The 72,089-nt window shown below is 40.0% G+C and overlaps 1 long non-coding RNA gene across 1 annotated transcript; it reads left to right on the top strand.

Moving 5' to 3' along the window:
• The first annotated feature begins 22,064 nt into the window (after positions 1-22,064).
• On the top strand, positions 22,065-66,002 carry LOC117828975. The gene is made up of 4 exons (XR_004634528.1): positions 22,065-22,214; positions 35,128-35,175; positions 65,548-65,672; positions 65,896-66,002. It is a non-coding gene; the product is annotated as an uncharacterized LOC117828975 (long non-coding RNA).
• Positions 66,003-72,089: the final 6,087 nt, after the last annotated feature.

The following is a 72,089-nucleotide window of genomic DNA, read 5'->3' as shown; positions in this document are numbered from 1 at the left end:
GGCATGCCTAACTTGATTGACAGGCAGGCACCCTGTAGCTTTTAGCAAAAAGGCTACAGGCCTTCCTCTTTACCTCACACTAGCCCGGACAAAGTTAGGTTTAGTTCAGCATTTCCAATATGGCTCCCACCGACAATTGGCTTCAAAACAGCGCTTCAGAAACAGATGGGTGACATCACAGATACTATGTCCATTTTTTTATACAGTCTATAGTAAAAACATGTCTGAAAAAAGTGTGATTTTCTGATATGCTGCAAAGGTGGCGAATCTATCTCAACGAATGCTTTGATTGATCAGGTCAGATCGCAGAAGATCTCAGTGGTTCAGTAAACTAATATTTATTATATTATTTAAGCTTGCACACTTGAGATCTATCTATCTATCTATCTATCTATCTATCTATCTATCTATCTATCTATCTATCTATCTATCTATCTATCTATCTATCTATCTATCTATCTATCTATCTATCTATTATAAAAGAAAGGCATAACCACGTTTAATTTCCTATGGCAGAGAGAAGAACAATATAGATTTGTCTTTAACAAATGATGACATTTTTGTCATAGAGAATTCCTGCAGCTGGTTGTTTGTGTGTGGTTCAGCCAGAGGTTGCAGTAATCCCCCAGTAGGCCACAGACTCTGATCTTCTATTACACATTGTATTGAACAGCCTGTGGGGAGGAAATACACACAGCCCTTTGTGCTTTCAACACGTCTTTGTGGTTTATTGGGGGAAAAGAGCACAATGCAGAGCTATCTCACGGTGTGTAAGAAATGTTCTCCACTGTTTCATTAATCAGCAGCATGTAATCTGGATCGCTTATTCAAGGCTGGTGAGTTACAAATGAGAGGACAGCTGTAGGCAACAGCAAAAGGAAAACAAGATGCAAAGATAATAGCCCAAAGGTGAAACAGCAGCCTGACGCAGAGAGCTTTTAAAAGAAAAGCAGCAAAATGAAAGTCTGGAAAGAGAGAACACCTTGGCTCCAGCTGGTCCTGGTACTTAATTAAAACATGATGTGATTCTGCTCCGGCTCATGAATAGGTGAGCGTTGACATTTTTACAGTTGTAGAACATTAACCACGACCTAGCCAGTCTGTTTAAGAATCACAAAAGACAACCAACCCACTACAACTCACATTAATGTAGAAGCTGTAGTGGAAAATCTGGTTATATCATCAAAAACCCTCTCACTCATGCCCTGATTCCTGAAAGTGTCTGAAAATTATCCAATAAACATTTGGGAATACAAATGCCCAAATCAGTTAACCCAAACTTTCAATTCCCTTTAATCTGCAAGCCTCCCAGAATAAAGTCTAAGCCAGGCAGTAAATAATGATTTGGGCTGTTCACTGCAAGCCACATGGCAGGCTGATGAAATTGGTTATGTTGCCTTGCCTAAATTGTCTTACCATTAAGATCCTTCTCTGACCCACAATGTTCTTTATGATCAGGCACTACATAAAGTATCCTACTTCCTCTCAAGAACAGTCCACACCGAGAATTCAGACCTGCTTGTAGTACCAAAAGTCTCTAAAAGTAGTATGGAAGGTAGAGCCCTCAGCTCACAGGCCTTTGGAATTGTCTACCAGTCAAGCTGCAGGAGGCAAACATCCTCGATTCTAGCGTCAATAGGATCGGTACCAGTTTCAGTTTCTCTCCTCTAGGTTTTCCCCATTTCATCAAAGAGTAGGGCTGTCTATGCAAACAACGTTCCGTTCTCTTGAACACACTTAGTGCATGCACTCTTTACTTATCCACTGCTGCTGTCCTGTGTGCTCAAACAACAGACAAACGCATCACGCATAACGCACGCGCAGAGCACCACAGCGCACACCCAGACTAATGGTGCCAATCAGACATGCATTGCATGCCGTGATGGCTGAAAGTAAGAGGAGCATCTTTTGAAGCTATTTTACAGCTGTCACTGAAAATGTAGCGAACTGGGACGTGTGTAGGAAGGCTGTTCGCTACTGTGATAACACCACCAATTTGTTAAAACATATAAAAATACACATCAAAAAGAACTCTGAGTTTCAAGAGAAAAATAGGGAGGAGGAGGGAAATGCTTCAGGCGAGTATTTGTTGTTTGCCTTTAAAAACTGTCCTGTGTTTTAACACGCATGTTATAGATTACTGTACATAAGATACTTTTAATAATAGAAAGTATCGGTATCGATATTGGCGATTCTGGCCCTGTATTACTAAACTGGCCCTGTAAACTTGAAGCTTGAAGCTGACAAAGCTTGAAGTGTCCACCGCATGGAAACACCCCCGATATCAGCCTCTCCTTTATTATCACTGTTAAAATACTAATGGTAACCTTAGAACTGCTTGACTCCAACTTCTATAATTGGTCTTGTTATTCCTAAGCCTATTATTATCATTATTTTAAATAATAATATTAGACCTGTTGAATTGCTTTGAATATGATTTAATGAAATGGTGGATACATTAGATAAGTTGGGTCTTTGCAAATAATATAACAGAGAGTCTGAGCTACACCTGCTCTTTATGGAAAGTGTCTTGAGGTAACATTTGTTATGAATTGGTGCAATACAAATACAAATAGAAATTGACTGATTGATCGTCTTTTACTTTCACATTGTGAGATCATCCTCATACATGCTGTCGTGACTTTAACCCAGAAAAGATCTCAATTACAAAAGACCCCTCCTCCTTTTCCCCCTCTTCTTCCTTCAAGCCCTATTTAGGCATGTATATCAATCAGAGTTGTCATTTTTTCCCATTTCACCCAATTTAATGTATTCCTTTTCCCCTTACCAATCAATAGATATCAATGTATCTGCCTGAATCAAAGGTCATTTTAAGTCTGAGCTGAATCCTAGCAATGCTAACATGCTGTTTTTTGGGGGGCTTGTGAGGCTGTGGTTTTGTAATAGTGGCATTAGTCAGTGTGCTCTGTCTGAAAACAGAAAGTTTTCATGTCACTGTACCAGATGAATCATTCACCTCAGTGGAGTGGACATATTCAAAGGTCTGCCCACAGGCTTTCACTGACCTTAATAAATCTGTGCCCTCAATAAATGGTTGAGAACAACAAAAACTACCTTGACCTCAGAACTACTGTACAATGCATTCAGCCTTTTTCATGTTTAACTAAAGATTACTGTGAGTTTCGATTGTTACAAATGGTTCATAATGAATGGAAATTGAAAACATTGCTTTAAATTTCTTTATAAAAAATGGAAAATATCTTAAACCTCGTGAATTTGGAAGCATAGGTGGTGCCCTGGTGTCTGCAAGCAAAGGCTGTATCTGTCAGAAATAAAACAAATGACAGCTGGTGTACCTGTTTACAATGCAACCAAGCAAAATTAAAGATGTTTCTTCTCATCCGTTCTTCATGCACAATATTAATCATTGCATAAAAACAGTGTTGAAAAAAAGGAAATCTAGACGGCATCTCTAAAAGTTACAGTCTCTGTGTCTTCTATATGTTCTGACACTATCGCAGGTCTGACTGGATTCAGTTATATCATCTTGTTGCACCCTCTTCTTGTAGAATGGTATATTTATAGACTGTATGAAACATGGATGTAGTCTCAGTGATGTCAAATGCCATATTGGGAATGCTGGCTCAACATAGCTGTCAGTCAACCTAGAAACTGGAATAGAGGTGGGGCTGAGGTGGGCTTTGAACCTCCTGGTAAACATCTACGGCACACCCATCTGTCAACTCAGCCTAAATGTAAATACTCATTTATATCTCTGACCCTTTATAATATCTGAACACGTGTGGAGGAATAATTAAAAGAGCTACGTACATAAAAGTGTTTATTGTACCAGGCTGTAAACTTGTTTAATTTAGCTGGACTCAATGGGGATTCTTTGGCTTGTGCGTTCAGCCTCTAGTGGACACTGTAGGAACTGCATTTTTATGTACTTCTGCATTGGCTTCCCTTTTCAACACCAGAGACTGCTTCTAGGGTTAATCGGCACCTGATGCCACCTTAGCTCCACCTACTTTATGTCTTGCAACACAAACCCAAACTTAAAACAACAGTGCTGGTTTCATGCATTGAGCCAAGGAGCATTTTGATAAAAGATCGAATGAGAATGTAGATTGGCTGGTTCCAGAACTTAACAATAAAAGGAGTAAATGACAAAAACACACACTGATTCTTAAAAAACCCTGCCCTGGTATGACTTGACCCCTACCAAATTACAAACCAATAACTCCACCACAGATTTTTTTTAACAATCCGGCCTCTCCATTAAAGCATAATTTGTCTCCCTCTCACTGATAATCCATCATTTTAATGTCTTTAAAGGATCCCTCCCCGTGTCCTTCCCTGCCCTAACATCCTATGTAATTAGGAAACACCGTACATCAATTCAAGGAAACTGCATGCTCTCAAAATGTCATCGCACTGAGTCTCTAACCCATAAAATTAGAGTATCACCGGGACTGGAAATGGGTTTGAAAGCAACAGAGTGGGATGATGAAGGTAAAACTCCAGAGGGACAGAGTTTAAAAGCACAACATTTGAGTTTCAGCATTAAATGAGGAAAGCTACACTCCTTATTGAAAATAGATTGCTGTATAATGACACAATTTGTTTCCTCATGAACCAAAAACTTGAGCAGCAACAGAGGCACATTCTGTTTTGTAAAGTTTTAAAATACTTGAGGTTTAATTGCCAATAAAAATGATACTTTATGCTTACACTCTAATTTAGATGAACAATACAGCATAGGCCAAAGGACAAGGCAGAGATAAAATTGCAGACTGATACTTGTTATTAAATGTGGAGTTAAAAAATAAAAAAGGATGGTAAAGGTGACTGAGAGAGAGCCCTCACTAAGCATTTAACAAACGATGAGTGTGCATTAAAAATGCAGAACTAAAGGCCGTTATGTAAAACAAGCTCATTTGGCCATAAAAAAATGAAACATCCTGAAACATCCTGTACATCCACAAAATCCCTCCTCCATTCATCGAGTTCTTTCTGGAGCCCGTCCAGTCTGAAGAAGGAGTTTATGTTTAAAGGCTGTGGATCTACTGTAGCTACTGTGCCAGCAGTGGGCGGAGGAGAATCACATTATTCTGGCAGGTTCCTTGTGCCATAAAATGCATCCAATTACTGTGAATGTACCTCAGTCTGCAGGGAGGTATTTGAATTAAATGGATAAGTACTGTAAAAAGAAAAAAAAAAAAAATCAACACCCATCAAATTCTGAGAAATCTCCACTATTTCTCGATTTCCTCCGTCTCACAAACAAGAATTAAAGTGCCAAATTTGCCTTATTAGTCTTAAAGTTGTGTTAGGAGAAACTCTGGTACCTTAGCATATGCTGCATTTAACTACTACAACTAATACTACTCCCATATTACAATGTATTTTTAGAAGTCTCTGGTTTGTTGTCTTATTGCCAAAATCTTCCAAAACTACTTTCTGTATCCCCCTGTAATGATATCATGTCCCCTTTTGTTCCTGTATTGACCTGAATAAATGACAGGGTTTATATTTATATATATATTTATATATGGGGTTTTGTAATTAGATGTCAAGACAGTGGATGACGACAGCAGTGTCCCTTCCAGGAGGATAGAAAATAGAGAGACATGGTGACCGGAGCGACATGGCACAAAAGTAGGACAAGTTAACCAACAACTGAGGCAGAGTAATGATGTCTTATTTATAAGGCAAGAAAGCAATTCAACCAAGAAATTACACAATTTTCACACAGCCAAGAAATAGAGAGCCACAGAGTGGAATGTCTGAAGATGACGAACACATAAGGACTTTCTTATAAAGTGCCTTTGAGTATGTTACTGAATAATCGATCCAGAGCTATCATCTATCTGTTAGGCTGCAAATTGCTTTAATTTGATCATATTCTATTACATTTCAATTTGAAAATGTAATTATAAGACAATGAAAACATTTAATTTAAAGGTTAAAGTACCTAGTTTTTTTTTTTTTTTTTTTTTTTATTCTTATTTTGGGGCTTATACACCTTTATTCAGAGTGGAGAGGACAGTGGATCGAGCAGGAAACAGGGAGAGAGTGTGGGGATTGCATGCAGGAGGGAGGGGGGCTGCAGGCTGGAAATCGAACCCAGGCCACCCGCTATATGGGCACGTAATTTGACCATAAGGCCAAATCCGCGCCCCTTACCTTGTTCTTAAAGCAAGATTTTGTCTTCAGATAGTCTTTTCTTTTCCTTAGAATCAGTCCTCAAAAGGAGGGACTGTCTTTTTATCAGTGTTGTCTTATATTAGGATCAATACAGTAGTTACAATACATTAGAAATATTCTAGAACACTTTGAAGTTTTCTCTATTTATTAAACTTCTTTAAATAAATTATAATTCAACATTGACATTAACATGAATTCTATTTCTTCAACTACCTCAGTTTGTAGGAGAATAATACGAACTCCACCCTCTGTTACTGTAAGTTACATTAGTACAATATGGATTGGTTATAATGAACAATTATGATAATTATAGAGCAGCACGTTTTCCATTTTTTTCAGTAATGATGTGTCTCAGTAAGAAAGTGGTGTATTGTGTTCATTATGCTCTTCCTCTATGCCCTTTCTTAAATGCAGGAGCATTGCACAAGAATATGGACCCCTGTATGAAGGCCTTCTTTAGGGTCTCTACCTGCATTGACGACCATTTATTATTTTATCTTTATGTGACCTTTTACATCAGTAACCGTTTTCCAGACACACCTGCTTCAATGGACCGCTTGTCGCTCACTGTATGTAAATTAGAGAGAGGATAAAGTGTAGAATAAATGCAGGTAGTCGTGATATAAACATCAGTTTGGATAGAGATTTTGAATGTCAACACTACGCCTCCCCTCTCTGCTGTTGTAACCCCGCCCACAAAAGATTGTCGTGCAAGTTATATGAGGAAGTAGTGGCTTCCTAGCCAACCAGGGCGACATAGTGGGGCCGCCACTCGACCAATCAGGACAGCAGGTCGGGGAGTAGCTCTGATTGGTCCGTGATAATGGGAACAAGGGGAATAATAACATTGCTTGATACAAAGGCATTGGAAAACACAGATATTTCACCTTAATCTCAAATTACTTCACTTACTGATGAGTACCGATGGGTATTATGACCTTTTCTCCAAACCCAGCAGAAAAAAAGCACATTTTTTACACCATTCGTACCAACAGCAGCTTATACAGCTCTCCCAAATGGAAATAGCCACATTTGTGAGAGAAGAAAGCCTCAAACTGAGTGGATGAGAATGTTAATGTGTAGTTTTAACCACAAGAACCGCAGACATGTGCCTGTATTTGACAGCTTACAGCATGAACAGACAACAAATGTGAATACAGAAAGTTGTATGACACACATTATGTAACATTCTCTTTTATTGTGTGCATCCTTCTGCTGTATGAATAAATATGTTAACCCTTGTGTTCAAGACAAAGACACGCTATGATTGCTTTTCATCGGAAGCTTAAGAACTTGTCTGCTTCAGAACATCTCCTAGAGGGGGACAAGTTTCCTGTGGTATTGATAATGTTCTGCAAACAGACACTGGAAAATGAGCGGCGTCTTCTCAGGAACAGTCTGATCACAGGAAATATCCTAAGAGAGGAGGTGTTTGAGCTGCAGTTAAAAATGACCTGCAGTTTTTCAGTTTCTCTGCCAAAAAGAACTCATTCCTGATTTTCTTGGATAGATTTTTTGACTCCTTAAATACTTTTTTCTTGGATATGTGTAAGGGAACGAATCAAAGTTTTCCTGAAACTTACAAAAATCTTTATTCAATTTACAACTTGCAACAGTAATTTCAAAGAGTTCTGAAGGCTGAATTAATTCAGCCGCTGCCTCTGGGTAATTGTTAGAGGCTCAAGGCTATTTACTAGATATCCGGCAATTCTTCTCGGCTGCAGGTTCAGTTTGTACAGACCGTGGTAATACGACTCAAAGACCTTATTGATTTCTCAGAGCTTATACACCATAGTGAGAGCGTCCCTCCATCTGGGGGATCAGACTACAAGCAGCTTAGCACAAGAGATGACAAAAAGTGACTACATTAACGGTCATATTCTTGCGCTGAGAAATACAGGTATGAAATACTAAACAGACACCGAATGCACCCTGAATCCTGACCAACAGGGATTAAGCCCCAGTGGAATAAAGTGCAGGTTACTTTCAGGAAAAGTTAGTTTGATTCTGGTACCTGGATGTCTTTACAGTGTACATGCAGGTTTATATTTGCAGCATATTTCTATGACCTTGTTGGTTGTTGCTGTCAGCGTATGTGAGCAGGTTTGTGTGATTTTCGCCTGCAGCAAGGAGCAGATTGTCATTCAGCTTTAAGAAATTCAAAAGTTGAGGTAGAAACCACTTTAACATGGCCCTGATAACTCTCTACAGCCAAAACCAACAACTGATACTGATTTCCATTGTCTTACAGCATTCAAAGCACTGTTTTTCAACCTTGGCTGGCGTTAAACTCTCAAAATAGGATTGTCAACTATCATTGGAAAGGCAGCAACAAAAAAAAAAAACTACGTTACCACTTTCAAATTCCTTTCTTAAAACAACAACACTCTCCAAGCTGGCAGCCTACACGCTGAAGAGGACAGGTTTGGATGAATATTTATTATGCTTCAAGAAAGGCCCTGTGATGTTTTCTGTCCTTAAGTTGTTCTAGTGTGAGTCATTAACTTTTCATGGGGCGTTTTCTTTTGCTGGTGTTTAGCATAGACAGCATAAAACAAAGACGAAGGCTCTGACATCCCCACTGGTTTACGAAGAGGCATTTTGAAGCCTCAATAATGGTGGTCACTGTTCTGGAAAAGCTGACTCAGCCTACCTTTCAGTCAAACAACAGAAAAGAGGTGCAGCTGAGGTGGGACTTAGCCATCTGGCAAACCGCTACAAGTCACCCACCTGTCAGTCAACTCAGCCGCGCCTCTGATTTGACAAATGAATACTAATTCATTGTGGTAACTTATATGAAAGGAAGGAACCACGCAACAACTTCTTGTTGTTGTATGGACTCTTTATCCATGAATGGCAGACAGTCATACAGGCTGTAGCATCGTGCTGCATTTGGTGAACTGAGATATTCTGCGATACATTCAGGTACTCAACAGGAAAATGGGAATCCTTACACTTCTGAATTATACTAGTGGGTGTAACACTATTTATCATGGAGCAGGTTTAACAATTATATTGTTCAATGTTACAAAACTCATTCCTTATTACATTAACAGATGTGTTCTTACCAGGATGTTAACAGTGCTTTGATTGGAGTTTGTCAAAATTAGCTAACTTACATGGAAGAGCTGACCCCGTCTGCAGCGGTTGATAGCCTCGCTTCTAATCTTGTTCTCTGGTTACTCCACAAAGGGGCTGAGCTGACCCATCACCCCCTGTGGCTTGTACACTTAAACTAAGCCTGGTTTTTACTTCTGTGTTGCCTCTATGCCGTAGCTAAGCTGTAGTGGCACACGCTGCCGTGAGCATTATATACTGCACTATATAGAATATTGCAGGGGATTTTGGCACATTTTTGGGGAGCACTACCCATACATTTAGCCGTGTTGCTCATTCCAAAAGTGCACTATCTGTACAAGTTCCACCTTGTTGTAAAGGTGACTAATCAGGCTTTCCAACAATGTAAAATATAATACCAATTGGCATTATTTAAGGGGATAAATAATTGACAGAAATAAAGTGTCCAAACTTTTTTTTTAGGCTCTCATGTCGACTGAATCCGAGTGTATTATTCTGGAGTCGGAGCTGATAAATGCTGAGCAGCAGTTATCATACTACAGTGGATGAAGATGGAATATACAGACATTGAATCAGTGTAGGCAGATGACAGGGGACAGCATTGATACCAGAAATGTCTGCCACAATGCAGATCAATCACAGGGCTTGTGGCCTCCGTCTTTTCAACATGTAGTGGTTTTTTTTTTATTGGGTGCACATCAGGCTACGTACGAACAATTCTGTGAAGGAACAGGGCTACATAGACCTATGGCAGACTCATTGCGGAAGTAAAAACCAGGCTTAGCTACTGAAAAGTACCTCATACAACCCCACTTCATAAAAACCAACTATCCCTTTAATTTTTAATTTGCCCTTGATTAATGAGGGAACTAACCTTAAGAGACAATCCGTACAGGTCTTATGTAAAAGTCATTAGGATCCTCAGCCATTAGGATCCTCAGTCACATGAAGAGCATGCCTGCTTCAGGCTGGTTGATCTAGAGAACGAGGTCAACTTGGAGAATATGTGATCTCGAGACAGATAGAATCGTAATGACGCGCACTCGTCCCTCTTGATGCGAGGTGACAGTCCGACCACTTAGCCACTGCGATGCCCTGATAGATTTGAGTTACACCACCTGATGTCTCCCACTTTATCCTCTGTGGATCTGTTTTCTATCCCTTCAAAATCAGCATCATACTGCCATATGTTTTCTTTTTTTGGCACATGGTTTGCAGCTTAGAAGATACTGGGTATTATCAAAATGGATGAGCTCAAATATCTTTGGCCCCAGAACAAAACAAGATAATTTATCTGTCTGCACAAACACTTCCCATGAAAACTGAGAATATGAGGGATCACTTGTACACTAGAGACTGTCTTTTACATATATTCTGTTTGGCCTTAGAGAAAATTCTACTTGGATAATGTTTCAGAGGACTGGACCATTGTGAAAAAGTTGTGAAGCTGCTTTTATAAAGCTCAAAAGTAATAAGGCGAAAGAGACGAAGAGAGACAGAACAGACTGCAGGCGAGCGCCTTCAGAATAAAAGGAAATGATGCGAAGGGAGAGAAGAAAGCGAGAGGATGGGATAAAAATAAGAGGGGGTAGAAAGGAAAGACTACTAAAGCAGTAGGCGGTCCTGACAACTTTAAGAATCCTGCCTGATCACAAGAGTTGTTCTCAGATCAGATGCTGAAGTCAGCCCGTTTAAAGCAGCAGAATCAGCCATGGGAATAAATTCCACCAAACTGAGAGAAGACGGAGGAAAAGAGAAAGAGAGGCAGAGACCCAGAGATCTGGAAAGATGATCATCCCCTGCTGGGTTTCAAGTCCACTGTGGGAACTTGATGAGTCCATAGGATTACTGAAGAAGAGTCAGAGGGAGGAAAAGAACAACATAAAGAAAGAGTAAAACTTCTATTGAAATACAGCCGCAGCTCTGGTACATTTAGACCCGTTAGCCAAAGCACTTATATGCTGGTAACGTCTAACAGTCAGTTTATTGATTGCTTTGCATTCTACAGAAAGTTGTACCAATAACTTAAGTGCAATAGTTTGGTTTTAGTTTACTTCTTGCAAACTGTGGGCTCTTATTTATGCATGTTTTTATTCAGAAATACTGAGTGATCAGCTAGTGTTAAACTTAAGTATTAAAGAAGGTATCATCTTCAAACTATTACCTCACACCTGCTCATTTCATATCCATCCGATGGAAGAGAGGCAGGACACTCACATGTTTATCACTTCACATCATGCTACGTCTCAAGAAAGTTGTGTGATTGTAGATTTTGTCATGTTAGGGTTAAACACTCTGCACAAAATGTGACAGTGCATAGCAACAACATACGTTCTTGGTCGATGCCATCCAGGACTCAGAGGTTGCCCAGCTAGGTGCACAGACTTCTGCAGGGATGGCATGAAGCACTAACAAATGTGTATTTTTCATTTATTTACAATTTACGGATGTAGAAATTTGAATATTTAGAATTATCTACTGGTCAGATTCTAGATTGCAATGCTCCCCTGCTCATCCCTCCCATCAATGAAACAATGGTGGCCTTTGAGGACAAAAAGCTGCTGTCATGCATGATAAGTATGACCCTCCATTTGTCAAGTTTTAACCATCAGCTTAAAGTATTCTAATTTTTAAAAACTCAGAAATTAAGCACTTCAAAGAAAGGTGAATTATTATGTCTCTAATTATTTATTACATGGTTTTTCATCTGATTAGTTGAGAGGAAAAAAAACATGCGTTTAATTGTATCTTGCGGACCTGTAAATCCCCACAAATGTGCCAAAATCTCATCTTGTCAGGACATTCAGAGCTCTACTCTAAGATGTGTGCAGACCGGCCCCATCGGCACTGCCATAAAGACCCTGCAGCCCACATCTTTCTCTATGTCAGCCACATGGCCAGCACAGCCCCGGGATAGAGACAATTAAAAGGAAGAGCTCTTTAATGTACAGGATACAGTGAGACTAGACCACAGGGCCTCCCCAGGGTATGACAAAAAACGCACTACAGGAGATTTCAACAATCTGAGCAGTGTGAAAATAATGTGAAGTGCTGATCTCAGTTTGTTACAGCAGGCTTCTTCTTGTAGTTTAAAGCAGGTTACAAGTTTAAGAGCAAACATCTTACTAAGGTATAAGTAATTTGTTAACTTACAGTGAGCATGCTGTCATTACTGTGCCCCAAGCCTTAACAAGCTCATATCTGCTGCCTGATAATCAAGATAGTGAGTGGGATGTATGATTGCAGTGTTGAAATGTGCTACTAAGTAACACGTTGCTGTTACTCCAGTAATATTTGGGGTATTAGGTCATATTCAGTGACCTAATTAAAGTTACAGAAATTTAGAAAGACTCGCTGTTATCTACATTAGATAAATTATACAACTCTTTGGCAAAGCTAAGCTTACTTTAGCAAAGTAGCGTCCTGGAAGAGAGAACATCACTCCTAGTAAATGCACACAATAGATGATGGTTATTTTTGTCCTCAAAGGCCACGGACAGGAGGGTTGAGAAAGTGCAGTCTCAAATCTGACAGATATTACCAACTAATTCCATTTCTATACACACTGCACCTTTAAATCACCACCAACTCCCAAATCTGTCAGCCATTTGTGAATCAGCTCATTAATTATGATTGACTCATGTACAGTAAAGCCTGAAGATTGTCACAGTTTGTTGAAAGGTTGAGGACCCAGATGCAGGGGTGAAGATTTATTTAACCAAAGTCCTAAGGCAAACAGAATGTTCAGCTGAATGTCCATGAAATTAATCCCAAAGGTGTCCAGCAAGTATTACAATCATGAAAGGAGCCTGGGGCAGCATAAGAAGGTAAACAGAGCTCTAGGAGAAACATGGGAAAGAAGATGTCTGTGAAGGTTCTCAGTCATCCAGGTCACGGTAATTCAAAGCCCAATCCGTAAGGCAACTGGACTGGTAGAATTCTTGAAGACGTTTTACCTCTCCTCCAAAAGGCTCTTTCAGTACTGATGAGACTAGGGGCTTATATTTTCTAGCTCTTCCCCCAGTTTGGTCAGAATTGAAGAAGCCTTTCGGAGGAGAGGTGGAACATCTTCAAGACTTTCTACCAGTCCAGTTGCCTTACGGATCAAGTTTTGAATGGGAAAGAAGACGCAATGAACCAACCAAGAGACAAGAAAACAGAGAAACTGAATACAGGCAGGGTTATCAAACACAGATCGGGGCAGGGCACACAATCACAATGAAAGGAAAACACACAAAGACGAGAAGTAAATGATTCACAAGGAGAAAGCACTTACAAAATAAAATAGGAAACACTAAAGGCAAAGGAACCATGGAAAAGTAAACAACAGAATGATGAAATACAAGACTAACATATCCCAGACAGGAAGTCAAAGAAGACATGAAACTACAAAATAAAACAGGAACTGGCAAACAAGAAAAATACCAGAACAGGCAGTGTTAAGTGTTGGAGTGTGTATTGTAGAAGTTTATATGACAGAGTAAAGATTAACTCTGACTCACTTTACATCAAGTATTGACGAGCAATAGTGTATTTATAAGGAGTTTCAATTACTCATCACACTGGAACAATGAAGCATTATTGAGAGCATGGGAAAAATGAAGTAAAGCTTTTATTTAAGCCTGCAGGCTATATATGGTAATATAGCAAATTGACAATTATTTTTTGGTCACTGAAGGTGATATATCATATAAATTAATATAAAATATACCTGTTAAAGCTAGGGTTGGTAGTCTCGGAAAACCAGCATGAATTTGAATGTAGCTTTTCCTCATGACTCCGTCTAACCCCTCCCCTCCTCCCTCGGAGCTCCTCCAAAACAACGCCCCCCCCCGCTCACATGCACGAGCGCCGCTGATTCTCTACCATATGATCGTGACTGATTCAAAACCGGTCCTCACCAAAACATTATCATAGTGAAAGTTAAAAACACAAACAAACATGGCTGCTGTTAGTACTCACAACTATCATGCTAGCATTATCCAGTTGTACCAGTGACACGATATCAGGAGAAAAGTTATAACACATGTAATACTGTAACAACTCTACTGTTTGTTAAACCTGTTTAGGGTAGATGTTCTTAATTCCTACAGTGTTGACGGTTAGTGAAGGCATCAGGAGAGGTGTAGAGTGTGCGAGTGGGAGAGAGGAGAGGAGAATTTTTTCATTCATTCAAACATTGATTGTTGCTTTGTTGGTTGGCGTGATCACGGCCGACAGTGACCGGTTATTAAAGCTCAACGTGTTCACGAATCGGCTCGTCATCCCTACAGACGCTACAATAAATATATATTTTCTGTAGGACTTACTGAACGTCATTAATTATTCTGCTTGTTGGTGAGAGCTTTTTAGACTCTGATCCGGACTACAGTCCTGAGCAAAGCACCTCATCAGGTCAGAGGGGACAGGCCCGAGGACGAGCGAGAGGGGCAGTAAATAGAGTCAGGGGAAGTAGAGGCAGGAGACGGGGACTCGGAGGAGTGCACGCCGGGGAAATGTACGCGCAGGAGGAGGGCAGAACGGCTGGACGGGATTTGATTGGTTTAAAATTTGTGGAGCCAAAAAACTGTGATTGGTTGATGTTTTCCCAGGTTTACTCCGGCTGTAGATAGCAGTTTTTTTTCACTCTTTTTTAGGAACACATCATGTATTGATTGCCATCAGGACATAAAGATCATTTTAACCAGTATGACAAAAAGTGTATCTAAATCTGATTACCAACCCCAGCTTTAAAGCAATATATTTAAGACTGAACATGGTAGCAGGAATTTTTAGTATAGTAAAATGATTCTTCTATGAATCGTACGACAAAGAAAAAAATCTGTCTCATCAATAGTAAAATACAAAATCTTGCACTTAAATATATATTACAATGTAGAATATTCTACTTGTAGTGTCCACGGTATCCTTTTGTTTTTCCCCTTTGTGAGTGAATCACTCCTGGGCTGACTGTTATCCTAGACGCTTGTGTTGCTTGAGAAAAAAGGTGGAATGTCCAGAGGATGCGGTTCAAAAATATAAATTGGGATTTTATTTGTGATCAAAGAAATTAAACATAAACAAAAACTGTATCAATGCTTGATTTTAAACAAAGACTATCTGCAAGGTCCTCAAGGTCTGCAAGGTCTAAAGACTGCCCTTCAGTCAGCCACACCACTAGGCTGCAGCACCTTACTCTTAAGCACTCGGACCTGCGGGATCACAACCATTAGTGAACACACCACACCACACACACACACAGACACACAGATATTTCCAAAATATAATTCAATTATTAAATATAACTGTAAACTAAGGAATTGGCTCCTACACTACTAATGGGATAATCCAGCCATTCGGCTGAGCCACCGAAGGACTATTCAACAGATTTTATTCATCATACCCTTAAGATATTATTTTATGCATGAATCTAAGGATTTTTCAACAAGTAATCAGAACTTTTCTTTAAAAAACTTTTTACATTTTTTTTATAAAATAAAAAAAAACACCTAAGAAGTTGAAATATCCCATCCTCCCTGTACCTCGTCAAACTAGCTTCAATCTCTTCCTTGCAAAGCTAAATCTGCCAGCTTTCATTCAGTGGTGTAGCTTCTCTCGACATGTGAGCTGCCATATTTTGTTTTCTGTTTTCATGTTGACAGCTCTGCTTCTATGATTTACATATTGAGATAGAATCCCAAAGCAGGAAACACTGAGATATAAGCATATTAATATTGAATATCACTGCAAAAATGATTTGGTGATACAATCGAGATAACAAACCCAGATATAGCATGTGTTGATGCCTGGTGTAAATAACACAAATGATAACACCAGCAGACGTACAGTATGTCGAGTACAGCTAACGAGGAAGTGATGAGGCTGTGACAGAGACAGGCAGCCGTGTCAGTATGATAATGATGCTACAGCGGGAGCAGGCAGTTATCTTCTTGAGAGACAGTCGACTCAGTAACAGAATGTCAGCAGGGTGACACTCCTCGTCAACATGTTTTTGCTTCCCGTCCAGGAAAAGAAAAAAAGGGTAGCGTAAGTGTTTTAGCACCCTGGCATTATAAGTCAAACTGTAGTTGAACACCGCTCTCTAACAGTAAATGTCAAGGGCAGGGGCAAAGTCAGAGGGATGAGCCTATATACACTAAAAGAAGCCATTTGTCACTGCTCTGCATCCCATTATGGAGGCTTTTACAGCATCATACAGGAAAAAAGAGGGGGAAAAATATCCTCTATCACCTCTCATAGCCCGGATAATCTCCACAAACGTGCCACACAATACTCCAACGCTCCTATTTTAGCATTTTGAAGGTATCCTCAGGACGTGGAGAGGGACGGATATAGTTTTTTAGAGTTCTGATTTGAATGAACGATTTGTCAAACATCATAACAGATTAACTTCTTCTTTTCACTCTGAAGAATCAAAGTAAGCGGCATCTGCTGCCACGTTTGTTTTTTCATGACAATCCTGCAAATAGCCATTGTAAAGCTCACAAAAGGATAATCTCTTAACCTCTTTAGCTGAGGTATCTTTTGATTTCCTTTAGTTACAGTGTGCTCCTCTATATTTAGTCCATGTGCAGTGATTGAGCCATTTTGTGGCTGCAGGCATTAATGCAGCCACTAAACTTTCTCTGATGCAGCACTTGCTTTTCTGCGCAAGTGGACAGTTTTTGCTGACTTTCCTGCTGCTGGTTGATGATAAATTGGATTCTAAGTAAACAGTGATGAAGCACCTAAAGCAGTCAGTATTGGCATTCATAAACCCGGCTCCATATCCCAGCGAGTCCTAATCATCGGTGACAAATATACTTAGGAGCACCTTTGGGGCACCTTTGACAGAGGCATTGTGTGCACCCGAGATGAAACCCTCTCCCTGTGGTTGATCAGCCAGACAGCCTGACCTTCCTGATGCCGTTTTTGGACTGTATTTTCGCAGTAATCCACTCATCTGACAGTATCTTCAAGCCCTTTCATAATAATCTTTAATAAGGACGACCTTTGATGCCACAGACAGCTCCACCAGGCCGTCTGATTTCTCCTCAGCATGTCGACAGGCTACTAATCCTCCCCTCTTATCTCGGCTCCCTCTGATATCAAGGCTTAGTTTTTTTTTCTCGCGGCTGTGGCAGCTGTTAGTAATGAACTTGGCATTTTTTACTCCAGCACACTGACAGAGTTAGCAGTGAGTGTCGAAGCATTAAAAGGAAATTTTGGTTTTGATGATATGATACTGCGTCACTCAGACGTTCATACAAATTGCGTTCATCCTCTTCAAAACGGGAGAACAGAATCACAAGAAGTTCTGCAGCACTCGCGTTTTGCAAAGGCAGCAGTTGTGTTCAAGTGTGTATTATAGATGTACTGCAGGGCTCAGGCATTCAGGAAGTCGCTTTCACTCAGATAAACGCTGAAGAATACAGGACGATGTGGAGTGGTGATACTTTTGTAGCCATCGAGAATAGTAAGAATATCCACAAGATTACTCACTAGATCTTTGAAGAACTATATTCTGACAGATCTTGATAAATGGACAAAATAAAACAGTAGTACTCTGAATAGACACCGGTAAAATGCACATCAGATACCTTGTATGAGGCATCTTTATTAGTAAAGAGCTGGTGAGAGATAAAACGAATGTTCTTTTCTCATTCTTTAATGGAAAAAATGCATAAACCATTTGAAGGAAGTTTATTTGAAAACAATTTTTCAAACTTTAGAAAACTAATTAATAAAAAGGTGCAGTTTGACTTTTTCTACCCCCTTGTTTATGTAAAGTATAGCTCCAGAGAAAGTTCAGTCAGGAATAGGGATGGGAATTGATATGATTTTATTTGTCCCAATGCAATTGTCAATTCTGCTTACTGATCTAATTCTTTATCAATTCCCTTTATCCCTCTGGATTGTCTGTGTGGAACAAAAAAAGGTAGACCAACACTTAGACTCCACTAAGACTGAGGCTACTGTAGGTGGAGAGAGCTATCGGTCTTAGCAGTTCAAGGATTAAAGGTTTTTTATTGTCATACCAACACAAGCTGTCGCATGATATGGAACGAAATTTTTATTCTCAGGTCCTGTATCAAGCCACAATAAGAACACACGATTAAAAAGGAAGACAACAGTAGTAAATATAAAAATATAAATACAGCAGTCAACCCAAGATAGCAAGGTAACACCAGAAAGCTTCAAGATGACAGAGTGGGGATCTCCACTTGGCAGTTTATGAAACAGAAATTAACAGTCTGCCTTATAATGCCAGGTCTCTATAGCGCTATATTCATATATCGTACATAACAATTAGAGAATAGGAACAGCTTACACCAACTCCCTACTGAAATGAGAGTTCTCTGTCGGTCGGAACATAACAACAGCTGTAGCATTGTAAAGAAGCAACTTGTCTGTAATATGAAACCGAAACAGAAAGGTGGCACCACCTTGTGCCATTGCCTGGTATTGAAGCAGTGTTACATCAACTAGATTCTGACTGTTACAACGCTTTGTGCTAATGTTAGCATAGGACAGGACATATGTACCTTCACTGCTCTTGTGGACCAATGTGGACCAATGTTTTAGTTTAAAAGGTGACCCTGTGCAATTTTTACCCGAACGCGTCTTCTGTTGTTGTAGTTACAACAGCTATTGGAAACATGCACAAATGCCTTTAGGTTTTCATTATTTTATGAGTATATTTGACATTATATTGAAAAAACAATCTATGATGCATTCGTAAGGACTCCTTTCGTGTTTCAACAACAGCTGTTGTAACTGAAAACCACTGATGCATTTAGCTGAGAGACGCCCCATAACAGGGTCACTCTCTGAAGCGAAACATCGACAGCATAGAGCGTCACACATGGTACTCCTGGTATTTAATGTCATGCTGAGTTGACAAATGTTTAAGTATGTTGCTGGTGTTTCCTTGCTTGAAATCACACAGCCACAGGCATTGTATGTTGCGCTGTTAGTGTCATTCAGTGTCTCCTGTCCACTGTGGTTACTTCCTCGACTCCTTGGTTGTCATTCACGCTGACTGTCTCTCCCTATGCGTGCCGTCATTGTTTTGCAAGGCACGCAGAAATAAGTGGAAGGCATCGAACTGTTAAGCATAAAGGCAAATGATGTTGATGGCTTGGAATCTGAGCTACTTCTCAGCTGGGCAGACTATTCCCAGTGATAGCTGAATCCTGTCATTGGTTAATCAGCTGTTTCTGTAGCGTTTTCATCCAATAGCGCAGTAGCACATCACTTTTCTGCTCTCTTTTAAAACAGGATTCTTTCTCTGCCTCTAGTTCCTTTATGCTGACGTTACATGCTTGTCCCTCCACCTCCCAATCTCTGCCTGGTCTCTGCGGAGCCATCAGCCTTCATTTATCATCCATCCAGTCTTAGCAAGTCATCAGCCACCACCACCTCCACCTCCACCACCACCAGTGCCTGGGCTCAGTGGGGGGATTTTTCCTGCTGCTGCTCAGATCAGACATCCTTTGATTTAAAAATATCTCCATAGAGTCCATACGCCAAAGACCTTCTGTCTCGTCACATTATTTTGGTATTTGTTGTAATAAATAACCTTTCATTCTTTCTCTCCGGATCACATCCATCCATCCATCCATCCATCCATCCATCCATCCATCCATCCAACCAACCAAACGTTAGCTTCCACGCCCACACAGCCCTGATAAATGGTCTTCAGTGGAAAATAGGCCGTTTTTGAACATGGTTTTCTAATAGTTACTGATGATGTGAATTCTTTCCATGCTGCCTAAATGGCGGCCCCTGGAGGCCAAAGCTGTCACTGCAACAAAGTGTTCTGCCTGATTGATAATTGCAGAAAGGTGCATCTACAGCCACTTTATCAGGGCCAAAGTCACACCTGTAGAACTCTCACATTAACATCCACTTCCCCTGCCATGCGTTCCTGAGCATGTAAGATATCTACATTACTTTAACCCATCTGAAACAACTATCACTTAAGAAGTAACTTTATTAGGAATGATGTTGTTAGTAGTTCTGTTGTTGGTTAATTGATATTAATTGTGAAATATATTATTGGCACAACAGAAACCATGGCTGTGGGTGGAAAATAAATCTGCAAACTGCACTGTCACCATCTCTTTAATATGGGACTCTTAGGTGGTCAGCAAACTTTTAAGAATCTGACAAGTTCTAATATGGTCCTTTGAGCTGGTTGCTGATAACCTAAGGATAGAGAAAGGAAATGCAAGAGGATATGAGGATAACAATGTAACTTATTCTGCTCACCAGAGGACGTATCCTAAGAGAGAAAGACATGCGGCCACGAATATGAATGTTTATTTTCACTCAGATTTCCTTGATGCTTAATGACGCATTGAATTTTGATATTCTATATAACATTCAATATTCCAAGTCATGTTCCCAGAGGCTTTAAGATATTTCGCAAGAAGGGAGTTTGTGCCTGAGGAGATTGACCGTATGCTGGTCCTTGGCATTCTAATGTATGGGAGGCATTAGCATTCATGATAGATCAGATCTCCCTGTGATCCATGGAAAAAGTGGGTATGTCAATCCTAGGATTCATCTGGTGTTTACTAACTGGCTTTTGACTTTTTGACCATTCCTCATGGTGTCACCTAGAAGAAGCAAACAAATTCAAGTAAAGTGAAAGTGATGGATTCACTGTCCTGTACAGAATTGGATATTTCTGGGTACAAGTTGCTTTTTGTGGTGTATTTTCGCAACAAGAACATGAGGCTATGTCAGCAGCACACGTCCTGTTGCTGAAAAAAAAATGCATGTAGGAGAGTTAGATGTCGCAGAATTTCCCGTCAGGGCAGTATGTGTCAGCCTGAGCAGTGGGAACTGCCTAAGCTGAGCTGATAGATGGTTGAGCTACAGGCAAAGAGAACTGCCAAGCATCAGTGCTCAGCTCACACCAGGCTCATGCCTTCAGCCCCGGGATACGCCAAAGAGGAGAGCCACTGGAGCACTATCAGTAGACTCTGAGATTATAATGTCATTACAAGCTCGTACCTTCGAGAATCGTGCTTGGAAACACACATCCAGGAGGTGCACTTTAAACGAAAATATATGCAGGAGAATCCAGACACAGTGACAGTGCTGTCAGAAAAGACAGACAGATAATGTATTAATATTCCAGACATGGATGTCACAGCCAGTCATAGTCATGCGGGTCTCACCACGGAGCCAGCATAATACCCTTGTGTCCGGCAATGGTCTTATGAACGGGCATTAGTCTTGGCTCATTTAGGACATCATAATCTGGAGAGCATTGCAAATTCTGTTCGTGAAATTAGCAGCGAAATGACAAGTAGCTGCTGGAAAAGAGAAGTCAACACTGAGGGGAGGTAAAAACCCAGCAGTAAGGTGACATCCATGCATGGAGGGGAAAAAAGGCCTGGCAAGACATTTCAAGGCCGTTTCTGGTAATCAGCACCCACAGCTGTTTGCTCTGGAGAAGACACAGACAAGCCAGCACCATATGTGTGAGCCATTAGCGCTCAATGTTTTAATTATTGTACAGATCAGGGGTGTTTTTATGTTGTGATGAGAAACGTGGAAATTGACTCACCTGTACCAGATGGCAGGGCTGTTAAATTGAGCTGTTTGTGTCTTTTTGGTCAAGGGGAATGGACTCAACTGGTGCAGCATGGTAGTTTAACCTTATGCCACCAAAAATAATTGCACTGAAACAATCCCCAAAATAATCTGCCCTCCACTCTCTGTCTAGTGGTTGAAACATTGCATGGTGCCTATTCTTTCACTCCCTTCCTGCCAATTGAAGAAATGCCAACCTGTAATTCTCTTCTCCCCTCCAGATCCCCACACTGACATCAAGTGAAACAAGTCCATCCTTCCTGCCTCCGGAGGCAAGCTGCCAAACAGTTCCATTAGCATGCCTCCAGAGGAGCCAGGCCAGGCAATAACGTTGCTCATTCTCTGCAAGTCAGATGGGAGAGTGCTACTGCAACAACGTACCACAGAGAGTCACTTTAGCGGTGCTGTTCAATTGCAAAAGGTGTGAACAAATGATACATGGCCACATACAGATGAGACCATTGTGAAAGTTCCACTTTTAATATAATCTTGCTGAACTACTTCTGCCCTTTTGACTCTGCCCCTGAGAGGAACTCAGAGAGAGGAAGAAAATGTCTCCTGCTTTCAGAATTGCGGGGTAACTAGTCAGCTGAGAGATAGTAGAGTTTTGTGTTGCAACATACTGATTCTGTCCGAGGAGGAACTGACAGCTGCATTAAAGCAGGCTGAGGCAGAAGAAGTGTGTGCAGTGGGACTGAAGCACTGCAGGGCCTGATATGTGGGAAATACCAGAGTTTGAAAAGAACCAACACACTTTCACACTAAAGTACTATTTTGCAGCTCTTCTCATAGGTCTAGAGCTGAATATAAAAAATAAAAAAAGAAGTCTTAAGAAAGGTTTTCAACATTTACCTCCAAATTTTAAGGGTATTACTGCTTGGCTTTGGTGCCAACATTGAAATTTGTCATGCTTTGTCCCACTGATTATTACCTTATATTAACATATATACCACTAGGCATCTAAAATAAATGACATGTACTTGCCACAGGCTGTAGTGCTTGCAGCTCCTTCTCACAGAGTAGTTTTACTGCTTGTGCAATAATTTAACTGTCTTTAGCATTATCCCATTAATGCCACTTGAGAGTCAACTCTTTGGCTCAATGTAATTTTATCCCTGTGAAAGCCAAGTGACAAAGCTAAGGTAAGATAGAAATATAATGTGTTGATCCCCCATTCGGAGAAATCATCTTGTTCCAGCTGGGAAAGCTGGGATTAAAAAGTCATAGTCACATGCTAACTCAGTGAAATAATTTACAAATCAATGTGTTGTTAATGTTAGCTTATATCGGCTATGATCTTACACATTGGCAACCATAGACTAGGGTACAATTCAACACTGTACAAGCAAAACTTAGGTATGTGTCATTTTATGGCTAATGAACCCAGCTGTCCATTATTACAGGAAGTCCACTGAGGTCCATCTACATTTTCTTAAGAGGTTCATTAATGCTGCTGTAGCCTTTTTCTTTTTGTTTTAGCGCACAAATAATACTTGGCATCATTGGGAGGTTCAATTATTTAAATTGTATACCTGCTCAGTGTAAGCTATGATATATTTGCTGTTTCTTAGTTCAGATAACTCTGTTCGTACACTCACGTGTTGTTAGCTATGTATGCTAACCCTATGATTGTATAAAGTGTTGAGTTCGACAGGTTATTGCCGTCTCAAATTAAACGTCCCTGTCTAACGTAGCAGAAGTAACAACAAAACATGACAGTTCCTTTTATAAATGGCATGTTATAACCAGTTGAATGATCATTGTACCCTACTTCTTATGCACATGATCAACCAGTCAATCAATCAATCTTTATTCATATAGCGCAAAATCACACAAATGTTATCTCAAGACATAGCAGGGCTAGACCATACTCTATATTATATTATTAATAAAGACCCAACATCAAGGCAGGATAAGATCCAGTTCCATCTTACAGACAGGGCTCAGTCTGATCTCATCTTAATCCACCATGAGCAGAGCACTTTGCAGCATTTAGCAAGTTACAGTGGCAAGGACAAACTTCCTTTAACAGGCAGAAACCTCCAGCAGGACCAGACTCATTTTAGACACACATCTGCCTTGACTGAGTTGGGGTTAGAAAGAGGGATAGAGGAAGATGAAGAGAGGGAGATAGAGATGATTGTGTTGAGACGGACAGTATGTGCCCACTACTACTGCAAAGCCAAGATGGCGACCTTTGAGGATGAGTTCCCATTCCAAGTATGTACTCATGAAAACTCCTTTACACCAAAAACATTATCAGATGTTTGATTTTCTAAAATCAATGTGGACCGTTTCTTGCTAATGAGCTTTCAGTTGACATGTTAATGTCATCTTTGAATAAATCATAGCGTTAAGTGAACATCTGGCTAATATGAATCGTGTTATTTCATCAATATTTAAGTGCCAACCTGCAGTGAGTGTTAACTACTCAGGAGAGACCTAGCAAACCAGATATCAGCAGCAGAGTCAAATATACTTTTTCTTCTTTCCATGCTTCAAAAAGATTGACATAACTCTGACTTTTTAATAATATAAATGTGAAAACAGATTTCTGCTTTAAGTTCATGTCAGAATGTCACACGTATCCTTCTCCCACCATTTCCAACTTCTCATAAATATTCAGGAGCTTCACCACTGACTCTGCTCAGAAACTTTTCACTTATCCAGGCTTAGCTGTTCAAGGATAATTCCCAGTTATTTTCCACTTTTCTCCCCTTCTTTGTCCTAATGAACGTGTTTGTTGCCAGGCTGTTGCACGCTCCAACTGCTGAACTCAAAGAAAGTGATTGAAGTACATGCTTTCAATATGCAGGAGTAACACCCACATTGCATGTGTATTTATTCCTGAGGGGATATGTGAGCACTGATGAGCAGTCTCAAGAACTGAACACAAACAACTCACTGATGGGATCCTTGGTAGATCAGCGGCATATACATTGACATCAGACTCCTTGACAATAAATCATAATACAAAGTTAATAATAATAGCAGTGAAATAACAGCATTTCAAATACCTTAAAATGCAGAAAAAAAGTCGTACCTATAAATAAGCCCTGTCTGTTTTTGAACTGTCTTCCTGTGTGCCAATGTGTTGTTTCTGTGCAGCTGTGTAGCTCTTTCTAGTGTCTTTTGTTTTCACCATAGTGCTAGCGATGGCATCTGCAGTTGGGCTCAGCCTACAGAAGCCATGACAGTCTTGAAATGGGGACAGATTCACTGCTGAGGGATTACAAAAGAGAAAGTAATTTGAACTGCTGTCCTGTGTGACAACTTCCATTGGGTTCAGCAATGTGCAGTTTCTGTGCAGCTGTGTCACTCTTTCTAGTATCTTCAATTTTCCATTTCACTATCCTGCTAGCGATTGCCTCTGAAGTTCAGCTCAGCCTACAGTAGCAGTGATAGTCTTGAGGGACGTATGGATTCCTGGCTGAGGGACTCCCAAAGGAAAAAAAGTTTCAACTGTCTCCCTTTGTGAAGACTTCCTTTTGGATCAGCAATCTGCAGTTTCTGTGCCCCTGTGTAGCTCTTCCTAGTATCTTCTATTTTCATCATTCTGCTAGTTCTAACTTTTGACGTTGAGTTCAGCCTTCAGTAGCAATGGCAGTTTTGAAATAGGGCAGATTCACTGCTGAGGGACCCTCAAAGAGGAAGAGGTTTGACCTATCTTGTGGTCTTAAGACTTCCTTTTGGTTCAGCAATGTGCAGTTTCTGTGCACCTGTGTAGCTCTTTCTAGTATCTTCCATTTTCACCATCCTGCTAGCAATTGCTTCTGCAGTTGAGCTCACTCTACAGTAGCAATGATAGTCTTGAGGTATGGACAGATTCACTGCCGAAGGACTGCCAGGGGCTTCCAAAGGGGGAAAAAGGTTTAATCCGTCTTTGGGTGTTAAGACATTCTTAGGGCTCACCAATATGCTGTTTCTGTGCAGCTCTTTTTAGTATATTCTGTTTTCACCATACTGCTAGCAATGGCATCTGTAGTTGGGCTCAACATACAGTAGCGACGATCGTCCTGAGGTATGGATAAATTCACTGCCCAGGAACTCCCAGGGGTTCCCAAAAAGAGACGGGTTTGAATTGTCTGCTGTAGGCTCACCCTACAGTAGCTTCACTACTTACTTGTTGTCTTAAATACGAGCACTATCTTCTGGGTCATACAATGTAACGCAATAAAATGCCACTGCATTATATAGTGGTGTGTTGGCTGCATTGTGTAAGTTGCAGCCAACTTTTAGGATGACAGAAAAGGTTTCAAACGTCTGTTCTATGCACCAAATTTGTTGGTATTAATTCAACTAATAGAGGATAAAGAATATATTGCAATTAAAAATGGGGGAGTAATAACCAACTAGATCTAAGTTGCTGCAGACAGAAGTTTACCTGTGATGTGATGCTTTTCCCAAAAGTTGATTAATGCAATTAACTCTGATTAATAAACCACATCCTGTAATTAATGAGACTTATTGTTTTACTGCCTGAAAGAACTAGCCAAAATAGACAAAAACATAAGCAACTTACCGTGAAATGACATTGGTTAAATTCGCACGAATCAGGACATCACGACTTCCTGGAGGGACTGTTAAACTTCAAACTTCAAACTCCAATATTTGTTGGCTTTGTTGGATTTGTTCTCTTGGTCAGACAAAACAAGCTATTTCAAGGCTTCACCTGGGGAAATGTGATGGCCATTTTTCACTGCAATCTGACCTTTCATAAACCAAACACTTAATCAAAATAAATGATGAGATTAATTCATAATGAGAAACCAATAGTTGAAGAGTCTGTGCATACAAAGTGGGGGAAAATTAAGTGTTTCTGCGGCTGACATTTAGGAACTTTTCAATTAAATAAAATACTCAATATTCGCATCTGCTGCAATCAGAACCACAGCTGCAATGTCATATAGATAGATAGATAGATAGATAGATAGATAGATAGATAGATAGATAGATAGATAGATAGATAGATAGATAGATAGATACTTCAACATGAAATTGTTCTGACAGTGAAGTCTGATTCAGTCTCTTCCCTCAGGCAGGCCTCAGAGGACAGAATAGCACATTAGCTACCCACCTGCATTCTCCCCAATGGCAAACTGTGTCTGCTGGTGCGTGCCTTCAAGCCATTTTTGCATACATTTAAATGAGAAAGTCCTTTTTTTTGAGGGGGGAAAAAGCAGAGTAGTTATTGAAGGTAGGTGCTGAGGTGATGGGAGTCCTTTTGTAACCTGCTGAGAATCTCATCACACACAACCGAAAGAAACACATTAGCCTGAATGCATCGCCGCTGTCGCTATGTTGATAAGTGGTAACACGGACGTACGGCGTGAGTACAAATCAAAAACCACTTGCTTTTCACACACTCTAAGCTGCCTGTCAACCAGGGTGAAAGAAAGTTGTTGTTCTGATTGATTTTACCCTCAAAAGTTATAACACTTGTGCATACATTTTTCAAGGTTTCTTGGTTTTATCAAGTATGGTGCGCAAAAGATGTTGAGTGAGGCTCTTGATTTGCAAGGACACAGCGTTCTGTCTGGATGCAAAGTGGACACATGTCTATCACAGGTGCACAAATGACTGCAGAAAAAGAACAGGTATAAGAGAGATGTCTGAAAAAACTCTTGACTTAGTGATGACAGAAACAGACGTCTCTCCACTACTTGACACCTTATTTAAATGTCTAAGAGGAACATCTCTGAGTGTTAGTTTGAAACTATTCCTTTGCCGTGCACTATCGCTACATCAGGCTGTCACTCAAGGTTCACAGTGAGACAAAGGAGTCTGTTTCAGTCCCCAGTCCATTGCAAAACGAGGTTGCAGCTTTGTAGAAAGTGATTTGAAAAGATGATTGTGACACTGACTTCAAAACTGATTTTATTTTCTACTTTTAAACAACGATCAACAAAGAAAGGAGAGAAAAGTCGGCGTCTTTCTTTCAATCAAACAATCCTAGAAGACAGACTGAGACTTCAACTGTGCCCCAATTACATACTAATCTAACTTTGTGTATGTGGGGCATTCAAGTGAAAACAAGGGTAAAGGGAATACGCCAAAATTGTGAGCAATACACAAAAATCTACAAAGCATCCCTGAGGGTCAGGTGAGTCAAAAAAGGAGCCATGTCTAAATTTGTGCTCCATGTTTACAGATGTATTCAGGATTCGTGAGTGGGCACTGTAATCAAATCAGTGGGCACGGATTATGAATCAGTGGGCATAGCTTCTGAATCAAGAGCCTGGTTTTTAATCCGTGCATAGATTGTAAGAGTGCCGTCTTAAATTGCCTCTTTTTTCCCCTTAGCCAACCCTATATTTCATAAAAACCATGATAGTGTTCGTTTGATTTCCTACGATTACTCACAGGAGTAAAATAGTAACAAGAAAACAGGCTAGCCGACACAACAGTCAAACAAAAACGTACTGAATCTTTAAACGCCTGCTTTTTATAAAGCCTTTATGAATAAAATGTTGCTGCAAAATTGACATTCACTGACCCAAATCCATACTATTGAATTAGGTTTTGCTGCAGCTGATGTATAAGATATATCAAGAGGTCACCTTTACAATTGCAACACAAAGCACACACTGTGCAGTGATGTTGAATCGAGGCTGTAGTATTTTCTTGCAAAAGAAATCATCTTCAAACAGCCTACTCTTAAAGGCCACCAGAATCACCACTACTTGACAAAACCAGTCAAATGTTTACATTGACTCTCTGGTTTTGTGTCGGACTTCTCTACCCCCCATGCAAAATCATCCCAATGCTAAGACGAACAAGTGGAGGATTTAATACATACAGTGGATACGGAAAGTATTCAGACCCCTTCAATTCTTTTTACATTTTGTTGTGTTACAGCCTTATTCCAAAATGGATTCAATGATTCTGTCCTGTATTAGTCCTGTCTTGGAGGTCTACAGACAAACAGACTCTGACTTTATATCTTGGTTTGTGCTCTGACATGCACTGTCAACTCTGAGATCTTATATAGTCAGGTGTGTGCCTTTCCAAATCAAGTCCAATCAATTGAATTTACCACAGGTGGACTCCAATCAAGTTGTAGAAACATTTCAAGGATGGTCAGAGGAAACAGGATGCATCTGAGCTCAATTTTGAGTTTCAAAGCAGAGGCTGTGAATACTTTTGTACATGTGATATTTGAGCGTTTTATTTTTCATTCATTTGCAAAAATTTCTACAAAACATTTTTCACTTTGTCATTATAGGGTATTGTGTGGAGAATGTTGAGGAAAAAAAATAATTTCATCCATTTTTGAATAAGGCTGTAACATAACAAAATGTAAAAAAAAAAGTGAAGGGGTCTGAATACTTTCCGTACCCACTGTCAAGTCAAGTCAAGTCAACTTTATTTATATAGCACATTTAAAACAACCAGTGTTGGCCAAAGTGCTTTACAAGGTTAAAAGTAAAAATTACATGAAGACAACAATAAACAACAACATAACAGGATATTAATGTCCTCTTCACGAGTAGAAGGCCAAAGAGAAGAGATGGGTCTTCAACAAAGATTTAAAACATTCAACAGTTGGGGCCGATCTTAATTGGAGTGGCAAGCCATTCCAGAGCTTGGGGGCCGCTGCTGCAAAGGCTCGGTCTCCCCGGGATTTAAGGCGACTTTTAGGCACATCCAGGAGCAGCTGGTTTGTTGACCTCAGTGCTCCGGTTGGGTTGTGAGCATGGAGAAGATCAGCCAAGTAGGATGGTACCAATCCATTTAGGGCCTTGTATGTTAAAAGTGCAACTTTAAAATCAATCCTGTGACGGACTGGGAGCCAGTGGAGAGCACGCAGAACAGGTGTGATGTGCTCCCTCTTTTTCCTGCCACTGTATATAAAATTGACTAGATTATTAGAAGTGTTGCAAAATGAAACAATCACGAATGGAATGATACAATAGCAATCCAAGATATGATTATCCACATGTCCAATAAAAACATCATACATTATAGCCAACCAGACTACAACTCACCCTAACCACATATCATGGCCGTCACCATTACCTAACAGTAGCGGTTAAAGTCCAATCCAATCCATTTTATTTATATAACACATTTTAAAAACAACAAGGTTACCAAAGTGCTGCACAACAAATACAAACAGTAGAAACAAATAATAGTAACATTTAAAATACAGTACATTAAAGGATAAACAGAGACCAACACAAACTCTCATGCTGTATTAAAAGTCAGGGAGTAAAAATGAGTTTTAAGACGTGATTTAAAAGTATCCAGGATGGGGGCCATTTTGACTTGGGTGGGTAGCTCATTCCACAGTTTAGGAGCTACCACTGAAAAAGCTTGGTCACCCCTTGTCTTTTGTCGGCTTTTTGGCACGACAAGACGCATCTGGTCAGCAGACCTCAGTGCTATGGAGGGGGCGTTGATGTTTATGAGGTCAGAGATGTACTGAGGTGCCAGACCATGTAGTGACTTAATAACAAACATTAAAATCTTAAAACTAATTCTAAAGTGGAGGGGAGGCGAGAACGGGGCTGATACGCTCATGCTTGTGGGTTCCTGTTAAAAGGCGAGCAGCTGCGTTTTGGACTACCTGTAAGCGAGCGAGGGAGGCCTGGTTAATGCCAGTGTAAAATAACTTAAGCATATCGTATACTTTTATGGGTGCATCCTGCTGTCTCTCAAGAGTACGATGATTTTTTGTCTTCTCTTTGGTGGTTCTGTTACTGAACATGTTGCACTGCTTGTGTACATCTGCTGTAAAATCTTGAATTCAAAACTCACGATTCATGGCGTCTTTTTAGGCATCCTGGCAGGAGCTGTTGAAGGTGAACACTTGTGCCAATCCCTGCTGAAAAACTGAATAGATCATAAGGCTTTGGGTTAAAAAAAAAAAATCAACAAAATCAATAAAAAAAATATTGCTAATAGATTTGGGCCCTCCTCTCCAGCTTCCAAGTCTGAATGCAGTCAGTACACAAGTCTGAGTCAACGTCCAATATTTGCTTGAGTAAAGAACCATTCACATGTCCTGAAAATCAGGACTATGGCTCGAGTCAGTGTCCTGTACTCAACCACTACAATACTGATAACAGCATATCATTTAGTCACTCAACATTTCGATCAGGAGAGACACAGTTTGAAGATTAAAGGTTATTTATCACAACTTGATGAATAATGAAATTTGACAGAAATCTTTGGCGTAAGGACTCTATGGGGATCATTTGTGAGCGTACGATGTGTGAATTTGGCAGCAGAAGAAATCCCCCTAGAGTCCAGACACTGGTGGTGGTGGTTGATGAATCCTAGGAATTGAAGACTTGCGGAGGCCAGGTTGAGATGGGGAGGTGGAGGGGTGCGCGCCATCAATGCAAGAAGGACCTAGCTGGAGAGAGAGAGACACTTTTAAAAAGACAGCAGAAAGTTGATAGGCTGACGATAAGGGCGTGCCACTTAGCTATTGGATGACAGCTGCCGCTGATTAACCAATGACAGCTCTGGAGCTTGCAGCTGGAAGCGGGTGAGCTATTGAACGGGGGAGGGGAGAGTTAAACAACTGCTGTGATTGCTTTTATAGTCTTCCTGTCTGAACTTTTGCTAGAGCTACATTTAATAAAATCATAAAATTAAGTTTTGTAACCAGAAAAGGCTGCCAAAATTTAACATGTAATAATTACAAGTATTTCTTTACAGTAAAAAAACACTGACATGTAAGCTAAAGTCTTCAAGATTCATAGTCCCTTGTAAGAAAATAAAACACCCAACACTCATTTTAAATCAGCTTGTCAATTCAAATAAAAATCAGTTCTTCAAATAAAAGTAACTCAGGAAAATAAATCAATTAATCTGAATCTGAATCCTCCCTGCTGGTGTTGTTTGATAGCGTCTGATCAACAGTCTGAGGTAAAAACCACAAGACTGTCCTCAGGTTTCGTTTGCACTACACCCAGCATGAAAATACATGACATGGCAATCTTTCAAAATAGCCTCAGGCAACTGAAACCCAGTGAGGCAAAAATGTTTCCTGTGAAATCACCCAAACTGTAGTTACACCGGCAAAAGATGCTGAAGAAACCAAAACTTAGGAAATAGTTGAGAAAAAGGTAGAGCAAGTAAGATTTCACCAGGAAAATGATCAACCATCCAACAGTTACTTTATATTTATTGATGGCTGCAGTGCTAGACTGAGCCATATCACACACCTCTAAGATGCATCATATCCATTGTAAATCTTGCACTGAAAATGTTAAAAGCTACAATTTCTGCACCAAATCACAACAAAGAAATATACTTTGACTCTTAAAGTTGTAGGAAAATCATTTCACACAGCGTGAAATATGTTTATAAGGTATACCAAATGGAAAAGAGAGGTCATATTTCAGGATAAGTAAACAAGCTTCCTGGAAGCCGTTCGCATATTTATCACATTTCCTCCGTCTGAGAGGTTACATTAGGGCATAGTTCCACTCATCCACCCTTCATTTTCTTCAGCCCATGTCACAAAAACTTGAGCCTCTCATAGAAGTGACTGAATTACACTCGACTTGTGAATAATGCAGGCGGGATGTCAGTGGCATGGGGTGGATTGAGCTTTCTGCTGAGCACAGCAGGTGCCTTTCATCATCATGATACAGAAAACAAGTGAGACACAACAGGGTGTTTGCTCAGCACAAAGACAAATACAGAACATAAGCATGCGTTCATGCATGTAGAGCGCATGTGAATGTGTGTGTTTTTGCATGTGTGTGTGTGTGTGTGTGTGTGTGTGTGTGTGTGTGTGTGTGTGCTTAAGGGCAAGAGGAAAGTGGATAGAGAATCACATCCTTGGGGAAATTACCTCCAGAATGTGGTATTGAGTGCACTTTACTGATGGAAACAGAAGCATTTTGGAGTTCCCCCGCCTGGCAGTCGAATTGAAGGCCAAATTGTTTAGGTGGTCCACATATTTGTGCGAAATACTCCCAGTAAGGTACAGACAGTTGAAAACCAAGACTATTGTGTTTCACACCCAAGAAAAGCATAAAATATCCCACAGACAATGAGAGGAAAAGTGACAACTTCCTTATCTAAATCATAATTCCACTCCACGTATGGATTCATACGGGCCTCTTTGAAATACTCTGGACTTTTTTATCAATGCGTTCTAAAAGGAGGGTTCCCATGATTACCAGTTAGAGTGTATTCTCTTTCAGCTCTAGCTAACGGGACATAGGACATCTTACGCCGATGAGTCAAGCTATCAAAGGAGCACGACAGTGAAACACGTGTAGCTGAAAAGCTCTGGCATTCTTCCTCAAGAACCCAGTTCATGAATAAGCAAAGCCACCCCACTGACAATGTGACATCTCCGTCATCCAAAAATCTATTTTAAAACCTTGTACAGAATTCTTTCAAACCCTGCACAGCTTTTTATCAACTCGATCCTAATGAGGCCAAACAGCGAGGTAAATAACTACTAGCTTCAATCTCACGTAGAGTTTTGGGTGTATTCTCTTTCATCTCCTCCTATTGAAGAACATGGCACATCTTCCACTAATGAATGTCACTTTCACAAAGGTAAAACACATAAAGCTGGAGAGCATTAGAATCTCTCTTCAAGAATCCAGCTCACATGTGCACATAGGTAGCCTTGAACAAAATAATACAGAGTTAAGTCTTTAATCTGACAAATCATTTCAGAAACACATGACTCAGACAAGTTCATATCAAAACTTTAGAGTCCTTGCAATCATTGTGGAGCCATATATTGATGTCTTACAAGTGTTAGCTCACATTATAGACAAGGTTCCTAGCTACCAGAAAATCAGGCCAATTTTCCCATCAAAAGTCAGCAATGGCCCAATTTTCTGATGGGTCATAAATATTTAAAATCAGAAACTCTGTTGTGTGTGTGGGGGACCTCGAGGACAGCCTTGCATTGACTCTGTGGACTGTTACGTGGACAGAACATTTGCCAATTGGGATAGGGAGCTGACCTAAAGTGAAGTTCAACAAATGTAGCTAAGGCAAGAATAGTAAATGTAAAGCATAAACCTAGATGGATGTCAGAAGCAGAAGACCGACTTGTTGATATGTGGCAACAACACTGGATGTACCAGGTAGCTAAGAAGCTAGCAAGATTGGCTTAAATTCCATCTTTGTTGTCCGCCATGATCCCTCCTTGATCCTTAATCCAAAACATTATAAAAAAAATCCCAAGGGCTTCTTTTAAAACATTCAAATCCTTGTTTCCATGATGCCTTACTGATGGAGCTGTACAGCGTCACATCAAACTGAACAGCACTGATATTCACCTTAAAGCTCCTGTGATTAACTTTTGGTGTCTGTTGATTTTGGCGCCCCCTGTTGACAAAGTAGTCTTTGTTGATGTTGTTCTAAACATGTGTACGTAGTGTTTCTTGATAGTAATATCTCACCCTGCTCTCTTTGACCAAAAGTGTCACGCATAGAGAGCCCTGAAGCTGCATCAGCTGCATACAGCTAATCACCTGGTCTGACACGTACCCCCACCTACCAGTGGATCCACACCATAGACTGTATAAATAATGGATGCAGTATCCGTGACGTCACCCATCTGTTCCTGAGAACTGTTTTGAAGCCAATCGGCGGCGGCAGCCATATTGGAAATGCGGAACTCAACCAGGCATAGTGTGACGCAAAGAGGCGGGGTTTAAGCCTCCTAGCCAACAGCTATGTGTTCCCTTCCGGAAGTCAAGTCAGTCATGTCCTTATTTGGGCAAAAATAATGTTAGAAAAAAAATCACCCCCCGTACAGTGTGTGCCAATAGAGAAACTAGCTACGCAGACCCAAGCAGTTTTTGTATCAGGCTGTAAACATGTTTATTAATGCTGTAAAGATCGTCTTTTTTTAATTGGCGTCTATGTGGTTTTCGGTGTTTCTGCAGCCAGCCTCAAGCGGATTCTCGATGAATTGCAGTTTATAACACTTTCTCATGGGCTCCATAGTTTGAGACTGGAGGTTGCCGCTTGATCCAGACTTTGAAAATGGCAGCACAGAGAAAGTCACTCTTCTTGTTCATTGTCTTGTTTACCTTGTTAGCTCATAAAAAGACATCAATATTAATTTCAGTCTGTTTCATAACAAGCTAGAAACTCCTCACAGGAGTTTTAAGGTATCCGAACAAGCAAAACTTCCCCACTGCAATAAGAAGTCATTGAAAACACACGGTCATTAAGGGTTCCTTTAAATATTGAAGCCTTTTTATTAATGCATCACTAATGGAGCGGTACACTTACATTAAATAACCATTAGCTGGAATAACATGTAGAGTTTCTGCACTCTTTCATCTCTAGGTACCAGAGGACGAAGAACATCTTACGCTGATGAACTGTCCTTTCATGGTGAGTAAAACACATGAAGATGAAAAGTATCAGCGATTCCCTAAAGATGAAGTTTACCAATAAGCAAACAAAAAGAGGAAAAGTGACAGCACTTAGTCTCGTTATCATCACTTGGGGTTCCTCCAAAAGTAGAAGACCGTATTTTAATGCTAACGAAAGTGTACATTGATGCTAAATAACAGTTAGCTCATGTTACATGTACAGTGTGGGTTTTCTTCTCTCATCTTAAGCTAATGGTACATGTAGCTTCACATGTACTAATGAACCATGCTTTCATAGGAGTGAGAAACTGAAACACATGAAGCTGAGAAGCATTGGCATTCCCCTTTAAGGATTCAGTTTAACTTTTAATCACCCTTGAAATTCCCTTTGATATGTCTTACCGAGAGAAGGAGAGGCGAGGAGACAACGCAGGGATACTGTATGATGATGCCTGCTGTAGATAGCTCGTCTTCCTAATTACCTAAACTTCAGTCGCAGTTTCCTTTGAAGACGGCTCGCTCACAGGCGTGAGCAGACTGTGACCGTGGGCTAAATCACTCGAACATTGGCTTCATGCGCTCAGGACTGTTGGGCGTAGAGCTGCAGGAGGTTTCAGTGATGATTTGTCATTTCTATGGTAATTTATAGCCAAAGTTTTGGGATTGAGCTCTTTGAAGCTGCATTTGAGAGAGGGGTCACATCATCCTTCATAGCACAATTCATGCAATCAGAAAGTGTTTGAGAAACGCTGATTATTTTCAGATGAAAGGTTTTATTTTTGTTGTTTTGTTTTGGGAAGAAAGTCCATTTTTACAAGCTTTTATTCACTTTTATATTTAACTTCTTTTTTAAAGCCCTGTTTTTCAAGGATGAAGTTGGACGTGTCATAAAAAGACAGCTTCCTCCCTTAATGACAGAATTAGCCGTTGCACAATGACCTAGAGAATTACCTTTTCATCACATTCAAAAAATATTGGTAGTTTGGTGTTTTAATTTAGACCAACAAGTCTCTAGAGTCTTTGGCATTGTTAAGTAATCAATCAATTAATCAATCAATCAGACTTTATTTATAAAGTGCTTTTCATACAATGATAGTGTAACACAAAGTGCTGTACATAAAAAATAAAAATAACCCCCCCCATCCTAATCCCAACCCAGCCCCAACCCCAAAACCCACCCACAATCTTAAGGTGAAGAACACAATATATGCAACAATAATAATAAAAACAATGAAAATTAAATAAATAAATACAAATAAAAAAGAAGTTGCTGAACGAACTGAGGAAACACTCTTATGATATCTTAATGAGGAAACATTGGAGGTAAAATAAGATGTTGAAACTCAACACAAGAAATTAAAATCACCAAAATAAAATACATTTCTAAGATAATAAAACACTAAAATATTAAACCATTAAAAGAAAATAAGATGCTATACGTAAAATGAATAAATAAATAAAATAAAAAAAATTACTAAGATAATAAAGCACTAAAATATTTCCATAAAAGGAAAATAAGATGCTATACCTATATAAATAAAATACAATAAAAAGTGACTAAAATTGAACTAGATGATAAATAAATAAATAGATAAAACTGTTATAAGAATAAAACTCAGTTAAAGTTAAAGTAACACATGCTTTACCTACAACAAGCTATTAAGTTATAAACTAAGTTATAAAAAAGACATAGTTATGGTTAGCTTAAAGCAATAACTCAATGCTCACTTTTAATTCACATGAATTGAGCCCCTCTTTCTTGGACACCAAGCTTGGCTTTGCTCATACGTTTCCTTCGACAGCCACCCTCCATCACCCTGCCGTCATGTCCCCAGAGTGAATACCATGAGCAACCTATATTGCAGCTTAGAGGGATTACAGTAACTAAGTCTTATATATATATGGCACAGTACAATGTGTGTCCATTGACTGTACATAGAATGGACAGCATCACTTCATTTCCACCCATTGTGAGCTTTAAAGCCAAAAGATTGCCTCCACGGGCGCTGACATTTGTGCTGTTGAAGCCTAGGCATGCCTTGACACCAACCAAAACATAAATTTAATTTAACAACAAAATGGCAAAGATCCCCCAGGTGGGTAGAGTCCACAGCAGAACAGATTGTTTTGTTGATATGAAGCAGACAGATATGGCTTTGGAAAGTTCAATGACTCTTGTGGTAGAGTTTGCTACGCCGTTCCTCCTCTACTCTGCTAATCTGGTAGAGAACGCTGCCTGCATTTGTCAACAGAGCTGCCAATCATGATGTCAAAGCTGGTCTTTTTATAATTTGACATTAGAATTAAAATAAAATATCTAATGCAAACTAAACTTCTAAGAAATGAGCAGTTAGACATAAATCAGCATGATAAGAACTAACAATAACTTTAGCAGTAAGGTTCTACAATATTAGCCAACAATGGTGAGAGCACTGACAGTCTTTGATAAAGCATCTCTCAGCTGGAGGTGTGACTCTTCATCTTCCTCTATCCCTCTTTCCAACCTCAACATGGCTTTCAGCAGATGTGTGTCTAACATGAGTCTGGTCCTGCTCGAGGTTTCTGCCTGTTAAAGGAAGTTTGTCCTTGCCGCTGTAACTTGCTAAATACTGCAAAGTGCTCTGCTCATGGTGGATTAAGATGAGATCAGACTGAGTCCTGTCTGTAAGATGGGACTGGATCTTATCCTGTCTTGATGTTGGGTTTTTGTTAATAATTTAACTTAGAGTACGGTCTAGACCTGCTCTGTTTGGGAAAAAAAAATTATTGGCTGGTTGTTCAGTTTTTGTTTTAATGCTAGCCAACAAATTTGAAAGAATATGAATTAACTTGAATGCCTCTTTAATGGAGTCTTACATTTTATAGGACTACTAAATATTTATTAGATTGACGTCTTTATTGAATAATAACTCAATATTTGTCTCCTTGTTTTTCCTGTGAGAAAATGAAGATAGCTCTACCCCTGTTGACTTAGCCCCTCCACGTCAGGTTCCACATCAAACCCCCGTGGAGTTAATGCGATGTCTATATTAATCTTCAACAAATCAAATCAATGACACTGCCCTCATATTAGCTCCTCCACGTTACCATAGAAACCTAAAGGCCAGTGCATATTGTATGGGGGGGAAGGGGAAGGAATAAGCCGCTGAAAGCACAGAGGAAGAAAATGGCTTTGACACCCTGAAGGTGTTTCAGGTAGGGGAGACAGAGGTTAGGGCTGCTCATACGTCACCTGTGCTGTCATCTTCAGGGGATCAAATAAGAGTGGATAGGTGTGAAAATCTAGTCAGAAGCATGAAATGTCACCTACATCCTACTGTACATCATGTCATCACCAAGGCTTTGTCTCAGCACTGCCCGCTGTGCCTCTACTCTGCCTCTTATGTTCTCTTAACAGTTCAATTCAAACATAATCTTTTTTATATCCCTCTTAAAACAACTCTCACTGAGACTCTTTCTTAAAGCTTGGAATAAAAAAATGATGTGATTTTTACACAAAAATGTTTTGGATTTCTTCCAAGTAAAAATACAGATGAGTAAAATAAATACAGACATAAATATGATCACTTTCGCAAACATGAAACAGGGCTGTGTCATAAACACAAGTTTAATATTTTCAGCTTTAACATTTAGTAAAAAAAGAGGTGAAGGTTATTTCAAATATATAATTTTTTTGAAATTATTAATTTAGTTCTTGTTGAGGCCTCAGTCAGTCACTATGGCTTGGTAAAGGATGATGTATCGTGAGCTGGTGGTTATTCAGGGTGAGCGAAAGATGCAGATGTTCTTCTCTGTGTATCTGCCTGCTCACTTTGCATTATCCTGCGTTTTACCTGGCTACCAACTGAGGACAAGAACAAGATGACATAAAATATTGATCAAGAGAAAATGCATTTTAATTTCATCTAAAATTAAAGCACCTCCAATTTCACAGTAAGGCTTATATGCCAACAAATTCTTATCAGCCTCCTTGAAATATGAGCTAACATTACACTGACCATTTCAATTCAAGGTCATTGTGAAACATTAGCCTGCTCATTGGTTATAAATGAAACTGAACATTTCCATTTAAGGTTATATTAGACAAGCGATCAGCAACTTAGAGATACAATCACCAGCTCCAGGCTGCAGTAACTATCATTACTTCCCAACTTAGAAGACCAGCCTGGGATAGAATGGAACATTTTTGCCACAGTGTCAACAGGAAGAGGTGAAATGTGCCTGATTCCTGTGTGAATGATTTCAAACGGTGTGTGTATTCAGGTTTGCTATTGTATTGCTTTTGCTATTGAGTTTTTAGGGTTGGGTTTTAACCAATCAGAATACTTGTTGCCACAGACTGGTAATAATGTATTCCAAACAAACGGCAACCTCCATTCTAAAAATATGAGTCCAATGCGGAAGTGCTAAAAACTGCAGTTCATCGAGGACCCGCTTGAGGCTGACTCTGGAAGTACCGGAAACAACATACACACCTATTCAAAAAAGCTGATCTTTACTGCAGAAATAAACATGTTTACAGCCTGGTGCAAAAGACGAGTGTAGTCTGGATAGCTCATTTCTTGATCGGCACACACTGTGAGGAGAGGTGAATTTTTTTCCTAACGCAGAAATTTTGAAGATATTGAGATTACGAGTTTTCCAATGAGAGGCACAGCTGACTTGATTGACAGGTGGGAACACTTCAGCTGTTGGCTAGGAGGCTCAAAGCCCACCTCTGTACGTCACAATCGCTCAACAGCAGCAATATGGCTGCCGATTGGCCTCAAAACAGAGCTTATAAAACAGATGGGTGACGTCACGGATACATTGTCCATAATCTATACAGTCTATGGTTCCAATTTGAGGTATAATTCTTGCCTGCTGTGCAAAAGGCCTTAGGAAGGCTGGCAACATAAATAGGGGTTGACGAATGACAGAAAGAGACAGTACCTTAACTAAGGGTACAGGAGTTAATGTCTTAAAAGAGACCAGAAGTCAAAGCTGAGTTCTTTAACTGTCATAAGACACACTAGATACATAATGTGATGTTTCTTAACTCAATAGTAGTCCCTTATTTTCTTTAATCTAGCAAATCCATGATATTTAATCTCAACCTTATGAAGTGGTTTGATGCTTGACCAAAACCACACTACACCATTTTTTTTTCTTTGTAAGTTCTAGCTACTAATTGTTCATCGATTGGTCTGGTGTCAATGCTGACACCCCGTTAGGATACAAACAATGTGGTCGCGTTGACTGTCACAAAAGAGACTTCCATGTTGTAGACCTTTTTTTAACTATTGTTTGTGACTAATTTACACAGAACAAGTTGCAGAGAAGTGCAGTTTACCATTACTATCAAAATCCATCAGACATGTGTGATTAGACGATTAAAGTAACACTTGGTTTTATAAGCTTGTAGGTTAAACGTTGAGTTGTGTACATTTCCTGTTAGCTTGCGGTCTATGTGTGTCTTTTTCTGTGTGACTGTGTGCAAGACAGAACTAGAGGGAGTTTTTCTGATGAGAAAATAATGCATTTTAGTAAATTATTCATCTTTGTGTTGGTAAAAACTCAAAAATGCCTGAGGCTGTCTTGCAGCCAAGGGCTCCCAATAAATAATACAATTCAAATTAAATTAATTTCCATCAAACTGAAATAATTGTACTTAATGACCAGCCTCAGACACATGCTCTCTCACAGAAAGAGTTGGTTAGTAATATAGCAAGGGTATTTTTAAAGTTGGGATCTTGAAGCCACCCAGACACATATGCTGCAGAGGCCTACAGAAGCTGTGTTTAAATGAATACTGTATGGCTGCTACCTTAAAGCAAATTTTTCTTTCCATTGCATCAGTCATGCCTGAGGAAAAGAAAAAAATACAAGACTGACAAAGGAGTATAAAAAACACAAAGAGGGAAAATAGAAGTTTTGTTGACAGCTTTTTCCATCAAAGCACAGACAGCAACAATGGAAGTTTATTTCACTGTGTGGATTCAGATATTCTCTCAGTCTGGCGAGAAGCTTTAGTGTTTTTGTCAACTTTTCTCATGACTTTCTCACTGCTACTTTGCTAAAGATGGAAAAAGACAGCTCCCCATCTCAGCTTCATCTTGAACCCAATATGATATAAACAGATGATAATTGGCTAGGTAACTCCATCGCTTTTATGTCTGACTATTTCTGAGTGGGTGGCAGAAGATGCAGTCAGACTTGAGGAAAGTTGCTCTCATGATCCAGTCTGTCAAAAGCAACCACTGATGATGATGTAAGTCCTGTGAAACTTTTTCTAAAGGAGTCGAAAGATGAGAAAGCTAGACTACAGGTTGCGAAAATCCAACAGGATGAACAAATCCATCAGACGGTGAACCAGCAGAGGTAAAAATCCATCCAAACTCATGTACAGACGCTGTGGTATAAAGAAGATTCACTTTAATGTGATAGGTGCAGAATATTTGGGAGTATAAGTTATCTGCATTTTTGTTTCAACACGTATGTGACAATTTCCATCATTTCACCTGAATATCATTCACTTCTGTTTAGCATTAGAATTGCTCCAGGATTACATTTGTCTGTCTCGCTGGGAAATCTTTTGTCAAGGTTTCCTGAGAGGTGAGTCTGCCTGATGGGAAAACTTCAGATTCAAGAGCAGAAAAATGTCCTGGTCACGGACGAATAAATGAAACTTTAGGAGATAAAATAAGGGCCAAGGGAGTGTGTTAATCCTGTATATGGTATAAGTGCTGTGTGGATTGGGGAAATGGGCTTAGACAGTAATACCAGGTCTGCTGTGGACATGCTGGTTCCTACATCAACTTGTGCGTGTCATTTGAGGGATAGCTAATCCAGGTAGGAGTAATTGCAACTGAGTCCAGATGCAGCAAGATTGTCACAGCATTAAAATTTATGTTTCTTAAAGTTTAATCCTCAGAATTGTTTTTCAGATTTCTTGAATCTGTGTAATACTAACCTATATCCTTTTTGATAAAGAATTGACATTGTACCATAACTGAAGTACTTAACATTGGGCATTGTGGGCATGAGAAATCGCTTAAAAACAGAATGTTTTGATGTTACACAGTTTTAAATGTCTTAAAATAAATTATTTCTTAACACCCCTAAAGACAAAAAACCTTGGCACTTTGTTGCAAACAGAATGAAGGCTCCAGATGTTGTTTTTATCTAAGAGTGATTCAAACTGGATTAACTATTCATATATTTAAAAAAAAAAAAACTGCCTCTTGGCCCCACAAGGGAAGTTTTTTAACACATTTCAGAAGATGTACAAATTGATTTCCTATCTGTGTAGACGACAGGTAGATTGACACTCGGCACATTTCTTAAATCTGAACATTAAACTCAGGCTTAGCTAGTTAGCTAAGCAGCATCAGGATGTTGTGGAAAATAGCTAGCTTGGCTAATAGAATATAATATTAAAACGACGTATTCATACTTCACAGTAGCGGTGACATTCTGTTTCAGTCCTTTGAGCCAGGGGTAGACTGTTTTAGCTTAACATAGCAATATGATATGAAGCTAGCTTTGCAAGTTAAGAAGTAAAACAATAAATCAAAGTTTTACAGCAAAATTTAAAGAAGAGCCTGACTTTTAAATTTTTGAACTATTCACCTTATTTCTGGCGGTTTAACGAACGCAGCAAACAATGGATATTTTGCAAAGCACTTCTGGTTTCTTACTTCAGGTTAATGCTAAATGCTGGTAACTTAATCCATTCAAAGCCCATAGAGCAAAAAATCTCTCCACTGTTATTCATTTGCGGAAAACAGAGTGTGTGTGTCGTCAGAGGTTGTAATAACAGCTAGTACAAAAAGCTACTCAATGACAAATATTATAAACAGGATGTGCGGCACAAAAAGCGGAATTATGGAATAGCTTTACTTCTGCATTTAAATATAAGGTGAATAGACTGCATAAAACATGGATGTCGTTTCAGTGATGTCAACCAGTGGTTTCTGAAGAGGCGTTATGAAACTAAATGATGACAGTCGCCGTTTTGGAAAATGCTAACCCAACCTAACTTGTTATAGTTGTGACCACAGAGGTAGAGCTGAGGTGGGGCTAGAATACACCCACATGTCAGTCAACTTAGTCATGCGCCTAACTAATCACATTTTGAAGAACTTTTAGCCTTAAAATAAACAAAAGAAATGAGTTACAACCATAAACTGTAAATAAAAATGGACAGCGTTGCTCCGCCTCTTCCCGTTGTACAGTTCTGAAGCCAAAAAATCCCTCTCCTGGGCGCCGCCATTGTGCAGCCAGAGCCTGTGAAGCCACTGTAATAAGCTCCGCCCTACAGCGTGACGTCACAAGACGCTGTGTGCCCTTTGAAGTTTCGTTCTACAGCGGCTGTGAATCAAAGGAAACCCGGAAGTAAAACCCCGTTTTTTAAACTCTAATAACTAACGAAAAATAAACTTTTCAGGAAAAAGAGGACTTGGACACAAAACAGTCAAATACTAACTATATATCCCCACAGCATATGGATATGAGAAACATTCGTATGACGTGTATTTATTTTTTAAAGTTTGACTGCTCCCCCATTCAAATAAATGGGGGAGACGGATTTTTTTACCTATACTGCAGCCAGCCACCAGGGGGCAGTCACACTGCTGAAAGCCTCACCACCAGGGCCGTATCCGGCATGCTTGGTTACAACAAGTTAAACCCCTGCCCATGAACAAAAATGAAAAACAGTTATCAAATCACATGAAAAACTTTTTTTTTTACTGGTTGTAAACATGTTTATTTCTACGTTGAAAACAGGTATTTGTTAGTGGTGTTTCCAAGCCTTTGGTAGCCAGCCTCTAGTGGAAACTCAAGGAATTGCAGTTTGTTGCACTTGCATTGGCTTCATTCTTTAACACCAAAGGTTGCTTCTTGATTTAGACATTGCTAAGCTAGCTGGTATTCTCTGTTTCAAGTATTGATGCTAAGCTAATATGAGAGGGAAGTTGATCTTCTCTCCTAACTCTCAAAAAGAGAGTGAAAAAACACACTTCACAAAATGCTTATGAATTCTTTAGGAGTTATTTCCCTTTAAAAGTCAAGCTAGCTCTTATCTTCTGACAGAAATGTCTTCTTTATGAAGTTCACTGACGGGACATTAAAGCACTTTTGGAGATCTAAAGACTGTGACACATCGTGTGAGGATGATGTTGGCCTGAATGGACAGTTACTCATATATGTCTCATAAATGATGTATGAAAATGTTATACTGACTTCAAAAGCTGGAGTTGTGTGAGATTATTCACAAAACACAAGTCAATTTTTGTCACAGGCTTTGAACAGAAAGTGAAATACATAGACGGGGAGTATTATACGCCAAATTTAGTTCATCCAACAGGCAGCTTGACTCGCTCATAAATGTGTGAGCAGCTGAATGAAACACGAGGACCTCTGAGTCAAAAATGCTGCTCTTGTGCATGGTGTGAGGATTCCCCTGAGGCATCTTGGCAGATTTTGAGGAAACCCCAGGGCAGACCCAAGACACAGAATTTCCCAGCTGGCCTCGAAACGCACTCTGAAAATTCAACAAGCAGCCAGAAAATGACATTTAGCATGCCTGGATTCCCCATTTTTTGCACTGCAGTCCTGCCACTGAAAATACAGCCTGATGTAACCAAAGGGATTGAAATAAAGATCACGTACCCAAACATTAAAGATGCTAATGCACTTTTGTCAATATTACCACTCTAAATTAGACAGCCCTATCATAAAGTAGTGACTCCCTGAGGATCAATTAAGACGTTTTCATCAGTTTAGTGCCTGCATTGATTTGACCTCTTGCTCTAGTGTTTCAGTTTCATGTGCATTGCTTCAAAGTGTCAGAAGTGTGAGGACACAAGATAAGATAAGATGCTCCTTTATTCGTCTCACAACGGGAAAATTCATTGAGTTACAGCAGCAAATAAGAAGGTGTATAGTACAAGAATTTCAACAAGAATATATATAGGAAAGAAATGTCCATCAGAGACATCAGTTTGGCCATAATCCTCCTGTCAGCCACCACCTCCACAGGGTCCAGGAGTGAGCCGGCCTTCTTCACCAGTTAGTTCAGTCTTGCTCTCCTGTATCCTGTCCGCCCACAGCAGGTGAAATCCTTCCAATGTGGCGTTTATGTCCGGTGTTAGCTCTGTTAGCCTGATGCTACTCTTTTTTTTTTAAGTTATATTTTTTGGCCTTTATTTGATAGGACAGCTGAAGAGAGACAGGAAATGTGGGGAGTAGAGAGCGGGGGGAAGACATGCAGGAAATGGTCGACCGGCCGGGAATCGAACTGGCGACCCCTGCGACGAGGATTGTAGCCTCTGTACGTGGGGCGCTTAGACTGCTAGGCCACCAGCACTCCAGCATGATGCTACTCTGCCAGTATTCCCTCTGGTGCTGGGTTAGCTCGTCCACCTTATCGTACATCGATCTTACATTCCCCATTACGGTGGGTGGAAGGACCGGTTGATGTCTGTTAGCTTGCACCTCAATACCAGCAGGTCATCCTTGCCTCCTTCTCCTCAGCGCACAGGGAACATCAGGCCGAGCATCGTTTAGCATTGACATGCTACGGGATGCTATCAGCTGATCTCGTATGTAAACAATGTTACCATGGTTACACAGGATCTCTGGACACACACACACACACAGGAACAAAAATAGTAAGAACACCACTGCAAACGTAGCCAGTTTGGTGTCCATGGCCAACAAATGAGTCATTAAAAGTCATGACAGGCTCCAGTAAACAAAGATAACTATACAGATATGAAAAAAAGAACAACAAAGAGAGAGCTGCTGCAACAAGCAGACACTTGAGCGGCGCTAAGCAACAGAAAAAAAGAAAAAAGACATAAGATGTAGAAGTTGTTTTCAAGCTTATTTCTGCATTTTGAATATAAAGCAGCACTGACATTAGCAACAATGTTAATGTTTCCACACAATGAAGGGAATGCGATGTTATTTTTATCCCCAAAGGTAATTATTTTTTTATACGCGACATTTGAAGCCACACATCCAAACAATAATCATGAACATAAGAAAAAGCGAGACGGCTCTAATTTCTTCCTCCTGTCTTTTTATCAAGAGGAAGTCAAAGAGAGCCTGACAGTAATGAGTCTGCTTTAGAAGAAATCTGATACATCACTGCACCTCGCTGAGCCCACTGAAGGTTAGAGTCTCAGTGTGCACATTTAAAAGTGTCTCCGAGGAGTAAAAAAATCAAAGCAATTAGACCAAAGCGGAGCACCTTCTTGTGTCACCTGTCACTGAGTTTCTCTCATATTACTCTGCCAAAGGTGTCTTTTTCCCTGAAACAAGATTTGAAGCAGTGAGGATGACTTCAATCTTGTAAAGCTGCAAATATCTTACTTCCATTTCCCTGCTGTTAACAAGCATTAGCAGCAACGTGTAGGCCTTAAATAAATCTGAAATCTTAAAGCCTCTGTAAGGATATCTCAGTTTGTTACCCATAGCAAAGTTAAATTTAGGATGAGGTCTTATCTATGTCTGGTCTATGTCTCCAACATAAAAATCCACACCAATTGTGGTCCATTATCTCACCTGCTTATTTGTGACTCCTGTGAAATAAACATGGTTCAGCCTCAAGCCGGGTTTATACTGCTGCGTTGAATCGACGGCATAGCCTACGCCACAGGTCTGCGTAGCCTTCGTACCAATGCAGGGGCCAACCATAGACTGTATAAAATATGGACGTAGTATCCGTGATGTCACCCATTTGTTTCTGAAGCGGTGTTTTGAGGCCAATCGTCGGCTGGAGCGATCATGACGTAAAAAGGCGGGCTTTGAGCCTCCTAGCTAACAGCTACAGTGTTCCCACCTGTCAATCAAGTCAGCTGTGCCTCTCATTGGAAGACTCGTAATCCCAATATCTTCAAAATTTCTGCGTTAGAATAAAATTCGCCCCTCCTCACAGTGTGTGCTGATCAAGAAATGAGCTATCCAGACTACACTCGTCTTTTGCACCAGGCTGTAAACATGTTTATTTCTGCAGTAAAGATCAGCTTTTTTAAATTGGTGTGTATGTGGTTTCCGGTACTTCCTGAGCCAGCCTCAAGCGGGTCCTCAATGAACTGCAGTTTTAGCACTTCTGCATTGGACTCACATTTTTAGACCAGTGCCGCTTGAGGCTGACGAACACTTCATCCAAAATGTAACTACGTGCTGAATCGACAGTGACTGCAAGCCCTGTGTTTGTCTGCTTGACGGCATTGTATTTCCTGCATTCACAGCACTTCCAGAATCACCGTCCATCATCCGTGCATTTCATCCCCTCCGACGTCTCCTCTCTATTCTCCCCTGTGAAAATTGCTGTATGATAAACAGCAACATGTATCAGCTGTGAATTAACATAATACATTCTAAATCGCTGTGACAAAGTAAACAGCAAACGTACCAGGCCGGAAACAGGCGACCCGACTATCATTGAGACCACACTGCCCCCAAGAGTATTGCTGCGCGTCACGGACACAACCACGCACAAGTATGTTGTGCTCATGTCCGCGTCGGCCACTGCTGCAAAGGGTCAATGCAGGAGTATAAACCTGGCTTCAGAGTGACTTCTTGAAGTTGTCTTTCAAATGTTCTTTTCTAGATCTCAGCTGAGGTAAAGAGTGAGCTCTCAAATTTGTCTGATGATGAAGGTTTAGTCTCACAGCCTGAGCTCACTGAAACTGTCTCACAGATACTCATTCCAAGATCTCAGATAAGGAGACGTATAAGCTCTCAAATATGTCTCAAATATCTTGGTGAAAGAGTTATGTCTCACACAAGCATTGTATCATAAAAATCTCAGCACCATGTTGCCATAAATAGACGAGGAATATGAATTCATGAGATAGGCGAGACATGTTTTATATACACGAGTCTGTGCTGCTCACAGAAGCATTCATTTCACACACAACTCATATCATTCTCCACACATTCTCACTGAGCTCAGACTGTCAGCTGGACTACTTGATAAACAAGAAGGTAGTCAGTTTCTGTCCCAAAAACTGTATTAACAGTTGATTTATTTCATTAGCAGATATGTCAACAAAATTATGGTTCCAGCTCCTCCGATTCAGACTCAGACAGCTTTGTGTGGCCCCACATGAGCTGTTTCTGTTCTGGTAAACCACACAGGTGTCAGTCAAAGAGGGAACTGTGTCCTTAAACTACCAACTAAGATTAAAGTAACATAATCCATCCAAAATCTCTTTTAGCTACACTTTAGAAAGAAACTTGTTTGAAACATAGACTGCATAAAAAATGGTTGTAGTATCCGTGACATCACCTATCTGTTCTGCAGCGCTGTTTTGAAGCAAATCGTCAGCAGGAGATATATTGAAATGCTGAACACAACCCAACTTCGTACAAGCTACTGTGAGGTAAATAGGTGGGCCATTAGCCTCTTCGCTAACAGCTACAGGGTGCCAATCAAGTCAGCCATTTCCTTATTTGGGCAAGACTCGTAAGTTCACTATCTTCAAAAATAATGAGTTGTAAAAAAAATTCACCCCCATACAGTGTGTGCAAAGATAGAAGTGAGCTATTAAAGGGACATTTCAGGTTTTTTGAAGTGGGGTCGGGATACGTCCCATCTTTTAAATTTGCAAGTTTAATTAACTCTAAAGACCGATACTACTACTTGGTCCTGCCACGTGCTTGTTGATCCAAACCAAGGGGGAGGTTCCGGTGGCTGGTGGTGAGGCTTTCAGCAGTGTGACTGCCCCCTGGTGGCGGGCTGCAGTATAGGTCAAAAAATCCGTCTCCCCCATTCATTTGAATGGGGGATCAGTCATACTTTAAAAAATAAATACACGTCGTACGAATGTTTCTCATCTCCGTATGCTGTGGTGATATGTAGTTAGTATTTGAGTGTTTTGTGTCCAAGGCCTCTTTTTCCTTAAAAGTTTCTTTTTCGTTAGTTATTAGAGTTTAAAAAACGGGGTTTTACTTCCGGGTTTCCTTTGATTCACAGCCGCCGTGGAGTGAAACTTTAAAGGGCACACAGCGTCTTGTGACGTTACGCTGTAGGGCGGAGCTTATTACAGTGGCTTCACAGGCTCTGGCTGCACAATGGCGGTGCCCAGAAGGGGGATTTTTTGGCTTCAGAACAGTACAACGGGAAGAGGCGGAGCAACGTTGTCCATTTTTTTTTAGGTCTATGATCCAAACAGCTTATCGGCATCTATCCATGCTCATGCAGCGGAAGAACAACGGTCTGCAAGGTGCGTCCGAAAATAGTGCCTAAACAAAGGGGGTTTCTGACGGCAAACTGAATAGCTCCAATTTTTTCTATTGGTGCATGCATTTGCACCGTTATGAGTGCCTCGACCATATTTTCTTAACTTTGGCGAAATTACGTGAAATAGGAGGCCCCGTCCGCAGAAAAAATAGCCTAGCTTGCCAGCCGGTCCTCTGGGAATTTTCTCATTAAAGGGAAGCTCACGGGCACACATTGTGGTTAGCAGGAGCAATAGTGTACTGTAACTCATACCCCACTTAAAAAAAACTGAAATATCCCTTTAAGACCTAAAGCGTTTTTTGTACCAGGCTGTAAACATGTTTATTTCTGCTGCAAAGATCTTCTTTTTTTAATGGTTGTGTATGTGGTTTCCTGTATTCCTGCAGCCAGCCTCAAGCGGACGTTTGATATGTTTTTAGCACTTCCACATTGGCGATTGGTTTGAAAGGAGCATTTCACTGCAGACTTAAACCTTTTTCTGCCATGCACAAAGTTCCTGAAATTTTCTAAAATCAACCCAGTGAGCTGCGTGTGCAAACACAAACAGCCACATTTTTCACCCCAACTTCACCCGGAATATTTTCTACTTTCCTGAGTATCATTTTGGGGTAAAGTCCGGAGGAGCTCATGTGAAAAAGCAGTAGAAAATCTTCACTGTGAGTGGACAGGCGAGTGAGCAGGGGTTTGATGTTTGTATCATGCAACTGGTGTTCTGTCTAGTTTAGCTGCTTGGTTGAGTTAAGCTACTATAGCGCAGATCTGTAGCAGGAGCAGTTATGATATTTTCAGGTCATAAACAGGGGTCAGGGAAAGCTTAATGCTGTGAAGGTACATACCTGAATATTCAAGTCAGGTACATTTCAGGGTCAGAGCTCCTGAAGTTTTCTAGATATCTTCCGGAGTGCATGTCTGAGAACAGCTTCACAAAACATTCTGATACCATATTTGGATTTCTTGGGTTACACCTTTAACCATCAAATGTTGATCCAAGTGGACTGACTTGGGGAAAAAAAGCCAGGGCAAAAAGTACGATTGTGTGTTGCATGTAAAATATTGAATACACTTTATTAACATCAAGTAACATTCACTTTAGACTGAATGCCTCCAGAGAGCCCAGGGTTTTATAGGTCAGCAGCAGATATAAAAATAAGTTGGTGAAGGGTTTCAAGAGATTTATGCTCAGGCCTGTCATCATGTGATAGGCTGTCATGTTCTATACTCTTACCTGGCTCCCTGAAGGGATGAGCGGCCCCAGACGAAGGACGTGTCCTTCTATTTATGTCTGAGTGACTGCAAATGTTAGGAGTCTATCAAACTCTAATACAGTGGTGCTCTACCCTGTCTGTGCAGCTTTTTGATGCTTAAATAAGTCATTCTCTTTCATTTAAGATATCTAAGGCATCAATTCAGATCAAAATGAAATGGTCTTATATCACTGATGGAATACCAAAAATTCAAAACCCCCCAATGGATTTCAGCTTCCATCAGAGAGCGGGTGATAAAAAAGCAGCAAATATCCATGCTATCAAAAGCTCTTTATTGCCCTGTTTGTATCTGACTTGTTTATTTGTTCTTTTAATCAAAGCGGCTTATTATTCCTGGCTGTGTTATGTTAGTTTGTACATCTGTTCATTTGTTGCTGGATTGCCAACATTAGAGGTGTGATTACCAATAGAACAATGCAATCATGCAAGTGTAAGTGCTTTTGTAAATATCAGATGCTGACCTCTGATGTGTTGTTAGCTTTATGTATTAGCCTGGTCTCTTTAAATCTCCATGAAGTACCACTTCCATAGTCAGTTTCATTTTACTTCATGCAGCATTTTTTTTCCACTAGGCTGCCTTAGTCAAATTTTATTTAGCTTTAAAGGCCAAACATCAAATCAGATTTATCTTCCTTACTTGAACACTCTTAGTTCAATTTCAGTTTCATCCATATTCCATATGCATGTACTTGTTTTCTCGGCCATATGACTGAAGGACATCCAAAGAGAGCCTCAGATAAATGGCTACTTTAGGACATAAGCCATGATTTTACAGCGCAAGCTATGGCTGTTTTATGAAAGCTACCCTATAGTTTCCTTTAGCATTGGAGCTGGGGGTTCTGATTATAAGATCAGACTGAAACCAGCAAGCCTCAAGACACCAATCTCGAAACCAATGTCAAACAGTGCGATGAATATGTCCACCATTGTGCTGTTTTTCAGTTATTTATGGTGTATAGCTACAACTTCTCCAGTGAAGGTTGTGATGGATTTTGTCAAGATCTTTGAGAGCCGCAAACAATGGAGTTATGAAACTGCCTCTGAATGGAGAGGGACATTAAAGGATTAAATATGAAGGCTTTTCATATAAGAGCATCAGAAAATCCTTGGACTCTGAGGTTAAGAGTATAGTCTGAATGCTTCTAGGGTTATATAACCGTACACTATTGTTAACTTTGGCTGTCAACAAAGCTGCAGAGAGGAAGACATATTGTATCTCTGTATCCTCTATAGTTGTATGTTTTTGTGGAATGTTGCATGTGGTTGAAAGAAACCTCCAAAATAAGAGCTTCAAAGGCTTCTTTGTGCATCTCTGTGTACAAAAGTTGAACGTACAAATGTGCCCACTCCTGTTTTTTCATGTGTCGAGACTTACTTGATTCAGGATTGGCAGTGTGATACCTAAATATGCACAAATACTAATATGTTTATCAAACAAAGCTTACTTCCTTATTATTGGAAGATGGTGCTATGAAAAGGACTGAACATTGGCATTCAGATGTAATCCCGCCAAAACAATGATCAAACATTTGAATTAAAAGGCAGATTGGGCATCTAATATTTTCAATTCATGACGTCATGTTTCGTGAGACCTTGTAAAGAGCAAAATATGTCCTTAAATTGTGGGTTAAAGTCATGGCATCAAGACATTGTATTGACATCTTGAGTTGTTTCAAGTGAATGCCAAATTTTGAATTGGGTAATTGCAGTATTTGAGCCCTTTTGACAAGTTGTGGGGCTGCCATTAAGCCCTTTGGCACACTCATGCCAAAAAAACTATTAAGTACTACATTTTGTACCATTTCTGATTTGCTTGAAAACATTTTTCTTTTTGCAAAGCATTGTGTCCATGACAGAAATTCAATGATGGAATGAAAGGGGAAAAAAAGCCATTCCAACATAGTTCTTGCATAAGTCATCACAGTGCTCTTATGAGAGATTTCCCTGGTTTACTCTTGTTTGAAATAAAAATGATAGGTGTGCCTCAAACATTCCTGTTCTTGGAGCAAATAGTAAAAGACATCCTATTGTGCAGCCTTGGATAGGAGTCTGACAGCTCAGTCTGTCGTTGATGCTATTCACTCTAATGAGAGACAAGCTTAGGCCAAGACATGACTTTTGATTTCTCTCTCCGCTATGATTTTGATGGGCAGCTCGGCAGCCTCATGGACATTCGGAAGCCGCCACAAAGGCTGTCTTGGAAGTCATTCGATCGGAAAGTGATGCTGGCTCAATTGGTACTGCAGGCATTGAGACACTCCCTCATTTGCCCCTGGCTGGCTGCCCTCAGGGCCTGTCTGGTGCTTTCCTAGAGCAAACTTTTTATATGAAGTGACACGTAAACTTAGTTAGGTAAACACTTTTTTTCTCTTTAGAGAGCCACTTCAGCTACAACAGGATATGAAAACTAAATATAGATATGCTTGACTGTTACCATAAAGGAATACAAAAGGCTGTTATCCTACCTTGAAAAGCTATAGCTGTAAAGTCTTTAAGAGGGTTTTACTATTACACATAGTAGGCCCTGTCTCAAGGACTTATGTTACTATTAAATGATACTGCAGAGCACAGTTACCTCAAAGGAAAATGTTCAGTGCCAATTCAAGTAAAGACTCAATATCTACATAGCTACATCTTGCCTGGAAAGCTAGCCAGTAGAGACAGATGACTTCCCACCAATGACTTTGGTTCTACATGATCACCATTGTAGGTTTGATTTTGACATTGGTGGGGACATGCAACAAGACAATGTTTTGCATTCATTAGATTCAGATTCAGACAACTTTATTGATCCCAAGAAGGGCAATTCATTTATAGCTTACCATACAACAACCATACAACATTTAACATCTACAACACATCCATCATATATGCATGCTACAAGTCTCAAGTCAAGCACCGGGTCTGTACATGGGACCAGAGGGTCTGTGGAGGACAGCAATAAGTTAATGTAATAAATAAATAACAGTAAAATAAGACAAAGATTAAAAGACAATATAATCTCTTGTCATACCAATGTTATTTAAAATGACTAAAAAGACTGCCGTCTGAGTTTAAAAGCCTGATAGCAGACGGGATAAAAGACTTTGAATACCGATTAGTTCTCCTTAAGGGTGCATAAAAACGGCGAGCTGAAGGCATCAGCACAAACTCAGTACAAAGGACATGTAATGGCATTGGCGCTTGCCTATGAGGGGGGACTATTTTCCTCTGGTGACTAACACTTTGTTGAAATAGCTTATAATTTCCATCTTTCCTGTCTTGCCTGCCGACATCCTCAGACATGAGTGCACCGTCAACACTGAAACCTGCAGGCGAAACAGCCTACAGGGAGCTAAGCCAATCAGAATACAGACCGGTCTCTTTGGGAGGTGGTGCTGAAGTGGGAAAGGATTTAACCCTTGAAGCGCATTTTTTTCCCCTTCAATCTTAATATTGGTGGGGACATTTCAGCCATCGTTTACTGCCCATACACAATTCTACGCCATTGTCGCCATGTTTTCCATGTTCCAGTTGTGGATCTAATGGGGTAGCCAAAGTAATTCTACAAAGAGGTAGTTTCAACAAATGTATTTATTGTAAATTGGCACTATATAATCAAAATTTGAAAAATTGATTGATACTTGGAAACTTGTTTTGAGGTAATGTCTTGAGCATGAAGACGCACAATATTCTTCCTTTTACAGTCAGCACTGAGCAAATTAAAGAGAGCTAGCTCAAAGTTCAGTTCACAAAGATTTGAATGAGCTAGTTTACACTCAAAGTTCATCTGCTTCATAAAATAATATGTGGGTGAGATGGTTTTAACATCCCTTAATTAAAAGAGCTAAGCCTAAGGAAACACTCAACAAAAATTCTCCATTTTACCAAAAGCTTCACCTCTTGAACACCATACAAGTTTTTAGCCTGTTAGAATCTCTCCTGGTGTGTTCATAAAAGTCCTTCAAATGTTCACAAAAGCTGGCCTCATCGGCAAAAAGCTATTAAATTGTTAAATTCTTAATTAACATAGCACCTCCATCCCCCGTCTGGTGTGATAATAACTGCCCAGGGTTAGCATTGGACTGCAGAATGTTTTTATTTCTTCATCTATGAACGATATTGTCAGTGGAGAGGCCAGTGAATCAATTTTCTGTTACTTCAAACAGTTTATGAATAATTGTGCATTTTAATTTGACATTTTAAAGTACAATTACAACTTCTCAATATTGATTTCAATATTGATAAATCATGTTGATTGACATGATGCCAAATGCTCTAGCACTCTCTCTTAATCTCTTGTTTTTCAATGTTGTTTGACATTCAGGTCATTGTGTGTTCTTTTTGTGAAGCTAAAAACAATTCTCCACATCATGGGCATATAAAGTTTATTCTTCCATTCTCACAACCGAAGGAACAACTTTTCCAGTGTTTTGACTTTTTGTTAGAGCAAGGTAATAGTTGGTTATTTCTGTGTCGAACATGGCTGTGTGGACGTAATCGCTGGGCAGCTGAGACATTTTACTTTAAAGGTCAACCAAGTTCTGAAAGTAGAGGAGAAGTCAGGATAACCCAAATCATTAAGTATTGATTGACAAAGGAATATGAATGGCTGTACCAAAGTTTATTCCAATCTGCTGTTTCTACATTGAGAAATCTCACTTTAAAGGGAGGAGTTTGACCTGCTCAGTGGTGGACAGTAACAGAGTAAATTTACTTGAGTACTGTACCTAAGTACATTTTTTGAGTATCTGTACTTTACTTGAGTATGATTTTTTTGGGAACTTATTACTTTTACTCCACTACATTTCTATCAATGCTCCAGTTACTCACTACGTTTGCTTTGAAGTCAACTCATGAATTTCCTTCTCTTTTCTGAAATCTGATCCCTAAGACAGTAAAATGTGTTTGTGTAGTTCTGTTTGTCTCAGTGGTTTAGCCATACATCTATATCGTGCGTCTTAATGGACATGAATGTGGAGCAAAGCTTGTTGAGCTACGTAACATTTGTTTCATTCCAGATGAACATTTCAAACTAAGTTGTCTGTGCTTGGAGTAACTTAGTTTCTGTTTTTATTCCATGGTATAGTTTCTAGAGATTTCAAGTAATGGTTTCTAAATAAACATAATGTAACAGAATGTGCTTCTATGTATTCTTGACTGCACTCATGTATTTTGAAAATACAAAGTTTGGAGATTTTTTACGAAGTACTTGGAATACTTAAGTATCTTTAAAAGGAAGTACTTCAGTACTTTAACTCAAGTAATAATCTGACTGAACAACGTTCACTTGTATTGGAGTAATATTTGACCTGGAGTATCTATACTTTGACTTAAGTAATGAAGACGTGTACTTTGTCCACCACTGGACCTGCTGGGGGTGCAAGATTAAAGATATGTGGTGCATCAGTGTCAGTCTTCAGCTAGAGACCATGAAAGTCTGTCCAAGAAAGTTTATGGTCATGTGTTCAGCATTTCTTGAGATATTTCATTCTGGACCCAAATGATGGATGACCATCCCTGCCATCTTTAGAGCCACACTGTTTAAAATGTTGTCTCCTAATGTCATCCATTGTATTATATTGACATACTGCCTGGTGAGATAGTGCACAAACTGGGGGAAAGATCTGGCTGTGTTTTAAATCTGTCACACCTTACCCAGCCACCCTGCCTCCTCTGTCTCTTCAACAGTGAGATGGTGGTAAAAGATCTAAACAGTTGGGACCAGCTGTTGAGAGTTTAAAGAGTAGGGGTGTCATTAAATACTGGCAGTGAGCCACACCGTCAAATTTATGCCAGGTGCAGTTTCCAGCTCAACTTTCTCAGCTGGTGTTTGGAGGCAGGTGAGATTAGAGATGCTCTAAAATAGAAAAAACTCACCTTTGATTAAACAAGTTTTCGTATTTGGAAGACAGAAAGGGCAGTGAATGATTTTAAAACAACATAAATGTACATTCTTAAAGGTAAAACATCTTTTGTCCCCTTGGTATGGAAGTTATCTTGAGCATGACTATAAAAACACTACTTATGTAGTCTAAAAGTCTGACAATAAGGAGGCGTAGAATCCTCACACCATCATTGTGAGCGGCTGGGGGTTTGTTTTACAACCATTGACCTTCGGTAGATGTGCAGAACAACCTTCACTTTATTTCCATTCCATTCCAACTTAGCAAAAACAGAGGATGCTTTAGCAACTGCATGGTTTAAGATTCCCCTCACTGGTTCAGTAACCGCATTGGCCTCTATATTTTTAGCACAAGAACGCTGACCAGAGTGTACGTAATGCTGCACAAACCAGGTCTACTGGGCTTCAGTCCTTTGACCCATCCATCCATCCATCCTTACCGCCTACTTGTGCAGATAGATCAAGTTCAGTGAGAGGGAAGGAGACAGTCACAGTCTAATTGAAAAGGACTTTCCAGTTTACTCTCATGGAAACTTTCAACAGATGCACTGAACCAAAAGTCATAGCCTCAACCCCCCCTTTGCTTGTCCAGAGGCCAAAGTTGCTCTAATATTGGATACACAAGAATACATCTTAGCTATATCATGAATGATGCAAAGTTTTCCTAAGCTAAACACGAAACAGAAGCCCTAATCTCCTGGGTGAAAGTCTTGTTTGACCTTACAATCCATCCTCATCTCCTCTTGCAGTGACTTTTCTATACTGTCACCTGTCTTCCTCTTTTGGGGCCAATTAATTGCATTTTGAAATAATCACCTTTGATCAATGCTGAAGCTCACAAGGCTGATTTAAAAAATAAATAATGTCTGCAGACACTGCAGGCAGCCTTGTCAGTGTCACTGCTGGCAAACAATATTATCAATCAAACAGTCAATGAATGAATGAATCAATCTGTATTTATATAGCCCCAAATCACAACAAACGCAATCTCAAGATGCTTCTACAAACATAGCAACTCTAGACTGTACTCTATGTTCTATTATTAACAAAGACCCAACATCAAGACAGGGTTAGACTTAGTCTGATCTCATCTTAATCCACCATGAGCAGAGCACTTTGCAGCATTTAGCAAGTTACAGTGGCAAGGACAAACTTCCATTAACAGGCAGAAACCTTGAGCAGAACCAGACTCATGTTAGACAGACATCTGCCTCACTTGAGTTGGGGTTGGAAAGAGGGATAGAGGAGATGAAAAGAGAGAGAGAGAGAGAGAGAGAGAGAGAGAGAGAGAGAGAGAGATGATAGTGATGAGACAGATAGTAGTAGTTGTAGCAGCTGGAGTCTGGCACGTCCACCCTCAATGATAAAAGGTTTTTCCCATCCTACGTGACAGCATATCAAATCTAAAACAGTTCATGGCTGTTTAATATATATATTCTGTTATGATGTATAATATTGCCTCTGACATACATCAGTCATGTTCTGAGATCTACAGCATAACAAAATGTATGTTTCTATTTCATGAATTTATATAAAATCCATATAAAAAACATGTTACTGGCTAAGATAACTGTGTGGATTTGAGAACAACAACTTGATATTAGCTTTATATATTCGCCATTAAACAACTTGCTCTTGTATTATTGGTATCGGCCATTGAAAAAAATGATATTGGTCGACCACTAATTGTTACCGCAGCCACTAGAGGAAGATGTCTAACAATATGCTCTTATTTGAGCCACCATAAGCAGTCCTCCAAAAGAATATCTGCATGTATTTAGTGGGAACTTTTGTGTGACTCAGCTGCTGGAGGTGATCTCTGCCAAGGAACTTCTCAGGGAGATAACTTCCACTTGAACTATAAAAAATGCCTCGTCATCTAAAGTTTTCCTTACTGTCATTTCAGTTTGTCTACATTTTCCTTGATTTTTTTTTATACCATTTGTCACTTCTCAACTAATGGATTTATACAGCCAGAAGGCAGTCTGTGCAAACAGATGGTCGAGGCATTCTGTGACATTTTGATTGATTGATTCTTTTTACCTCCACGTCTTGAAACTTAAATAAATACATAATTTCTGTTTGAGTGCCTCCGCCGTATGGCAGCTCTAACAACTTATTTTTCAGTTCAACACAGACATGAGCGTCAGAGTAAGACCTCTGTGTGTGTGAAGGCTTGCCTTGTAAAGAAATGTGGTTGAATCAGATGTTTTTTACGTGACTTTTTCACTCTTGATTTTGGAACAACTCCAGATTAACACAACTCACACTGAAACTAGAATCAGATTACATGAGAGGACGTCAGAAATTTTCATTTTCAAATTATGTCTGGTAACAAAACTCTTAAAAGGACCTTTTTTGTAGCAGTAAGACAAACAAAAAGATCTGAAGTGTCTATCAAATGCAATAGGCATGAGAAAACGAGAGTACAGAGGGACGATGGGAAATTTACCCGATAAAAGACAACCGATGCAACAGCTTGGACAGCTTCAGACGCCCAAAGCAAACTTGCATGTCAGATTTGTTTTCTTTGCTTTATCTTACTGCGACAATGTTTCCTCCTACTCCTGTAGACTCTGAATATAATTCATCCCATTTCATCGTTTCCCCTCCTACTCAGTGTGTCCTCTCCATGGACCAAAACACACAATGAGCTGAATGTCGAACGTTATTAAGGAAAGAAGTGAACAAAAGTCATGATATTTCAGTGAGTTTAAAAACAAAAGCAAACAAGATAAACTCTCTTTTCATGTTTTTTAACCTTAATGGTAGAAGAGAGTGTAGTGATGAGAAAAATAACAATATTTCATCTTATCAATTTAATAAATCTTGACTCATGCGACCAGAGACACACCCTTCCACACGGTCTCTTGGTTCTGCCGAGAATCATGGGAGAATCATTCTGGTAAATTAATCTTGTCTTTCCAATATGCGGTTGACTCACTCGGTCCCCGTACTATCGCTTTGACAAAGTGCTGAGGGACAGCTAACGAACCAGATGCCCTTACAGGCACCTGAAAGGAGAAAGTGAAAAAACGAGGAGATACTGCGGGGTTCATTTCCCTGTTCACTCAGATAATAGACTTTTTTCGAACTTGAGAGCTGCAGCTTAGATAATCGTGTCACCTCAGCTTTTTATCTCACTCATATCTGTGGCCTGCAAACTCATCTCCATACAGAGTGAAACCACTGCAGCAAAACCATCATGAATTAAAAGCTTTCAGAAATTTCACGACTATGAGGTGCTCTTCCCTCTGATGCCACATCATTTTCTGTGCTCCGGCTAACCACACTGAGTGAAGGACTGCATACCTTTAGAGTGTTCAAATATGTATACTTTCAACTGCTCCAACTTCCCAGGCAAATTCGAAACACAGAACAGTAGAAACACATTACTGCAGTACTATAACACCTTATCTCCATCCTCAACTTCAGTCTCTCACTTTCCTTTGGCTAACTTCGAAGTTGCTTATAAGACTTTTCTATCTCCCAACTTCTCTACTTGTTAATCAACTACAATGACTGTGATGCTGCTGGCCTTAGTTTGAACCAAATTGTTCTTAATTGAACCTCCACATTATTTTTTTTGCCCTTAGGTGCTTGTTTTGAGTACCTAGAATAATTTTAAAAATACTAATTTGAACTTGCAAATAATTCATAAAACAAATGGATTAAAATAAGCTCCAGCAGCTAACTCTGAAATTGAAAAATGAAGCCAATTCTAAAGAACAAAAAGCTGAAGTTTTGGGTGCTGGTTTGGCCTTGTGGTTAAGTAGCACCCCATATATGGAGGCATTGGCCCTTGAGAGGGGGGCCTGGATTCTATTCCAACTTCCAGCCACATTCCTGCATGTCACTCCCAAATCTCTCCCTGTTCCCTGCTCTATCCACTGCCCTGTCCTCTTTGAATAAAGCAATAAAAAATATATACATATTTAAAAAGAACTGCAGTAACTCAAGTGTCCACTTGTGGCGGGCTCTGAAAGCCAAGGACTTGCCATTACATCCCATGTTAAAATGCTAAAAGTTTCACTGCAAAGTTCAACATGATCCCAGCCTGATAATTACATAGTTAAGCATAAACTTGCATTATTGGGGGCGTGGCTTATTTGACTGACAGGTTGGTGCTTTGTAGCTGTTGTCCAAGAGACTAAAGGCCTACCTCAAATACCCTCTTTTGACAATTGCTAGGTTGGAAGTAAGTTGGGTCAAATCAGCATTTCCAATATGGCAACCGCCATTCTTCAGCTTCATTAACGCCTCTTTGGAAACCATTGGCTGACATCAGAGACTCTGTCTTTCTTTGATACAGTCTATGGGTAAACCAGTATCCAAGAGGAGTAATTCTTAACATGTCTGTCCTTAATTTAGGGATGTTTTTGTTTATTTAGATCATTTGTTGGTTGTTCTAGCAGTAGTTAGAACTATGATTAAACATTTGTCTTTTGACATTGTAATGTTTCGACTACAAACTTCCTGCAGTCTTCCTCAGAAGAAGAAAACTGTTGTAGTTGTGTTTTGTCTGTCAGCTGGTTTATAGAGGTTTGGTCGTCCCACCTGAAGCGAAAGGCGACCACGGCCCATGTTGTCGAACAGTCTTAGACAGCACCCCATGGTTTGTAACAGCATGTAGGCCCCCTCATCCCGGTTTACTGTCCTCTCCCTGATCTCTTCTGCCTGTCTTCTCCAACGCTGGTATCTGTTGCTCTCATTGACAGCAACAGATGACCTTGGCCTTCTCCTAGTTCATGATGTGATTTTCTCTCTTGCAGCACTCTGAGACAGCTGATTTCAAGATTTTTGTTAGACTTTTGTTTTGTAACGTGTGCACGCTCTGGATGTTTCGCCCTCATGTTCTTTTCTGTGTTCATTTTATCGTGTGCCAAATAGACTCCAAATGACCACTCTTCCCAAAAGTCACCTCTGGAAGGATGGTTTCTATAGTTAGGAAGATTAGTGGCATGCACAACCTAAAGAATGCAAATGCATTAAAAACAAATGGTACTCACTTGTTTTTTGAAGTTACTTCTCGTGGTCAAATTGAAGTCCCCTTCTCTGTAAACAGGCCGAACTCCAAGTGTCATCGGCGCTCATGCTGGAGCATTTTGATCTGTGATTACCTTCAAGGCTTTGAGTAAGTCTGTGTGAGTGTAGAAATATGGAAATTACACTGTCAAGCAAAAAACCAGACTGCCTGTACCCTCATGGCTCTGAGTGCCAAAATGTCCCAGTTTTAGAAAATGTATTCTCACCCTGGTGTCACACCATAGAGGAAATCTGGCAGCCTGATGGCCCTCTGGTCCCCATTAGTGCCCCTCTGTTGGGTACAGGAGTCCTTCTGTTCCACCTAAGTGACCCTTCAGTATGACCTAAAACAAAATGAACAATAACATTAAGTGCACATAAGAGCTTGGCAGTATTCTTTTATCGCATTGTCTTTTAGTGCCCACCATGGAAACTAAACAAGTAATTGCAAAGAGTGACAATAAAGTTGTTCTTGAGGAAACCATTCACCTGACAAACTGTATGTAGCATTCTGATGCTAATGTTAGCCAAAATATTCAAATTCAGGATTCAGAAAAGGGGAGTCTCGTCAAGTGTTCAAGTTTAGTCAAGGAAATATATTTTAAACTGGAATTATATGAATTTATCTGGTCAGTCAATAACAAATCTGTGTCACTTAGTGCCCCTACAGGCCTGGAGCACTTCTTAATTTTTTATCTTTTTTTGAGGGGGGGCTTTTTTTTGGCTTTATTTGATATGACAGCTGAAGAGAGACAGGAAATGTGGGGAGTAGAGAGGGGGGGAAGACATGCAGGAAATGGTCGACCAGCCGTGAATCGAACCGGCGACCCCTGTGACGAGGACTGTAGCCTCTATATGTGGGGCGCTTAGACCTCTAGGCCACCAGTGCCCCGGCTTCTGCATGGGTTCGCAGCATTCATTGCAGTTGTTTCGGCTTTGCGTCTTAAACACCATCTGAGTATTTGCAGTGCATTGGCTGTCAGTGCAGTATATTGCTTTCATTTGAAGTGCTTTCCTGCAGATGTGTTTGTTTTGGACTTAAGCATGTGTTCTTGAAGTTACATCATTTCTGCATTTGCAGAACATTTCTCCTAATGAAGATCATTTGGCCAGATCGTCTGCCCTTGTCGGCTGCTGTGATTTTTAGGCCCAAGTTGCTGCCTGGGGTGCAACCAGTCATATAAACTGCGAGACCATGAGCCAGTTGGGAAATATTTTCAGATTAACCACTACAATTTATTGTCATGAAAGACTTTTATTAAAAATCAATGCACTAAACAGCCAAATATCTTCCTTTTTCCCTCCAGTATTGCTAGAACTGCACACTTGGACCTGGGAAGTCTGTGCTGTTATCTGTCCAGCTGGCAGCCGGTCCACAGAGCTCACTCACTGTGTTGAAACCTGTTTGGCATTTTGATAAGAGTTTGGAGTTTACCTGCATTACCGTGTTTCTTGCTGGGTGTTATGGCAGCCTGTATTACTCTTCGGGGTGTTGTGTGTGCCCTCCAGGCGGTTTCTCTGTTATCTGGGCTTGGCCAGGCTCACACAGGAGGGCTATAAATGAGAAGTGAGGAATGTGATAGCTCATGTGTGGCCGTACTCTACCTTTACTCATGAATAAAACATGGAGTCTGACTGATTCTGTGAGAAATACATGTGGGCCGATCCAATTACATGCATCCTGTGCGTCTGTGTTTATCGCTGTTTCTCCTTTACACATGGAAATTTTAAATTATTTTGCCATCAAACTCCCAATTTGTGTTATAATGGCACTCTCTGGCTTTCCAATCATATCTAAATGAGTGTTTGGATTGTGGAGTAAAAAAAAAACTCCTTTTATTTCCATCTCCTCCTCCTCTTGCTCCATGCTCTCGTCCAAGAGATAAACAGCTTACCTTTGGCATGACCCATTCCACTTTAATAAGCACTAAGTACTCCACTGTCCCACTTTTCAAAGCTGTTAATTTGATAAGTGAAGGGATCTCTCACTTAGCAATCATATTCCGGACAATTAAACCCGTATCTAAAGAATAGGGGGCTGTCTGGAGGGCTTTTTAGTGCCAATTATGTGGAACCGTTTGTCTCAATGTCTAATACTCTGTTCAAATGAGCCATTGTTGTTTGAGAGCTTTTGTACGTATACTACCATAGTATTCTGTTTGAATTCTCTTTAATTCAAACAATGAGGGACAGGGTTTACTCCATCTCAGATATCATGCCCACAGTTCCATTTTTTCTGATATATTTTGAATGGAATTTGGAGTTTCCAGTAATCCTTTGGATTAAATTTCCCTCACATACTTCATTACAGAGGTCTAGAAATTGGATGACAGTAATACAATGGAAGAAAAAACATAAAGGGATAAAATAATATAATAGAAAAAGATTTGCACACCAGGAAGCTCCCATTAAAGGGTTCATTTAGCACAAAGGGACGTTTCGAGCCATCTTCTTCAGACTCACGAATATGTATCCAAGACAGAGGAGATCCATCTGTCCGTCTTATATGAGGACCAATCCAATAGTTCTGTGTTTCTTTTTATCGCTGTTTAGCTTTGTTGTCCTTGTCTGAGTTTTAATTCAGTCGCTATCTTCTTATAGCTTGTAGACGCATGAACAGAATATTAAAAACTGCATGATATTTTTCATTAGTTGGAAGAACTTCTTTTTTTTTGGCTACATTTCCCCAAACATTTTCTCAATTCATCCAATAAAACTCTCCAAAATTTTCAAATGAAATATAAAAAAAGAAGATGGCTCATTCTCATGCTGCAAATATCAACCCCAAATAAATCGGAAGTGCACAAGGTAATCTTTTCTTTGAAGGGACACGATGTTCAAAGGAACCGGAGGACAGACAGCTGTGATTAGTCTGGTTTTCACTGTGTTTAACACAAACAGACCCTGAGAGGGAAAGAGAGGGGAGAGAAGTTTAACACTGGCAGCAGCTTTATTGGATATCAATTAAAAAAACACATTGGAAAGAGAAGTAGTACATGTTTTGTTCCAATAGTGCACTTTGGACACTTTATCCCACTTTCCGGCTGTGATATTTTTAACAGTCTTGTTGGATATCCAAAGTAAAATCCTGTCCACACTTATGTGTATAATTTAGAAAACGGAAGGGTTTTTTTTTCTCTCTCTATTTAAACCTTACTTCTACATGCAAAATGAGTTTCAGGGCACTGAAAACTGAGGTTTTAAAAAAAACAACTTCCAAGGTGAAGATATTCAAGAACTTTTTGTTTGTTGTTTTCAAGTGGAGGGCAACAATGTAAGTTGTGGGAAAAGCTAACGTACCTGAGCATGGCAATTTTAGTTTATATGTTTATTTGTTAATAAGGTGGGCTACTGGTTTGATTACGTCTGTCAGCACCGTTAGGTTTAACTGCATGTTCAGAAGGAAATCTTGATGTTCTTCATCATTATACCACGAAGGCAATAAAACCTCAATGATTTTTAATTTGCCACTCCATACGCTGTTTAAAGCTCCTGTGAGAAACTTTATTTCTGTGTTGATTTTGGCGCCCCCCTGAGTACAAAGTTACTTCTCTTATCTCTTTGCTGATCTCCTCAAGTAAATGCCTGATCAATGTTTTTTTTAACAAAAAAAAATATTCCTGCAGTCTTAGAACAGTTAAATGTATCACTTATTATGAGTTTTTGTGGTGGAAAAGGTGGAAAAGTCTGACACCTACCCCCTCATGGTGATTATAGGCATTCAAAACTACAATATAGAAATATTCAACTTTGTTGCTGATGGTCTGGTTTGCTTTTGTGGGTCATAAAGAAACTCCACTGTTATTTTTAGTCTGTTTCATGACCATCTAAAAAGTCCTCACAGGAGCTTTAAATACTTTTTTTTACAATTACCACTTGCTCAAGGAGATGCTCAAGTCACATGTGCACAATATTCTTCTTTGGTGTTTGGCAGACTAATTACACTTTCTCGCCACCTACTGTTTTCTTCTTATGCAGGCATTTTCAACTGTTTCTGCGTTATCATGTGGAGAGAGAAATATTCAGAAACACCCCTGGAGTAGACGGATTATTGTTTACATGTGGATGTAGGCAAAGTAGTGTGACTTGGACCTGAAACCTGAGTAAGTACAACACAACCACACCAAAGTGTGTGAGTTTTTAAAATTGTAAAGCATCATTCTGGAACGGCCAAAAATAAGTTACACAAAAGCTGCAAAAACAGAAGAATTAACTTTCTCATCTTCATCAAACAGATAAGGTTAGACATGTTTTATTGAGCAGCATGTGTTACCTTTATCTGGGTTCAAACTCACCCCCAACACTCCTTTTCTTTCATCCTAACAGGATGAATAAAGAACAATGAGGCTGAGGAACCAAACACACACGCAGCCGAGCCAACGGTGTACATAGATCAGACTAACATCATCGCCCTCTCACAGCTCAGTCAGCCAGGTCTCATGTAAAAATAATAAATGTTCTCAGTACACTGATCTGATGTTTTTCAACTCCTCAAAAGATCATTTAACACAATATTTGGAATCAAATTCTCCTCAAAATAGCTCAGAGAGATCTTTTTCTTCAACACTGTTTTCTGTATTTGATGGCAGTCAGTGAGTCACTTGTGTGTTCACAGCTCAGTGGGAGAAAGTACTCTGCGGGCATGTCACTGACCCATTTGATTACACATTCATGATGTGAGCCTTAGTCACCCGGTGATTCAGATTGCTTTCAAAAAATAAACTGCATGTTCTGATTATGACCGGCTCTTTGAAGAGGGTCATGATTTTAATGATTGCAGTTTTTTTTGGGAGGTTTGGCAGTAATGAATCACTCAAAAGAGGGGCAAAGTTTGATCATTTGGCTGAACTTAAGCCGGAATTTTACTTATCAAAAAATAAACCATGACTTATCTTAATGAGGAAAATAACCCGGTCACAGTTCTGTGTTTCAAATCAAATAGAAACTCAGATCCCCTAAAGCCCTCTCACAATGTATTTCAGGGCCTTGTGTACAAAAATATACATCTAAAAAGTTCAGTTAAATTGCAAATAGATTACTGTTATTGCAATGTGAGATATAATTGTTTAGTTTATTTTACACTCCAGACATATTGGATTTCAAACGGTGTTATCAATGCATGTAGGCCAAGTACTAACAGCCCGAGGTGATTATGTACAATCACAAAAGTTAGTGCCCACCTGGGTGGTCTAATCTTTGCAGTGGGGGTTGACATTGTGTTTACAATCTCATTCCTGTAGCTGGTGTTTAACTTTGGCACAAGGATTATATCTGGGCAATAATATGACATTAGCTAACATTACACAGTCATTATATAGCATTGCCTTATTGGCTAAGGGACAAGTATAGACATCCCAGGCGACATACAAGGTGACAGCGGTTTGAAACTTACACATAGTGACTTTTTGATATTAGCATTCATCAGAAGAAGACATTTATTATATTGGGATCAACCCCTTGAGATGTGCCATCTCATTTTAGAGGGGGTCCCAGACAGACAATAACAAATATAAAACAGTACAATACAAAATACAAAACAAAACATGAATCCTTCAAAAGAGAAAAAACAAACAAACAAAAATGAACAGTCAGACAATAAACCAACTCAACGACAAAAACAACATCAACAACAAAAACAAAAAACAAAACAGGGGTAGGTACAACCTTAAACAAGGTACAATCGACAGGGGAAGAATAGAATACAATTCGATAAACTAAAGGAGCATTGACGAAACACACAAAGAAAAATGTATAACAATAATCATCATAAAAAATAAATGAATAAATAAGTAAAGGAAGTAGACAGTTTGTTTTGAAACTGGGTATCAGGTGGTATCAAGTCAAAAACAACCCCCCAAAAATGTACACCAGCTCTTGTCTAACACCCTCTCCCATCAGTGTGTGGATATGGTATGAGTGGGTGAAAGTTATATGTAATGCCAAAGCACTTTGAGTGGACAGAAGATGAGAGAATGCGCTATATAAACACAGTTCTGGGACTTCCAGGGCTCTGTTGCCCACACATATGCATCCTTGGTGTTCAAGCATCTGGCTTCCATCCAGGCTAAAGTTGGGAAAATTGACCCATTGGGTAATGAGTAGGATTGTGCCAAAGCAACAGATTTTCAAGCCATTTCAATGCAAATAACATTTTTTGCTAACTGGATAGTCTAAGTCGGAAAGAAAACACCAAGAAAACATTCAAAATTGAGACGATTTTTTTTTTAATGATGGCTTCACACAGGTTATCAGGGTCTGCAGGTGAACCATGTCAGAGCTAGCACCACCAGCCTATTGTTCTTCTTGCATGTTAACACCAAGGGAGAGGTTCCGGTGGCTGGTGGTGAGGCTTTCAGCAGTGTGACTGCCCCCTGGTGGCTGGCTGCAGTATAGGTCAAAAAAATCTGTCTCCCCCATTCATTTGAATTGGGGAGCAGTCAAACTTAAAAAAGTAAATACAGGTTGTACGAATGTTTCTCACATCCGTATGCTGTGGTTATATGTAGTTAGTATCTGAGTGTTTTGTGTTCAAGGCCTCTTTTTCCTGAAAAGTTTCTTTTTCGTTAGTTATTAGAGTTTAAAAAACGGGGTTTTACTTCCGGGTTTCCTTTGATTCACAGTCGCCGTAGAGGGAAACTTCAAAGAACACACAGCGTCTTGTGATGTCACGCTGTAGGGCGGAGCTTATTACAGTGGCTTCACAGGCTCTGGCTGCACAATGGCGGCGCCCAGGAGAGGGATTTTTTGGCTTCAGAACTGTACAACTGGAAGAGGCGGAGCAACGCTGTCCATTTTTATTTACAGTCTATGGTTAACACCCACATGCGAATGCTAGCTATACATCAATCCTGTGGAGTGTTTAACAGTTTAACCAGACACACCCTTTTTACATCTTTGTGTCTATAGATCAAAATACTGCGAAACAAGCCCATGCTCAGAGATACCATGTGTCTTATGTTCTAGTTTGTGTTTTGTTAGTTAAGTGACACAGCATTTTAGCAGAATCCATTAACCAGAGCCACACATAGACTGTATAAATAATGGACACAGTATTCGTGACATCACCCATCTGTTCCTTATGATGGAATGCAGCAACAAACTGGACATTGGACACAGAAGACTCAGGAGACTCTGACGGCTTACGTTGAAATAGTTTATGTAGAACTTGATCTAGGAGAAATAACATAACAGTACACAGGCAGGAGAGTGCAGTGCAATGCCAAGTCAGTTCTCCCAGACAAATCCTCAGGCATGTACCTATATTTCCCCCAAAGACGACACTAAAGTTAGATAACCATATTTGGACAATAGGGAAAAAAAACAATTGGGAAGAAGAGCTGTGCTCTAGTTCTGGAGACAGTAGGTCGGTCACAACACACAGATAAAGACTGGAGCAGGGGGAGAGACCTTGATTACTACACTGACCCTGTCACAGCTGACATAAGACAAGTTACTCTGCCCCTGACACTTAGACTGAAATAATACAAGAGTTAAAAATTATTACATACATATATATAAGACTATGGAAATTCCACGACATTTCTGAGCACTGTTTTGAAGCCAATCGACGGCGGCAGCCATATTGGGAATGCTGAACTCAACCAGTCATAGTGTGACGTAAAGAGGCGGGGTTTAAGCCTCCTAGCCAACAGCTATGTGTTCCTGACAGGGAGTCAAGTCAGTCATGTCCTTATTTGGGCAAAAACTCGTAATCTTAATATCTTCTAGAGAGATTAGAGACGTAGAGCCAAGCCATTTTTTGAACCAGGCTGTAAACATGTTTATTTCTGCTGCAAAGATCGTCTTTTTTGAATGGGTGTGTATGTGGCTTCCGGTGTTTCTGCAGCCAGCCTCAAGCGGATTCTCGATGAATTGCAGTTTATAACACTTCCGCATGGGCTGCATAGTTTCAGACCAGAGGTTGCTGCTTGGAGCTACAGCCCTGGTTAGTGGTGGGTGGCTATACTACAGCATAGACACAAGATATGACCAGTATTTAAACAACAACAATGCAAACAACTAATAATTCTGGTGTAGACAAAGTCACAAAGAGCTCTTTGACAGTAGCAGAAATAGCCATGACACACTCAATGGTTTGTTCTCGTCTGCGTGTTTCATCTGAAGGATAAGGCACCTTGTTTTGGTGGACGAGATTAGATCATGATTCCTTTCATGGAATCAATTTCACAGTGTATTACAGCAGCATTCCCAGCAATATCAGCCTGAATGTCATTCTGAGGGAAGGATTTGTCTCACTCTGAGAGCACAAGCGTTTACCGTGTACTGTACCTACACTCCTCAGTTTATCATATTTGCCCTCGGAAAATCTTTATTAGCGTGAAAGGCTTGCAAAGGGTCTCCTGGGAGAGCGGGCTGGCATTGATGCGGATGACAGCGGCAGTCTCTCACACACTCTGTAGTGTTGACAAGACAAGAAACAGAGTAAGGATCTGTCAGGGAGCGCTGCAGAACGCACTGCTCGAGCTGCATACGCTATAAATATTTCAGGAAATAACAATCAGGGCTGTTTATTCTTTCCAAAGTTATCCGTAAGTATGACTGACTTGTTTTGAAGAGGGTTGTTGTTTTGACAGATTTTTTGGGCTGACAGTGACTGCTTCCTGTCTGAGTGTGTGTATGCTAGTGTGTGCGTGTGTGTCTGCCATCTGTGTGACATGAAGCTGTGTGATACTTCAGCCATGTGTCTTTACTTTTTCTTAAGTTATTTATTTTTCATAACCTGCACATATTTTACATTCATGTTTGTATCAGAGATGGATAAAAATAAATCTGGTGACTGTACAACTGAAAGCAAAGTGAAACAGCTCAAGCTATTGTTACTTTTAGGTAGACACTGGGTTCATGTCATCCACATTTCTTTAAGTGCATTTACCAAGAATTTCAAACTATGCTGGATCCCGTTGTGAATTTAGCAGTTCGAAAGTTTTTTGTTAATGACACTTTTGAGGACCAGATGTACAGATTTCAGATTCCCCAGGGATTGGAGCCAGATACTGTATGTGTGGTGGCCATAGACTGTATGAAAAATGGACGTAGTATCCGTGGCATCAGCCATGTTCCTGAAGCGCTGTTTTGAAGCCAATTGTTGGCGGGTGCTATATTGGAAACGCTGAACACAACTTTGTCCGAGCTAGTGTGAGGTAAAGAGGCAGGGCTTAAGCCTTTTTGCTAAAAGCTATAGAATGCCCACCTGTCAATCAAGTCATCATGTCCTTATTTGGGCATAACTCGCAAGTTTAATATCTTCAAAAATATAGAGTTGTAAAAAAATTAAACCCCATACGGTGTGCTGATAGAGAAATGTACGGTGACCCTGAGAGCTCACAGCACTGCAACTTAGGAAAACACATGCAAAAAGACAAAACACAAGCAAATTAAGAAAACATCTTCATCAATTTGACAACACATGCGCAGCCTTAAGAAAACACGCTGCAAAAACCCCAGCACAACACATTAGAAAAAAGCACTGCAAAGACCACAACACAACAGAAGTGTTTCCAGAGGACAAGAGGACACTTAAAAGTGATGCACACGTCCGGACACGCTTGTTGTTGACGCGGATTTTGAGTCACAGCGCTATTAAGGTTCTCTTACCGTCAGTGGTGTTGGAAAAGAGATAAAAAAGTAAGTGTTTTTGATTTATTTTAACAATGTGATCGCACGATTCAGCCTATTGCAGTGATCTGCTGTTAAACTACAAGCATGTCTGTATATGTGCATCACTTTTAAGTGTCCTCTGGAAACACTTCTGTTGTGTTGTGGTCTTCGCTGCGTGTTTTTTTCTAATGTGTTGTGTTGTGGTCTTTGCAGCGTGTTTTCTTAAGGCTGCGCATGTGTTGTCAAATTGATGAAGATGTTTTGCTAATTTGCTTGTGTTTTGTCTTTTTGCATGTGTTTTCCTTAGTTGCTGTGCTGTGAGCTCTCAGGGCCACCGTAGAAGTTAGCTATTTAGGCCCAAACTGTTTTTTGAACCAGGCTGTAAACATGTTTATTATCGCTGCAAAGATGGTCTTGTTTGAATGGGTGTGTATGTGGTTTCCGGTGTTTCTGCAGCCAGCCTCAAGTGGACGCTTGATGAACTGCAGCTTTTAGCACTTCCACATTAGTGTCATATTTTAAGACCTGAGTTTGTTACTAGGTGGTGACCCTTCAGCAGTTCATCCAAAGACTGCAATAAAGATGGATTGTGCATCTTAACTTCTTTCCATTGTACAAAGGAGAAGCCAAAATACTTCTAATACATGTGCTGATGCTTTTTGCTGTTGAGGATTTTGGTGGCAGGGTCTGCTCACCAGAAGGCAGTTGGTAGAGTTGTGGTATTGCCATATTTGCAAACTCACATTTAACTTACTTAAAAGACAGCAAAGTTTCCACAAGTCAGTGCAGGCTACAAGATACCAGATTCTTGTATTCAGTAACTCTTGTGTTAGTGTTTGTTCTGATTTTTCTCACAGTCCCACCTCTTCTCTGCTAACCAGGTGCACACAGCTCTGCAGAAA

This window comes from Notolabrus celidotus, chromosome 17, assembly GCF_009762535.1.
Source record: "Notolabrus celidotus isolate fNotCel1 chromosome 17, fNotCel1.pri, whole genome shotgun sequence".
NCBI classification, from domain to species: domain Eukaryota; kingdom Metazoa; phylum Chordata; class Actinopteri; order Labriformes; family Labridae; genus Notolabrus; species Notolabrus celidotus.
This window is presented reverse-complemented; position numbering and strand designations above follow the sequence as displayed.